We start from the raw sequence: 72,089 nt of genomic DNA, 5'->3' as shown, positions 1-72,089 counted from the left end.
GGTGTTTTAACTTATTTTGAGGGACCTAATAACCTCTGAGATAATGTTTAGTAATATTTACACGCACACTTGTATGTATAGATTCTAACGACAGATTTTAGTAAACCCTCGATAAAAGAGGTTCGAATTAACTAAAGTTTGTTGCAGATGGTAACTGTCATGAATTTCCTTAGGCCCTTTGTCTTCAAGCGTATATAAGTTTTGTTTCAGAAATAATATCATGTTAGTTTGGCATTGCAAGTAGCTGATTTTGAAGTTGTGAATCTGTTTAGTTTGTGTTATTATTTCCTTTCTAAAAATTTCTACCTTGTACTTCAAATTTTGGCTGTTCCAAACGTTGTTTCAGTACCAATCTAGAGTTCTTATTAAGTAAAGTTGTATGTTTTGTGTTCCCTAATATATTCCAGAGTTATATAAACCTTTTCACTATAGCATCAGATTGTATTACACCAATAATTGCATTCTTCTGCTGGTCAGAGTGTACAAGAGTTTCTTACAAAATAATTTTTGACAGACCAATTACGGGTCACAGAACATCGTTAATTAGTAAACTCAGACTAATGAGTAATGATCCACTTGCTCAGGAATGTCCAAGAAAATTAAATAGGGTGACTTAAACACGTTCAACAATCCCAGTGGTTAATGGCAATAATCAGGCTGGTCGTTAAGAAACTTAAATTACACAAAATTTAATTAAAAAAGAACTTCATATATTGATCTAACAACAGAAAAAAAAAAAAAAAAAAAAAAAAAAAAAAAAAAAAAAAAAACTGCACACACACAAATACATAAAGTCTTACAATTTCTTTTTACAAATTTTTTTATTTTGAAATTTTAACATGATAGTCTCATTACCAATGTTGCAAGTTACATCTCTATAAAAATTTTAGTTAGATACAAATTTTCTTAGGATTTTTTTATTTATTTGTAAGGACCAAATATTGTTAAGGGGACTAAAATTTAAGGACAAAATTTGTTTACAAACTTAATTATACCCTAAAGTTACAACTTTCGTTAAATAAATTAATTAACATGGCCACATATTATGTAAATCTAATTGTTGAATTGCATGTCCTGTATGTTCTTAAAATGTATGTCAAATTCTATGTCAATCATATGTCATTTACTTTTGATCCATAAATTTATTTTTATGTATAATTTTATATTACAAAAAAACTCAAAATTTAAATATTTGATTGATGACATAATTATTAATTTTTGATCTTCTTGAAATTTTACAAGTATGAAGGATAAAAAAAATGACTTCTATTTGTGAATTTGTCAAAATAATTACTCTATGGTGATGGGTTAGTTCTGGGTTGTACTTGTTTCTTTCGATCTTTTGTCTATTCTTGGCTAACTAGGCCTTTATTTAATTGAAATGGTTGTTTTAGACTCTACTAAATTTTGTGGATCACGAAATAAGCAATCAATGGAGATGGGCCCTTCAAATGGCCTTGACTAGGCCTTTGGGTCAATCTTGAGCAATTGGGTCTTTAGGCAATTCAGTTTGATCTTTACTCTTTACCCTACTTTTCTCCATGACAACTTGATACGAATCTTTTACTGTGAAAATCCATGTGAAGTCTTTAGCCCAAATCAACTTGTCATTCGACAGTCTTGAGCTTCGCAGAATATTCAATTTTTTTGCAACCTCGTGTGGTAAGGTGTTCACGACGATTGTATTTCCACGTCTTTGTTGCTTCATCTATTAGGGCACTGACATGTGCTTTTTGTAACAAAGCTTATGGTTGGTGGGCCAACTCGATAGGTTGTGGGTGTTTCCGTGTTGGTACCCTGTAATCCCCCAATATTTTCATTGATCTTTTTTTCCCAAGTCTCCATCTCAGTCCTTTGTCTATGATATCTTGGGCTTCTAGGATGCTTTTCCACACATAAGATGCATTTGGTTTCAGTTGCGCTACCAGGGGCGGACCTACATAAGGGCAGAGGGGGGCCATGGGCCCCCACCCCCATTAAAAAAAAAAAAAATTAGTATACAAAAAATTAAGGTTTGCCCTTAAATATAAATATACATATATATATATATATATTTTTTATCTCTCCTCCTCTAAAATATTTAGATATTGACCTACAAGAAAAGCAATAAATAAATAAAATTCATACTCCTTTAACTACAAAAACAAAATAAAAAAATAAATATGGACTAAACAAAAATCGTGCAGAAAATAAGAAACACTTATTTTATATGTAATATTTTGTTGAATATGAAATAGATATTAGTTTTTATTTTCATAATTTTTTTTTTTTTTTTTTTTTGTTTTAAGCTTTGGTCTGCCTTGAGTATGAATCTTGGTTCCATCCCTGTGCACTTCCATCCATGAAGAAGCAATAGGATGCAATGTACTTTGCATTAAAGTTCGGTTTAGTAAGTTATTGGTGTTGTTTAGGATTCAACGCCCCTGCTTTGCTAGGAGAGTATAATGAAAAATCTTAGGTCCATAAAACCCATGCCACCACCTCTCCATTTCGTGCACACAACATACTCCATTTCTCTCTAAGAATCTTCCTTTTACCCATGCTTCCACAATAAACAAATAAATTTTTAGTTTCAAAATTCATTTGTATTCTTTGACTTCATTCTGCTTTATTTAAAGTCATATTCTTGCTACTCCCTTAATTGGCATGTTCGTTTTTATTTACTTATACAATTATACTAATGAGATTTTTGGGTTTCCTTCATATTTTTTGGTCTCTCAATTTAGATAAATTCATCCTTTTTGATTGGTGCGTTAATTGTTCTTTTTTAACCTGCATATAACCCCACAAAAAGTTATTGATAATGGTCTTCATCTCATCACAAAGAGTTAGAGGTGATCAAAAGAGGACAGGATTTATTTATTCATATAGGACCGCTTTCAAAAGCGAAACCACATATAACAATATGTGGTAATACCAGGATATCTTTTACCAATATGTTGTACGAAGTGCCTTAAGATACATTCCTACACAATGTTGATGAAAAATGAGCTTTCAAAATGTTTTCAAAATAAATAATAGAAACGAAGAGAACTAGAAAGATATATAGACAAAATAAACACAAAAGAAAATACTTGAGATTTATGTGAAAGTGAGGATGCATTTGTACAATGCATGAGATACCTTTAGATCAAAATGAAAGCTATTGCGAACGGTATCTTGTGATAAGTTTTAGGTTTAGTGCTAATAATTTTTGTTTTCCTGTCACTAGGAAAAAGGAATCTGTCATTCGGAAAAGATGGAAATGTCAACCATTTCTTCTGAGTCTTCTTATGAAAAAGAACTTGAATGCAAAGAAATCATCATTCAGAATCCCCAGTGGCGCCCCGAGTGTTGCATCTACAAGGTCCCCAAGAGACTTCGTGAGGTAAAGAAGGAAGCCTACACTCCAAGGCTGATTTCAGTAGGCCCTCTTCATCGCAACATAGACGCATCAAACGAAATGGAAATGCTTAAACAAAAATATTTCCAGGAATTCTTTCGTCGGACATGGAAAGACCGAATGGAATTTGAAAACATTGTTAAGAAAAATGAAGAAAATATCCGCCATTGTTATGCAGCAGAGATCTCTCTACCCGGAAAGGAAGATTTCGAAAAAAATGATTCTATTGGATTCTATCTTTATCATTGAGCTCTTCTTGAGGACTGCTACAAGGCAAGAATATGAAAAGGATGATTATATATTAAGTAAACCATGGCTAGACGAAGGCATAAAGCATGACTTGATATTACTTGAGAATCAGCTTCCATTTTTCATTCTTGACGAGTTACATCATCACATTGGAAGGTCTACAAGCATTCATAAGTCCTTTATTAACCTTGCCTGTAATTACTTTTTTCCGGGTGACCAGAAAAAACCCACTGAGAAGGAAGTAAAACATTTTACTGATTTGCAGAGATATTTCTACTTACCCCGGAACCTGGAAACTGGAAACAGTATTGAACATCTACATAGTGCAACAAAGTTGGACACAGCGGGATTGAAATTCCAGGTATGTAAGGAAAATCAAGCAGATAAAGTTTTACTTGACATTCAAGTCGAGAAGCCAAATCTCTCAGAAATTTTTCCAAGATTCAATTGCTCATGGCTCTTGCATTGCTTACCATGCTTAAAATGCTTTTGGTGCTTGGACTGTCTGCAAACTAGATTGGTGGTTCCACGCTTTGTGATAAATCACGGAACAGAAGACCTTTTCCGGAACCTCATGGCCCTCGAGCAGTGTCATTATCCATTTGAAGCTTACATTTGCAATTATATTGTGCTATTGGATTTTCTTATAAACACTAGAGAAGATGCGGAGTAGCTTGTTGAAAAAAAGATTATTGCTCACTCGTTAGCCAGCTATAAAGCAGTTGCCCAAATGGTTAACAAACTTGGCCAAGAAATTGTGGAAAAAAATTCCTGCTACCATGATGTTGCTAAAGATCTTAATGAGCACTATGGCAACTGGTGGAATAAAAATATTGCATCCTTAAGGACTGTATATCTCCGTGATGTTTGGAGAGGCACCGCAACTTTTGTTGGAATTGTAGTCTTGTTTGTAACTATTGGGAATTTCCTTAGGCCTTTTGTCTTTCACAAATAAGTTTCCTTAGGCTTTTTGTCTTTCACAAATTAGATGGAAAACTGGCTTTGCCTGTAGTTGTTTCTAAATTTTATCATTAAGTTTAGCTTGTGATATGCTTTCCTTCCAAACAAGTTTTACTTTGGACTTCACATTTTTGTATGTTCCAAACTTTGTTTCAGCACCCATCCATAGTCTGCATTTTGGCTAATAAAGTGTCAATTTGTTTGTTTGTTTAAACCCCTTAAAACAAATTGTTTAATTTAATATATTAACCAAGTGTTTACTTAGGTGAATTATGAGATCCAGGTTAAATAGTAATAGATCATATTATGCAGTGCAAAAAAATAGATAAGACAACGATATGAATATCTAGGAAATCCAATGAAACCAACTATTTTAAGGTAAAAACCTGTCGAGGATTTAACCTAACTATTGTTAAGATAAACAAATCCACTATGATAGAATAGAAGATTACAATAGATTTAAACTCTATATCAAAAGGTACTTCTTGTAAAATCTACTAACACGACCACGTGTAGCTTTGACTGCATGGACTCTTCTATCTTGGATTTGTTGAACACAAACTCTCACGTTTGTAACTTTGAAAACTCACTCAAAGGTTTAGCAACACAAACTCTCTAGTTTGAGACTCCAAGACCACCCTGGACTGTTTAAATCACCAGTTATGTATGATCTTGTTACAGCAACTTCAAATCTACTGGTTCTAAAGATGAATAGATAGAATTTTAGTAGTAGCTTTGAAAGGAGAAGGCACAGTACCCTTTAGATCTCATAAGAGCACCTCCAAAATCTTCTTAAAATGTGTCTTAGGGTTTCTTTTAAATAATATGTGAAATAGATTTAATACCCTAATAAATTACTATGCCAATGGCCTGTTGGGCCGAAATCAAAATTCTGTAGAACCTGTTTGTCAATCGGCCGAGCTTTGTTCTCGATCGGTCGAACCTGACATGTTTCGAATTTTTGAACCTGCAACTTTCTTTTTCTTATATTCTGATTTGTAGCACCTTGAGCATTGTCTAATGTGTAAAGTTGTAATTTCCAACTAACTTGTGTTAACTTTAATTCTGTGCCAAATTTGATTTTAATTCCTTCAATCATTTTCCTTATATGTATGTGGGTTTATTTGTAAGGGATGAGTGTGAGAGATCGGTGAAGAATCAAGGTTCAAGAGGTGAATCAGTGGAAGTCACGACTAGCTCACGAGTAGCTCGCGAGAAGCAACCCGCGAAAAGGCCACATGTGAAGCACATGACTGGAAGCTAAAAAGCTATGCCAGAGTATCAAGTTTGCGAGTGTTTTGCGAGAAGGGCCATCTCGCGAAGTACCCGCGACGTACTCGCGAGACTTTTTATTTGGTAAAAAGTTAAGTTGCTTTACCAAATTCTTTATCCACACTATAAATCCCTCATTACCCATGAACTGTAATAAGTGCTTTTCAAAGAGAAAACCATAGCAAATACATTTGAGAGTTAGAGATTATTATACCCACAATCATCTACACATTTCTTTGTAGTTTCCTCAACTCCTATCTCTCCATCTTTAGATCCTTGAGAAGTTGTTAGCCCAAACACTTACCACACCCATTTTAAGTGTCAAGTGAGATTTTGGTGCTGTTGGGAAGTATTAGAAAGAGCCATTTGTTGGTGGATGCAATCGGGCTAAATTGCGGGATCCGAAAAGCTAAAGAAAACAAGATTTCGAGAAGTCCATTAGTAGCATGAGCTTGGAGGGCTCAAGTACATGGGGTAGTCTAGGCTTGGAGGGTCTGTTGTTATCTGTGTACTTCAACTTTATTCTCTAGTAGATCGATTTCAACTTGGAGGGTCGCGGAGAGGCTTTTTGCCGAGTTCTTCAGTTTCCTCTTCGATAATACGTCTTGGTGTTATCTTGTGTCTGTATTTCTCTTCTCTACTCTTTAACCTTTCAATTTATTATTGATGATGAATGAATATGGCTTAGGGTAGTGTTATCGGTTCCTTGCTCTTATTTACTCTTGTTTCGCACTTTGTTTAAGTTAAAGTAAAAACAATCTAGCCGTAATTTTTAATTGAAGGTTTGAACAAGTTTTTTGTGTTTTTGCACAAATCCAAACTTTCATAATCAAACCTATAAACTTAGGAATCTATATTAAGACAAGTTTGTACTCATAGTTTGCCAATTATTCTAAACTTTTAGAACCTAACACAATCTATAAAAGAGTTATATCCTCTAACAATACCATGACACACACCCTAGCTCTGTTCCCTAATGAAGAGTTTCATCCCACATTTCACATCACTGCCATATTGTACAACGTTATTGGCAAACTTCCATGCTCCAGCACATTAAAAACTTGCCACTTCATGTAAGGTTTGGGCATAAACAAAGCCCAAGAAATTAATAGACCCAACGGGCCACCTATGGGTTTGGAATTTCATGCCCAAAATTTCTCCTCTTATTAGTTATTAGAAGGCTTTAGAGCATTTGCATCAGTTCGTGCAAAAATTCATTTCTATTTTACATGAAAAAACCTACTTTTTCTATTTTACATACTCATTTTTACAAAACACTCACATCAGTCTGTCTATTGTACACATTTATTCGAATGAAATATTCATTTCTTTCACACGTTCATCTCTCTCATAGACCCAACACAACCTGCACAACCACCATGATTAGCCACCATCTCTCTCAAGATCGATGCCTCCGACCTCCGATCACATCGGAATCCTAAAGAAAACCAGTAAAAAAAAAAAAACCAAAAAACTCCAAAGATTGATGAGATGAGAGAATATGAGAGCTGCTCCATCAACCACCATCTCTCTCAAGATCGACACCTCCGACCTCCGATCACACTGGAATCCCAAAGAAAACCAGCAAGAAAAAAAAACCAAAAAACTCCAAAGAATGATGAGATAAGAGAATATGAGAGCTGCTCCTCGGCGTCTAAGTCTTCGTCTTCGTCAACGTGGTGGCCTAATTTTTGCTCCTCGACGCTCAGAACAAAGCCTCAGGTTTCTCCGTCAGAGAACTCCGTTCGTGTTGTAGGCGACAAACTCGTCCGGTGACTCGGTTTGCTCGATCTTGTAGGCGACGGACTCGACTTGCTCCTTGGCGATCGGTGGAAGCTAGAGCAGGCCTGATTGATGAGATGGGAGAAAGGGAGAGCCATGCACCTGAGTCCCTGATGAAATGAGAAAGAGAGGAAGGTGAGAGTCAATACAGGAAGGAGAGAGAAAAAACTATTAAGAATTAAATAAACATGCTACAGTATCTGTGTAAATTTACACGGTACTGTAGCAACTTGAATTTTATAAACGAGTTTGCACCCACTGATGTGGGTGTTTTTTTTTCTCAAAATGTGTAAAATTTGCGATTTTTTTTTCCATTTTACACATTTATGCACATTTATGCATTCACTGATGTGGATACTCTTAGACCCAATATTTGTCTCCATGTAGAGCAAACTAAAAGAGCCACTAAATGACCAATCTAGCTAGATGATCCTTACTAAGCTTGGGTAGATAACTCTTACCAAAATCGGGCTAAAGTAGGGTTGCCACCATGTGTTTTGAGGCCCAATGGACAGCATGAAGGGACATTCTTTTTAATTTTTAATTCAATATAAATAAAATAAAATTTATTTAAATTTTTTGATATATATATATATATATATTATTTAAATATAGTTTTCTTACCTTTTGTAATAAAAAATTACTAATAAAGTCTTCATATTGAAATTATGATAATATTTCCATTTCAATTGATGTTATTGCTAATTAACTTTATTTATTTTTATAACATAGTCAATCTTAAATAGGATTTTATTAAATTAAAAAAAAACTTATTTTGAGCATTTTTTTAACAACATATTTATTTTTTAATGTACTAGAGTCATTTTTTTTAATATACCTTGAGTCTTTGCCTTAGCTCGTTTTTCCCTTTGGCTCATATAGAGATAAGGGTAAGGAGGTCATCTAATCAACATTTTATCACCTTTTGATCCTTCAACAAAGTTTAAGCATGCCCTAGAATGCCTTAAGAGGTCTCTACTTTTGTACACACTATTGAGCAAATTAAACTTGAACCCTTATATAGGTATGTAATTTAAGAAAGCACAACAGTTGAAATGGGTGCTATAACCATGTCTTTAACTAGGGGTCCCTATGAGTCAATCTAAGTCAAGTTTGTGCTCAACCCAATCACCTTGAGTGGAAAAGAATGAAACCCATCGTCAAATTGGAAGGAGTAGTGGTTCTAATAGCTTGGGTCGTAGTGGGTGTGTGGTTGAAGTTGGTAAAACAAAGGGTAGAGTGCCAAATTTGGCCAAGATCTACCTAGATCTATTAAGATTTCTTTGAATACATTGAGATATATATTGTCAAATTTGGTTAAGATTTAGCTAGATTCATGCGAAAGACAATAGAGAAAGTATCATATCGGTGGAGAATAGTGACGTCTAAGGGTGGAGATTGGTCAAATATGTTGGATTTGGGTTTTCTTGCAACGACCAATCCTCGACTTGGAAGTTATCAAATTTCGAAATAGGCCATTGTCACATTAAGCGGATCAGGCTCAGTCAAATTTCTTGGTATGGAAAGTATCGGTCGAGTTTGGACAGCCCTATCTTTGACCATGCTATTAATTTTAATAACCCGCATAAACAAAAATGTCAACTACTGTGACCAAAGAGAGAATTATAACTAAGTGACATATAACTATTTTTTATTTTTTGGAGAAGAAAAATAACGTCACTTAGAGCATCCACAGCAGTGGATCTAAAATTTTAGCAATTTAGCTATACAAAAAGTTACTTTATCTATTTTACCTATACACTTTACAAAACATGCTACAGCAGTGCATCTATTTTAGCTTTCAACACAATAAAATAATATATTTCCTACAATAAAATAATATATCCCACAACTCAAAAAATATTCATACAACCAACCACAACCACCTTTACCATCAGCCACAGTCACAACAACCACCACCACCACCACCACCACCACCACCACCACCAGTCCACAGCAGCAAAAAAAAAAAAAAAAACTAACCGAAATCTCCAATCTTTTTCCTCAACCCAGACCAAACAAAATCACCAATTATAAACAAAATAAAAATCATCAATCATAGAACTGGGCTTCGGTGAGGAGGACAATGTCGGCGTGGGTCTGATCGGCGGCGAGCTTGCGTGGAGCTGAATCGGCCTGGGTCTGATCGGCGGCGAGCTTGCGTGGAGCTAATCGGCCTGGGTCTGATCGGCGGCGAGCTTGCGTGGAGCTGAATCGGCCTGGGTCTGATCGGCGGCGAGCTTGCGTGGGTCTCAGCTGATCGGCGTCGGCGTGGGTCTCAGCTGATCGGCGTCGGCGTGGGTGAGCTTCAGAGTGTGAAATGGAAATGGAGAGGAGAGGAGAGAGTGAAATGAAAATGGAGAGGAGAGGAGAGAGTGAAATGGGAGAGAGTGCTTCAGTGCCCGAATAAAAAATAATTTTTTTTTTATAACTTTCAGCTACAGTGCTCATGTATTGATACATGAGCACTGTAGCACAAAGCTAAAATTTTTTAGCTTTGCCTCCACTGCTGCATGTGGGTTTTTGGGGTTTGAGTGGAGCTAAAATAGCAATATAGCTATTTAGCTCCACTGCTGTGAATGCTCTTAGTAGTATAATTTGTTCTCTTTTATTAAAAAAAAAATCATTGTTTAAATCCCTCTCCTTAGTGTTATTACTATTAGATTATTAAAAATAAATAAATAAAGTTAATAAACCTTTTCCTCGCAATAAATTTTGCATTAACTTGAGTACCTACTTACCCTTTTTTTTTTAATAGATGCATGCAGTGGAAGAGGGGAAGGTGGGGTTGAGTACCTAATTACTTCAATAATATTAACTTGGCACACCTATGCTATGCACTATGGTGCATATTCATTCACAAAAGAAGCTATCATATAGCAGCCATGTGCAACAACTGAATGCATGTTTCACGTGTGCATTATGCATCTTCTTATTACGTAGAGGTCTAAAAGCAAGTCAAGCTACGAAGCAAGTCAATCCCACCCACCAACTGCAAGATTTTGACGTGTGGCCTTGCATCATTCTTGTCTTCATAAAAAAGAAAAAGAAAAAGAAAAAAAGACAATGGTAGTGGAAAGTAGGCGAGATAATTGTAACTTTAAATCATGCTAATCATGAACTAATTACTTATAAATTAATGGTAAGTGGGTGAGATCATTGTAACTTTGGCGCACTTATGTTATTGGTTTATATTTGAACATAATACTAAGATTACTATTTTGCTCCAACAATAATAACCAGTAACAATCTGCCACTTAAAACTTGTTGTAAAAATATTATAAAATTGTTATGAACATATCATTTCTCTTTTAAGAATTACTATTATGAAATTCAATAAATTACTAATTAAAAAAAGTTTTTTTTTGTTGAGTGCGTACTAGCTATGAGAGAGAGAGAGCGTGTAGACTTGCTTCGTAAATTGTAATACACTAATCATAGCCCTGATTAGTTTTCTCATCACTCATTTCCCACTTCTTATTATTCAATTCTTATAACTCAAACTCAATTCACATGCCTAATTTTTGTAACTCTATTTTTTCACTCCCTCAAACTAAAACCTGTTTGGCTTCATATCTTGCCTCTATAACTCAAAATTTTGCAAAAAAGTGGGGGGACTCATTTACTGTGTTGGGTCAGAACAGTAGAGCCTACCCGCGTTGTCTCTTATTTTTCTCCCTTCACTTTCATTTCTTCATTTCACGTCTCTTTCATTTCTTACTTTCCATTTTCATATGGATTTTCCAAAAAACTTAAACTCACCATCAAAACAAACCATCAAAACAAAGAAACCCACCAACAATGTCTGAAATAAATAAGTAAAACAAAGAAACCCAAAAAAAAGCTCCTGCCTCCTCCCACAATTTGTACCAACTCCATCAAACCCACTTCCTCACAAACACTAAAAGCTTAGAGCATACATAAACCCCAGTGCCTCATAGGTCACCTGAGACATACCCACCATCCTGTATAGAACATACATAAACTCCACATTCACAAACCCATTTCTGTACATTTGTGGATGAACCTCCAAAACCCAAAACAAAAATATTTTCTTTAGAAACCCCAAACCCAAATCAAATTCCATTTTGAAACAAACACCAAAACCCATAACAAAAATTTTTTCTTTAGAAATACCAAACCCAAATTAAACTCCATTTTTCAATCACCAAACCCAAATCAAACAACAAACCAAAATCAAGCCCAGATCTTGATCTTTTCTTCGGCCCACCGCTGGTGAGTGGTGGCGATGATGAGCAGGTGTGAGTAGCTTTGGAGGGCCGGTGTGCAGCTGTGGTGTGCATTTGAATAGAAGAAAAAAAAAAAAAAAAAGGGACGAGAGTGGAAAGTTTGAAAAAAAGAGAGATGAGAATGAACAATGGAGAGCACGGCAACAGAGGAGAGAGGGGAAATATCTGTTGGATAGAGTTGGAGAGAGAAATGGCTAATCTGACATGATGTGGACAACACAAGGAGGTGGGTCCCATGTATTGCTTATAATTACAAAAATACCACCCTAACTCAATTCTCATAATCTGAAAACACCACAAACCTGTTCTCAGTTTTCATTACTCTTACTCAAAATTTTTGAGCTTTGAGGGATGAAAATCAAATTAAGAAATCGAGCCAAACACAATTTTTTGTGTGAGTCCCACATTTTTTGATAACTCAATTATGAGTTTTGAGTGATATCACTCAAAATTGCTCTAAACCAAACAGGCTCAGGCCTTGTTTGATTGCTGGGTGATAGTTATCTCATCACTCATTACTCAAATCTCATCACTTTATCACTCATTTCTCATAACTTAAAAATTTCCGAAAGACTCCAACCCTTGTTTGGCAACTAAACCTAGTTCTGATTTTTGTCTAAAAACTTGCAAAAATTCACCTTTTTGTGGGACCCACGAACTGACCACTGTGTAGTGCACACGGTTAGGTCACCCACAGATTGAACAAAATTGTTTTGGGCAAACTCATTTCCTCTTTCACTATGCAGTGCAAACTCATTTCCCCTCTCACTTTTTGCTCTCAAACATCTCAAACCCATTCACGCCGCTGCTCTTAAACCCTGGTATTATTAGAGCCTTTCATTCTAGTCTGATTGTCTCTCATCTCAAGCAAGAACAAAAAGACTCATCTTCCACCTACAACACTCTCCAAAAATAACCCCCAACTTTCCTAACCCACCTCGGAGTTTCTCTCTCTGTCTGATCTGAAGAGATATAAATAAATAGTAAAAAAAAAAAAAAAAAGAAAGGCTGTATGTGAAAAAAAAAAACCCCTTTGAGAGAGAGAGAGAGAGCTCAGCATTTGAGTTAACAAAAAAAAGAAAAAAAGACCCAAAAGAGAAACAATGGAAGGGGTGCTCTCTTCAACTAATAAGCAGAGTATGGTCTCGTCTTTTCTAGAGATCCCAGTTGGCCAGACTGCTGAAGCAGTTCTTGCTGGTCATGATTTTTTTTATTTTTAATCTGAAATCTACTTTCTTTGATAATAAAGTTTGCATCTTTGGCGCTAAAAGACTGAATCTGCTTCTAGATTTTCATTATTTTTTTCTTTGGGTATTTATTTTAGTCTGTGTTCTGAATTTTGGGGCTATTTAATAAATAGATTGTAATGTGGGTTTGTTAGATTGTAATGGAGGGGGAGCGTTTGGGTCTCACCGGAAAATGGAATCGGTGATCGGAGCTTTGTTGGAGCTGAGCCTGGAGTTGATCGGCGGAACTGGAGTGATGAAAAGGAAAAGTGATTGGCGGAACTCCAGCTGGGCATAGAGCCATTTCGGTTGTGCTTGTGCTTGTGCTTGTGCTTGTGCTTGTGCTGTGGGTTTGGGAGAAGGAAAAGGGAAAATGATGAAGTGTGGTTAGGAATGTAATACTCGTTGGAGCTTCAGCTTGCACTGATGAGACTACACACTGCTGTGGGACCCGGCAAGGAAGAAAAATTACAGAAAATGCCATTGAGTTAATAAACTCATAACTTGGAAACAACAATCCGGTGTTTCCAACCGGGTACACAATATCATTTTCGCAATTTTGGAAACACCATATTGTTGTTTCCAAGTTATGAGTTTATATATGCCGGGTACACAATATCATTTTCGCAATTTTGGAAACACCAGATTGTTGTTTCCAAGTTATAAGTTTATATATGCCGGGTATACAATATACCACCTCCCAAAATTGATAACTCAAAGCTTAAAAATCTCAGGTTTGTTAACCGAGTGAAAAAAAAAATTTAGCCAAACAATGTTGCTACATGTGGGCCCCACAGATTTTGGATGATGAGTTAACAAAACTCAATGCAAAATCCAAACAAGGCCTAGTTTCTAGCCGCCGATTAAGCTGTTTCTTGGAGTTGAGTATTCAAGTATTTCCTTTCAAATAAAATTCACAGGTTCTACGCTCTATCCCTTCACTTTATTTTTTTTTCAAATAGAATAAAGAAAAAGGGAATCGTAGATAAAGAAATATAGCACAGAAAGTTCATATATCACCTCGATTTGATAAAAATTAAAATCATTTTGTTTCAGTGTTTACTACCCAAAGGCGAAAATCTTGGGGAGCCTAGCAAAGTTTATCAATTCTGTTCCCCAGAGTCCTAGTTTTGCTCAAAATTTTGGTCAATTTCATGAGCTTTGGCTTATTTAAGGACTCGAAGATAAAGTTATCTTGACAACTCTCAAGATTTTAATTTTCCTTGTTGTATTTATAGTTTTTAAAAAAAATATATATAAAATAAAAATTTTATTCTAACCTGATATAAGTATATATGTATGTGAAGTTTTTTACTGGAGACTGAGATCCTCGCTTTGCACCTCTCCACTTCGCAAAAACTTTATACTTGTGAAGTAAGCATCACCCAAAATGCATAATAATTATTGTATTTATATTTAGTATAGTACAAATGATATACCATAATTATTATTATCTTTAAAAAATTAGTTTACCATACGAAGTATAATACTTTGTAAAATTGTAAAGTTCATATTTTCCTATATTTAAAAGAATAAATAATATACTCTACGTTTTTTTGTAATATGGGAATTCCATATATACTATAATAAAGAGGGGGATTCGCCTTGACTAAACTATAGTACTCATATTGCCAACATAATTCTTTACTGTGAAAATTTGCGTTATTATATATATAGGAATATAAAATTAGTAGATCCTTATTTCAATATCCATGTTTTACTATTTATTACTAAACATCAACACCTTCATTTTTTCCATGATCATGAATTATTTCTTTAATCTATAAGTTTTATTTTTTAATAATACGAAGGATTAGATCTAAGTATCATATTATATGTAATTAGGTATATTAGATTTTAAATAATTAAAAATCAAATTGTTTGAGTTTTATGAGAAAGCAAATATTTTTTTTTGGGTGGTATCATTGGGATGCAATAAGAAAATTTAGATTCTATGTTATTAGTACTTTAATCAATGTTGTTCTAAAATATAATTTGTGTAGAATTTATTTGTTTACAATTATTATACTTATGTTCTAATTAAAAATATATAAATCATTTTGGTTTTTAAAAAAAAAGGGTTAAAAAAAGGTTTTGGTTGTATCAACCTAACATATTACATGGATCATATAATGTCAAGTCACTTAATAAACATGTCATGTTAAGGTTGAAAAAATTTGACATAATTATTAAATAGGACATATTAGGACTGATCCCTGTAGTTTAATATCCTTGACTCAACACATCCACTAACATATATGGTGCTATTGGCCAAAATCGGTAAGAATACTAACATACACAAGTTAATTAAAAAATAATAAATGAAACTACTTGATAAATATAGCCATTCTTTTAAATCCATATTTTTCATTCAAATTTATTTTAAATCCATTTATGAGTCTATTTACTCTTTTTTTTTTTTCGTTTCTATTATTTATATAGATTTTTTAAAAAAATAATACCAATTTTCTCTAATTTTATATCCATTTATACATCTATTTACTCGTTTTTTTTTTTTTTTCATTTCTTTAAATACTCTTATTGATATATTATGAAACTAAAGTTTTAATAGGTGAATAATTGATTTGCTCTAATTTGATCTTGTACTTGTAGCTTCCAAATGTCAAGTTTTTTTTTTGTTGTTGAGGAAACTCCAAATTTCAAGTTAATTTATTTATTTACATGTTTACATCTCTCGGCTTAAGATAATGTTCATATGATCATATGATCATATTGCAACTGTAATAGTCAGTAAATTTCTCATGAATTAAATTCATTCTACTACAAAACCTTGATTGGATTTATTTATTTTTATATAATACTAATAAAATGTCAATTTGATGCAATTGGATAACTTTTCTATAAGCACATGTTATATAGCAAACTTAAAATTTCACACTATTTAAAGACACTAAATTTTGTCTTCACTAATTTTTTCAAATTCAATTGCCTACGAATTATCTTCCAATCTTGCCCCGAGGATGATGATGGTAACAACGATAACTACAAAAAATAAAATAAAAATGTATGAGAAAAATGATATCTTATTACTTATTTATTTATTTGCATATAGGATATAGCCCGGTATTCCATCCTTAATGGTGGCAATTGACCACGGATTTGATCTCATTCGTAACTGCGTGTAAATTATCAATAAATGTTTTTAATAATTGAAATTAGCATTATAATCAAAGATTCTATCCCGGTGTTTATGATTGTTATTTGTCTGACTCTAGGAAAAGTAAACTTGATTATTTGCCAATCTACTGAATCACTTAGAAAAGGATTTATCAATTTTTTTTGCATATAGGATGTAGCCCTGTTTAATCTCATTTGTAACTACGTGTAATTATCAATAAATGTTTTTAATTGAAATTACCTTTGTAATTAAAGATTCTATCCCCGTGCTTATGATTGTTATTTGCCTCATACTAAGAAAAGTAAACTTGATTATTATTGGAAAAAACGGCCAATCTACTGAATCACTTAGAAAAGAACTTATTTCTTGGCTGGATACAATAGAAAAAGAAATGGGTTGCAAAGAATTAGCCATTGACATACCACTAGTCATGGAGCCAGTCCGGTGGCCTGAGTGCTGCATCTACCGGGTCCCCAAGAAGCTTCGTGAGGTAAATAAAGATGCCTACACTCCAAAGCTTATTTCAATTGGCCCTCTTCACCATGGGGAATGTGAACTCCATGCCATGGAAATGTTGAAACTAAGATATCTCAGGGAATTCTGTTATCGAACTGGGACATGCCACAAGGATATTGCAGGCGTCATTGAAACAAACGAATTAAAGATTCGTCGCTGTTATGAAAAGATCTTTGACATCAGCAGCGAAGATTTTGTGAAAATGGTTGTATTGGATTCAATCTTTATCATTGAGCACTTCTTGAGGTCCGCTGCGAGTGATGAGCTCTTTAATAGGACCCCTGCGTGTGGAAAAGATGAAAGCCATGCACGTGAAGAAGATGGATACTGCAATGCGAGAGGGGATGAAAAGGATTGCATATTAAGTAAGCCATTGCTGAGGAAACATATACAAGAAGACTTGTTATTACTTGAAAATCAGCTTCCATTTTTTATTCTCGATGAATTACACACAATTTTCCAAGTCTGAACAAAAAATGTATTTCCTTTCTAAAGCTTGCCCGTTATTACTTTTTCTCATCTTTTGAGGAAAAAACAAACGTTGATAAGAAGAATGTAAAACATTTTACTGATTTTATGAGATATTTCTACTATCCTTGGGAGTTTAACAGCACTGGACAACCTATTGAAACTCTTCATAATGCAAAAAAGCTGGACGAGGCAGGAGTGATTTTCAAAAAGGCTGATGGGAGAAGGTTACTTGATATACAATTCAAGAAGAGTAACTTTACGGAAATATTTCCTTGCTTCACTTGCTCATGGCTCTTGCGTTGCTTACCGTTCTTGAAACACTTTCATTGCTTGGTGAATACTCAAACTTTCTTAGAAGTTCCACGCTTGGAGGTACATGACGAAACTGAAGGAATTTTCTGAAATCTCATGGCCTTGGAGCAGTGCCACTATCCATTTGTAGCTTACATATGCAATTATATGGTGCTATTGGATTTTCTTATCAACACTAGAGAAGATGTGGAGTCGCTTGTTGAGAAAGGGATTATTGTTAACAAGTCAGGCAGCAATAAAGCAGCCGCCATTATGGTTAACAAACTTGGTCTTGAAATAGAGCAAAAGAGATCCTGTTATCAAGACCTCGCTCAACTGCTTAATGGGTAAAATGCCAACAATTGCAATCGTAATATGGGATCCTTGAGAACAATATATTTTGGTGATATTTGGAGAGGCACTGCAACTTTGATAGGGACAATAGTCCTGCTTGTAACTATCTTGAATTTCCTTAGGCCTTTTTTCTTCAAGATTAATTTTTAATTATTTTTATTGTGATATTATCAATAAGTTGTAAGTTTGGCATTGCTTGTAGTTGGTTTCGAAATTGCCAATATGTTAAGTTTTTTTTTTTTTTTTTGTTGGAATCTCACACCATTGTGGAGTCTCACACCATTTTTTTGTTCCCTCGTGCCCTTCTCCCATTATTATAACTATTGGATTAAAAAAAACAAATTGTTGTCACAATAAATTTTGCATCAACTTGTATACCTAATTATGTTTGTTGATTTTTTTAGATAAATAGATATAGTAGAGGAAGGGGAGGTGGAGTGATTACCTAATTAGTTCAATAATTCTAACTTGGTGCACCTATGGTACACATTCACTCGCAATAGAGCCTGTCATGTGCCAGGCATGTGAAACTAAATGCGTATTTCATGTGTGCATGCATCTCTTAGGGTCTGTTTAGTTGAAATAATTTTAGGCGTGGAAAAATTGGAGAAAAAATGATATATTTGAGTGTTTAATTGCAGAATAAAATGTGAGAGAAACCAATAGGGGCCTAACTATTTCACTATATCTCCTAAGCCCATTAAAATGCAATCTCCATCAATTGGGATGAAATTGGAAAGAAACGGGGCTGCAAAATGGTTGGGGTATCTTGGATTAAAATGCCCATTGCACAATGTTTTGTTTTTATTTTAGCTTTTGTCTTTTTCTTCTTCTATTTTTATCCTTTCCTGTTGCTTCTCATTTTGAGTTTTTATTTTTATTTGTGTTCATCTATTTTGGTTCTTTTTCCTCCTCATTTGAAGGTTTTTATACTTTTTTTTTTTTTTTTTGTTAATCAAATGCTTATCCAAACATAATTTCCTAATAAAAAAAATTTATAACTTTTTTTTAAAAATTTAATAGGGATATGCAAATAAATTTTCGCAAACTACATTTTTCATCATTTCATTTTTCTTCTCAATAATAAAATAAAAAAAAAAAATTACTATTCCTCAACTTTTCAACCCGGAAACCAAACATCATGAGTAAAAATTAAGATATCTTCTATCACTCACTTTTTAATCACCTACTTTTTAACCCCCAACCAAACACATTATAATGCGACGTGTATATCTCTCTTATAGGTCACACCCAAGTCCAGTGTTGTAGCCACTTGAAGACCGAGGGGGGCCTGGGCCCCCCCCAAAATTTTTGAAAAAAATGTGCATTTATTTTTGAAAATATGTTAAATAATTTAAAAAATTTTAAATAACTTTATTATTTTAGCCTCCCATACTTGATAATATACATATATATTTAAGAAAGTCTAAAAATAAACATAATTTTCATTTAAATAAAATACAATCCTTAGATACATATGTCAACAAAATACAATAATTAAACATTCAATATTTTTAAAATATATACATAGGTATTTTAACAATTACCTCAATAAAAAAAGAAAAAAAAATTATAATTTTCATCCTAACACATTTATGGCTTACTTGTACGTAGTAGTAGAAAAATTGAAAAGTCATTAATACTTGATGACTTTAGATCTCTTAAAAAGTGTAGGTTACAGTTTTGAAAAAAATATTAAACTTTTATGTTATTATATTTTTTGCGACTTTGTCCATTTTAAAGTTGATTAAAGATATTAAATTATTTTGTTAGTCTTGTGTCATGATTGTTTAATTTTAATTAATACACTTTTGTTTATAGTACATATTGAGTTGTGAAGTATTGTAAATTATTATTTTACATCACATACACACACCAAAAAAAAAATATATATATATATATATATATGGCCACCCCAAAGATAAATACTAGCTCCCCCACTGCCTGGTCCTGCTTCTAGCTACCATTCTGTGTGATTAAGATATAAATGAATTAATAAGGTCATTCACATTGCAGACATACACACACACACAAAATAAATTTATATATAGCCGCCCCAAAGATAAACACTGGCTCCCCACTGCCTGGTCCTGCTTCTAGCTACCATTCTGTGTGATTAAGATGTAAATGAATAAGGTCATGTGATGTTTACTAAAAAAAATCAGGTCATGTGTGTGGATCATGTTTCTCTTGTCACAGAGACTAAAAACAAGTCAAGACAACGTTAATCATTCATGGGGTGTGGCCCTCCATCTTGACTGTTTGTTTTCACGGGCCAGCTTGTGAAATTGAATAGTAACAACCTTAATAATTGTTGCTCTGAGTGAAAAAAGACAATGGCGATGGTGCTTGTTAGTTGAGACCAATAATGCACAAATTAATGACAAGTAAAAGCAACAGTTATATGTTTGTCAGAAAAGACGTCATGGTTATGACGTAGAGAAAATAAGGGTTGGGGGGTTCACTCAATAAATAGGAGGGCAAGAAGGTTTTGAGAATTGCTATGAAGTGTACAGAAGTAGAAGATTGTTTCTTAGATGAGTGAGTTTAAGCTACGAGTGAGAAGAGAGCGAATCAAATAGTCTTAGCCTTGCTTCGTTGGACATGATCTCTATCATATTCTGCTGTTTCTTGGAGTTAAGTTTAGAAGGCTGAAGCATTTTCTTTCAAATACAATTTGCAGGTTCTTTGTTCCATCCTTTCACTTTAATTTTGCTTATATAAAATTTGCAGGTGGCTGGTTCTTTACACCTTCGTTTCACGGTAATATTGTTCCACAATATAAAGTTCGCCAAAAATTGATAATTTAGTTTATTTTTTATTTTTTATAATTTAGTAAGTAATCGAGTTCATATTTCAAAATTCTAATTTAGGAGACGCTATTCTCCACACACACACACACACACACAAAAATAAAATTAGGAGATGTATTTTTTTCCCTTTTTAGTTTATTTTATTTTTTATGTTGGAGGTAGATTTGTGTGGATATCAATTAGTTCAGTCACTTTAATTATTTACTAAAAGGATTGACTTCTATTTACACGATAAATAGAATTAATGAAAAGAAAAATGTTAATTTCTTTTGGGTATCCCAATAATTTAATATAATATATTCGAAATTACAATTTACACCCTTAAATTATATCTTTTTTACACTTACTCTTTATACTATGTGAATCTACATTTATTAAACTATACATTTTTTTTATACCTTCCATCTAAACTATGAAAATACACATTTTACTCCCCTAAACTATACCACTTTTACACCTATTCACTTAAAATATGAGAATACAAGCTTACTTGCCTAAACTATTACTCATAGGATGGGGGGCTAAGTGTTACACGGTTAATAATTTAGGGGCTAAGTGGACACTTTCATAGTAGGCAAGTATTATACGGAAAATAATTTAGAGAGGATAAAGTATTCATTCTCATAATTTAGGGGGTAAGTATAAAAGAGGGTAAAATGTAATTTTCCTTTTAATTTATACTATATATAAGAGGATTTCTTTCTTCAACTGAACTTCTATGTTGTTCAAAAATACTCTCATTAATGAAGGGTAACTTCATTTAGAAATAAAGTTATAAATATCAAATAACAAATTTTATTTTAAATTCAAAAAGAAAATTCCTAAAATTTAGGATTTTTTTCCCTTCACGTTCAAAAAAGAAATTACAGTTACTCTTTATCTCTAGATTTTATCATTTTTATTTGTTTTAAAAAAAATATATATACTTTTAACTTTCAATAGATGCAAACTATTAACTTTTATCAAAAAAAAATAGAAGAGTTTATTAGAACACTAGCATTGGGAGGTGTAAAAACTCCCGGTTGTTATTTTACGACTTAGATTTTTAAAAACATGCTACATCTGGGGGTGGGTATATAAAAATATATACCATCTATGAATAGTAAATTTGTATATATAGAACCCTACTATTCATGGGTTGTAAAAATAAAAATTAATATTTTAATGGAGAGAGAGGAAAAGTGGGGAGAAAGAGATGGAAGAGAAGAGAGAGAACTGACTTGTTTATATTATTTGTTGGTATAGTTTATATTATTTTAATGAGTTTTATATAAAAATAGAAACTCAGATGTTGAGTGAGTTGTAAAATGGGATGGTAAAATAAATAAAGTAGGTTTTGAAGATGTATAATAGACACTTTTTTGCATCCCCAGATGCCAATGCGCTTAGAAGCACTTGTTTGGGTTGGGGTTGGGATGAAACTTAGACAAGTTGGCATAATGCTATATTATCTCATGTTTCACATATATGTAATGTCAAATACAAATCTTGTTTCATCTTTTGTATTATATTTTATGTTTCACCAATTACAATTTATCACATATTTGTTTAATTTTCCTTATAAAATTAAAAAAAAAAAAGAGTTTAAAAAAAAATAATAATAATCAAACACATAATATACCTTGATTGGTTGAATACAAAGTGAAATATAAAATGGACAGATGATTTATATTATGTATCCTTTGTTTAATAGTCTGTGTATCCTACAATTGTGCAGAGGATTACATATCTTTTGCAATAAAAAATTTGATGGTCAAAATAGAAGCTATTCAAAATGGTGCTTCCTGGAATAAGTTTGGGTTTAGACTGTTTAGTGATTTTATTCTTATGCTAATGATTGTCGTTTGTCTATCATTAGGAAAAAAGGAACCTGGTATATGAAAAAGATGCCCACGTCTGATGCTGATTGTTCATATGGAAAAGGTCAATGCTCAGAGCTTATCATTGCCGTTAAAGATGTCAGGCATGCCCAGCGGCACTCCAAGTGTTGCATCTACAATGTCCCCAACAAACTTCGCGAGGTAAAGGAAGAAGCCTACACTCCAAAGCTTATTTCAATAGGCCCTGTTCATCACAACAAGAAGGAACAGGACAACAAGGTACAGGCCAACAAAAAGGAACAGGACCACAAGAAGGAACTGGAGAATATGGAAAGTTTGAAACTAAGATATTTCAAGGAATTCCTTTGCCGGACAACTTGTGAAGGTCTGATGAAATTTGAAAGTATCATTGAGAAAAGAATAGAGGATATCCGCAATTGTTATGCAGAAGAGATCTCTTTGCCCGAAAAGGAAGATTTCGTGAAAATGATTCTAGTGGATTCTATCTTTGTCATTGAGCTCTTCTTGAGGACTGCTGCAAGGAAAGATTATGAAAAGGATGATTATATATTAAGTAAACCATGGCTGGAGGAAGGCATCAAGCATGACTTGATATTACTTGAGAATCAGCTTCCATTTTTCATTCTTGACGAGTTACATCATCACATTGAAAGTTCTCCAAGCTTTCATAAGTCCTTTATTGAGCTTGCCTGTAAGTACTTTTTTCACAATGACAATTGCAAGAACATACCCAAAGAGAAGGAAGTAAAACATTTCACTGATTTGCAAAGATATTTCTACTATTCACCAAACTTGGATAGTAGTGGAAGTATTATTAGACATCTATATAGTGCAACAAAGCTGGACACAGCAGGATTGAATTTCAAGAAGTGGAAGAAAAAACCATCAGAAGTGGAAGATAGATGTTTGCTAGACATTCAAATCAAGAAGCCGGATCTCTCGGAAATTTGTCCAAGCTTCAATTGCTCATGGCTCTTGCATTGCTTACCTTTCTTGAAATTCTTTCGGTGTTTGAAACGTATGCAAACTAGCTTGGTAATCCCACAATTTGTGATAGATCATGGAACTGAACACATTTTCCGAAACATCATGGCCTTGGAGCAGTGTCATTATCCAAAAGAAGCTTACATATGCAATTATATCGTGCTATTGGATTTTCTTATAAACACTAGAGACGATGCGGAGTTGCTTGTTGACAAAAAGATTATTGCCCACTCGTTAGGCAGCAATAAAGAAGTTGCCAAAATGGTTAACAAACTTGGCAAAGAAATTGTGGAAAAAAATTCCTGTTACCATGATGTAGCTTTAGAACTTAATAAGCACTATAAAAATTGGTGGAATAAAAATATAGCATCCTTGAAAACAGTATATTTCCGTGATATTTGGAGAGGCACCGCAACTTTTGTTGGAATTATAGTTCTGCTTGTAACTGTCGGCAATTTCCTTAGGCCTTTTGTCTATCACAAATAAGTTTCCTTTACTATGGTACTGTAATATCAGTTAGAAATCTGGCTTTGGTTGTAAGTTGTTTTTGAAAATAATTATGATTAAGTTTAGCTTGTGATATCCTTTCTTTCCTAACAAGTTTTACTTTCGACTTTACATATTGCATGTTTCAAAGGTTATTTCAGCACCCATCCATATATGTCTGAGTTTGGGCTAAGAAGTTTTAGCCTCTAAAAGAGTTATATCCTCCAACAATACTGCGGACACTTCCCTTATAGTTACTTCCCCATTTCATTTCAGCACCATACGTATTGAGTATATGAATACAAATTAGAGTCACGATAAATATACAAATTATCAGTCTAACTGTTTGTGTTCCACTATATACTCCACTGATTACATCTTGGTATATACTTCGTTCAACTTTTCTTGTAAAATAACTAAGTATAAAATGAAAATAATTAAAACACACAATAAATTTTGCTTGATGAAACGCAAAAGGTAGAACACAAAAAGTGGAAGACATTATTCGTATTCGTGCACGTACATTATTTTCGTGCAAACTTCCTTGACCCAGCTTGTTAAGAAAGTGACACTTAATGTAAGGTTTGGGTGGGGCCTAAGCAAAAGCCCAAGAAATAGACGTCCCAAAACGTATGAGCATGAAATTTCTCATCTTATTAGTGGGCTTTAGACCCAAATATTTGACTTCATACAAACGGACTAAACGATTCGCTACTTGACTCGTCAAGCTAGATGGTCTATTCCAAAGCTTGGCTAGATGACCCGCACGGACGCACCCCAATTCGGGCTAAATCAGGGCCTGCTCAATGTACTTTGAGGCATATGGGGACAACTTTAAGAGGTATTTTTTTTTAATATTTAAATATAAATTAAATAATATTTATTTAACTTTATATACATATATATATATATATTATTTAAAATCTATTTTTCTTGATTTTTAGGATACACTTGTAGCATGTATTATTAGTAATATTTTTTATTAGTTTTTTTTATATCAAAAGAGTTAATTTCATACTGGATACCTTTTTAGTTTTACTAAGAGAAGTAGGGAATGATATATTTTATTACTTGTAAATACCAATATGCCGTTTCAAAATTACGGCTATATATATAAAAACTTTAAAACTATAAATGTATGTCTTACCTAAAATATTAAAGCATAACCAACAATTTAATAATAATAATAATAATAATAATAATAATAATAATAATAATAATAATAATAATAGTTGGGTAGATACTTAAAAATATTTATCTAGTTTGACTTTTTTAAAATTATTTTGATTTTTTTTTTTGTGTGTATTTTGCTTTAGTCAATGATTACAATTCTACTCAATATAGTTTTTCATTGAATGTGAACTTTGACAAGTACACCATTGGATTACCTTTTTTTTTTCTTATGTCCTCCATGCATTACAAAATTTTTAGAAGATTAAAGATCAATAGCTATGTCATCAATTGAATATTGAAATTTCAAATTCTTGTAGTCTAAAATTATGCATAAAAAAAAAGTTTATGGATCGAATAATAAATACAATTGACACAAAATTTGACATACGTATTAAGAATATAAAGAATGTGCAATAATCCAACAATTAAATTTTCAAAATTTGTAGTCATATTAATTTTTTTTAGTAATAAATTTTTTAATAAGAATTTTATTTATAAGAGTTGTAGCCAAAATTTGTCCAAAATTAAAATAGAATTTTAAAATGGGACTAAACTTTGAATTTTTTGAAAAAATGGTTTAAACGTTTCACACTTCCTTCAAAAACATTATAAATTCACTCAATATTCATTGCATTTACAAGTTCGTATGGGCTGATTGCCTCTTTCCTTTAAATGAAAAGCAATTTAATATTAATTTTCTCATGCCAAAAAAATAAAAGAGAAACTACAACAACGACAACAAAGACAAAGGTTTGATTTATGGGAGGGGGATTCTTTTGGTTTGACTTCAATTTTGTGTCCATAGGCCCAATTGATTTAGACTATGGACAAATTTCTCTCTTTTAAGATCATTTTTGAAATATAATTTCTGAAGACATATTTTGAAAAGGAAAATATATATGTTGAGTTTTTGAAAAGTCACATTTTAATTTTGTATAGGAAAATATTTTTTATTGGGTTTTTGAAAAGGGAAATTATTATTTGAATTTTTGAAGGAGAGAGTATTCTCTTAGATATCTTAAAAGAGATATTTTGAAAATCTCATCACTTTTTGGCTATGACATGATACTTTCAAAAAGGGTCCTAATTTTGATGGTTTTTTTTTTTTTTTATTGTTATAAATAAATTATGGAAATGATTTGGAGAAAAAATGGAATTTTTGGGAATAGGTCAATAACTCTTACTGATTTGGAAAATTATTTTTGAAAACAAGTCAAAAAACTATTTTGGAAATGATTTGTAAAATTTGTTTTGAAAAAAATTTATGAGAATGCTTTTGAAAGAGAGAATGTGGATCAAGCAATTTGATGTAGGAAAATGGGATTACATTACTAGCTAAAAAAAAAACTCCATTACAAGATAATATCAAAAATCTCGAAGGTAATAACTACATGCTAGTAAACATGAATCGAAAAAATGATAATCAAAACATGTAGCCAATGCATCAAAGCATGTAATTATATGCTTATTCCAGATAGAAAAATAATTCAATCATACTAACATCCAAACATGTTAATCATGCTTATTTCGAAGTAATTGGACCTATACAATTAGATTAATTAACAACTTGGCTAATTCAATAAAACTGGGGTCTAAATAATTTTTTTCCCAACACTTAATTACTACATCCTAAGCCTACTCAAAAGATCTTGGACCATTAGTTACGATTACAACAGTAAAAATGCCCGAATACCTTACACCATGCTCTAATCATTTCCCTGTTCTTTCTATTGTCTCCATCGAGGTCCCCTAAGAATTCCAACCTAATGTTAGGCTGCCCATTGATCCTTGAGCCTTTGCCTCTTAGCTCGTTCGGTCCGATTGCCTAATCTAAGTAAGGGTAAGGAGGTCGATACGTTGTACGGCAAGAAACCTTGTCTCGCCGTAGAACGTTTTAAAGAGTGGGGTTAGCAGTAGATGAGCATTACACTAAGTTGGGCCTCTTGAGCCATTACATAAAATGAACCACAATAATATTATCTCCAAAAAAAAAAAAAAAAAAAACCACACCATATATGACACTATGACTTCCTTAAGTTATCGTACCTGTTTAGTCATTTTGCTCGACTTGTATTAGTAGGTTCTAACTTTTACCAAGGGCTATTAATTTTAACAACCCCGTATACAAAGATGTCAACAACTGTAACCAAATAGAGACGTGAAGCTAAATGGCATGTACTTTATTATTATAATTAGCTTTCTTTTATTAAGAAAATCTTAGTTCAAATCATCTCCTCATTATTATAATTATAATTAGATTATATGTGTGTGTGTGTGTATATATATATATATATATATATATATATATATACACACACACACACATATATGTGTGTGTATAAAATAAAAGACATTGTCGTCACAATAAATTTTTCACTAACTTGAGTACTTAATTATTAATAATAATAATAATATTATTATTATTATTATTACAAAATAAAAATTTTATTCTAACTTAATTTAAGTGTATATTGAAATCACCCTAAGACTTGAGTTGCATTCTAAATTTCTAAATTATTATCCCTTTACTCTTTATGACTAACACACAAAAAAAAAAGGTTATGACAAGGAAAATTTTCTGGATATCAATGATAACTATTGCACAGCATTGGATAAACACAGTTTATTAGAGCATTCTCATCAAATGTGTCAAATGCCAAATATTTGGCATTTGGCACACCAAACACCAAAAACAGAACATCATGAGATGTGTTAAATGTCTCAAAATTTTGAGATATGCTATAGTACACTCTCAAATATGAGAGCGTACGGACAGATGTGTTATAAGTTTTAATATTTTTTATTTTCTTTTCTCTCTCCTTTCTCATCACTTTCTTCTTTTCTCTTTTCTCTTCTCTCTCCGTTAGACTCTATCTCTTACCTCTCAGTCCTCCCTGCTTGAGATCTCTCTCATCTTTGCTCGAGATATCTCGCCGCTTCACCTCGCCGCCGACCTCCACATCTTTCGCCACCGACCTCCCACGCCAGGTCTCTCATTTCTCTCTCTCTGTCACTCTCTATCTCTTTCCTCTCCTCCCTGCTCAAGATCGCTCAAGATCTCTCGTCGCCAACCTTCACAACCTCGTCCCCAACCTCCACAACCCTCGCTGCCAACCTTCAAATCTCTTAATCGGGTCGTGGGTGTGAGATTGGGGATGGGTTTCGATGTGTGGGTTTTGGGTCATTGATTGATTGGTTGGGTTGGGATTTTGGGCCGGTGGTGGTGTCATGGTTATGGCAGTGGTTGGTTGAGTTTTGGGCTGGCGATGTTTGTGGCTGTAGTGGGCGGTGGTATTTATGGCTATAGTGGGCTAGTGATGTTTGTTGAAGATTTTGAGTTTTTTTTTTTTTTTTTTTGGTTGAGGTTTTTGGATTTGGAATTTGTTAGAGATCCAGTAATTGTGATTGTAGTTTGTGGCGGTTGATTTGCCGTTGGTGGTGATTTTCCGTTTCTGTTGGTGGTTAGTTTATGACGGTTTTGAGTTAATATATTATTTAATGTGTTGGATATATTATTTTAATGTATAGGATTGAAGAATAGAATATGTGATAAATGATGAATTGTAAAATAGTGTATTAAAATAATAAAGTAGGCTTTTAGTGTCTTAAAAATACATTTTTTATAAGAGAGCTGATGAGAATGCTCTTATATGGCTAAAACAAGATTTTCATAGAAATCCCACGATAAAAGCATTTGTCTGTTAAATAAATGCCTAATACACTGTTAACAGGTGACCGAAAATTCATTGACATACAGATTCGTATGCAAGGAAGAATGATCACCCATATCCTCTTTAGTTAAAAGCTTCCGAAGAGCAGCAATGTGACCATCAGCTAAGTCCATGACATGGATGTAGTCTCGGACCTGTTTAACACAAAAACATTTGATATTCTGTAACCGCAAATAAATTGTCAATTTAATCGAATTTTATGTAATGACAGAAAGTCAAATACTACTGCCATGGTTATAAAGGATTATATGCGGAATACAAAACTATACATAGTCTGTGTCAAAAAGGATATTACTGAAAAACTAGGGAACTTCCTATCCACTACTACTCAACAATATTTACACAAAAAAGAACATACCGCACTACCATCCTTCGTGGGATAATCATGACCATACCCGTTAAGCTCAGGCAATCTGCCAACAGCTACTTTCTGTATGTATGGCATGAGATTGTTTGGGATGCCCTTTGGATCATCACCAATTCTACCATTCTCATCTCATGAGCCCCAACAGAACTGAAGTATCTGAGTAATATAATTTTCCAATCTGGCTCCGCCTTCTGAATATCTGGAGCAATTTCTTCAAGGAGAAGCTATAAATATAGAATATATTAAAAGTCAGGAAAGAAAAGAAACTGCACTCCTATGAACACAAGAAACAGCAAGTGGGATTATCCAACGTCAAAGACAAATCCTATGTGTGGTATTTTTTCAGGTTGACCAAAAACAATTGCAGAAGATGAGAAAACCATCTATTTGGCCACAGGATAACATTACTTGTGTCAGTAGTGGGCAGAGCATGCCAACATGTGATGTAATCAATAAAAAAATGGTTCACATTCTAAGACTAAACAATTATCTGTTAAAGATTCAACTGGAACTTGAATACTATAACTACTTTCGACAAACAAATAATTAGACATTTTTTATGATTCGATAGTTACAATGGTGGGTGATTTACAAGGCTTGTGGTGACAAAAGAATTAGACATCGAACATAAAAACTTCACAATTTAGCAGTAAGGCACCAAAAACACCAATATTACTTCCAGAAATATACAGCTACATATACAAATCATAGTTTATGCAGTCATAATTTGAAAAGAAATATACTGGAATCAAAGATTTAGCAAAATCAAATACAACTAAAATGAACGTTTAATACATAACTCAACAGCCCAAAATTCATTAAGACATAGATTATTGTTGATTCACTTCCGAACCATTTGTTACAAGCGCAAGATTCAGAAACAAAATCAAATGAGGTCAAGAAATTAAATCCCGGACGCACCTTTTTGCAATCATATTTTGCCATAACCTCATTATGATTAATAGTTCCAATCAAATTGTTATTGAAATAACGGCGAGGGTTTGCAACACTCTTCCAAACAGCTTTTAGGCCAGCAAAATGGATCACAACATCAAATCTGTCTCAAACAAAGCCAATGGCACAAAATTAAGCCAACTCTTAAAAAGTCTATAATTTTGTTTGTTTCCGCAGAAAATAGTTAACAGTAAAATTGAATGAAAACAGTGGAAAATCATAGCACTGCTAATGTAATTGAAATTAAACATACTGGGTTTGAGAAAAGATCTTCTCCAAGTCCTCCTTATTCCTAAGATCACCCTGCAATAAAACCAACAAGTAATGTAACCAAAAGCCAAAAACCTCAACACGCCACCATTTGGTTGCCTAGAAACTGTTAAATTTTTTTTAAAGAAAATACAAATCTCTCGAAAATTATAACCAGCATTGCTCAAGATATTCAAGAATCTCTAATTTCTAACCTTCTTTTCCCTCATTTCTCGGTAACCAAACAAAACAGAAATTTACACACAAAATAAATAAAAAATTTGAATACCAGGTGCCATTAATAAAAGTCCTTGCTTTGATCAATCCAAAATATTTTAACACTATTCATCATATGCATCTTTAATTAGTTTAGTCAATACACGCATATTACTATATAAATCAAACATATACAATAGAATCTATAGAATCTATAGTCTTAGGATCTGTCCTAGAGTTTCTGATAAGGTAAAAATAGCTAAGTTAGATGGTACTAAATTGTTTGACAGCTGCTTTTCCAAGGGAAGCAAATACTCCAAATCCCCAGTCAACACAAACAGTAAGAACAGGCCTAAAGCTTTGTGCTCTTTCATAACAATCACATTCACACCGGCATGTCATCCCCATCACTACAAACACTTACCATGTAGAGTAAATTAAGGATGATAACTTATGACTTCCAAATTGGCACTGCAACTTAACACTTGACCAGCCTATATATGACATCTATATTCACTGCAATTCAAAAAAATTTAGTTGAAAGCCCTTCTTCTAAGAAGCCTTCTTACACCGTAAATCATGTGAAAACAGAGATTAACATCTAAGAGTAGGAAGAAGCATAATGCAAGGGGATCCCAGGTCGGCAACTAAGAGTAGGAAGAAGCACAAGGTAGAAGTAACAGATGCAGGAAAGTATCAAAAGTTGGGACAGCGGCAGGAAAATGCAAGGTCATAGTAGTTAATTAAAAGATCAGGTGTGTGGGCTATCCAACAAACATAAATGAGTATAGTATAGTAGCATTGTTATAATGATTTCTGAATCACATAGATCAGATGTTTGCATAAAACTAGTAGTTGGGAAAGGGAAACAGGAAACCTTTAAACTCTAAGTTGAGTAAATGAAAATGAGGAGGAGAAGCACATATGTACATTAGATTAGATTAGATTAGATTAGCATGTTGTTATTATTGTAGCATCTAGTCCATGAATATTGATTTATTATCTCTAGTTTAGAGATTTTAAGAAAATATGAAGTAAAGAAAAGAAAAAGGAACTTACCGCAAAAGCGATGATAGCAGAAGGAAGGGAGAGAAAGCCATACTTGGCCATGTTTTATTAGCATGTTGTTGTTATTATTGTAGCATCTAACTCTTGCAACAGCAAACAAATTTACCTGATTGTCACATATAAACCTTGTATAGTTGTACTTCATTCACAATACAAATAACCATATTCTTGTAGCATCAACCATTGTGGTTTCCTTTTACAATTTAAATGCACCTACTGGACAACTTCACTTGCATAATACGGCTACTGCATAAATACAAGAAAGACTAACAAAAACTCAAAGTATCCAAAAACTCTTAGACAGTCCACAGTACAAAAAGTATCAAATGTCGAAGTCCATTCATATGGGGTCCTCAAAAATAAGAATTGATTAAACGGAGTAGAGCACACAATTATATTCTATTTACATTCCACACTTGTAGAGAAAAATAGGCCATTGACCAGATTATAATCACAATAAAAGGTAGAAAATATAGCTTGATGAGTTTATGGATCAGACTTTTGGAACAGAATTTGTTAAAAGGGCTAATAAATTGATGAATTTACCAATTGCAGTTAACTGTGCAGAGTACAATGAGCAGAGTTTTGGTACTGTGAAAACTCCCAAAAAACCTGAGGCAGTGAACAGAGCAGTACGTAAGACAGTAAAAACTAAAAAGTGTAAACAAAATTATATACCGACACTCTTTTTTATCTTTTTTATTTTGGATTTTACAGGCACCGTAATTTTTTTAATAAAGTACTAAATTTAGTGATACGAGACATCAAAATTTCTTATAATTTTTTAAAAAATTACAATTCTACCAGTAATACTAAGATAAGATCATCATTTGGAGCCTCTTTTTTATTATTATTATTATTATTATAAATTTATCCTAACCACCATGTCCACACTACACAAATCTCTCTTTTATTTAAACTGATTCAAGTCTGGCAATTGAGGTACAAGGCTATTTGGCAAAGCAAAGTCACAATTTGGGGGCAGAAATGAAAATAATAAGCCTCTTCTTCACTTTGTACCAAGTTCTACGCCCTTCTGGGTTCTACCACTGGCTTTCTACCGTTGGGTTTGTTTCGCTGAAAACATTGAAAAACCACCTGGGTTTCTGCCGCTAGGTTCATCGTTGGGTTTCTACCCTATCGAATTTTTATTTTTATTTTTGGTAGCTAATTTGAGTTTTGGGTGAGTTTGTAGAGAAATTCGAGTTTGGGTTAGATCCAATTGTCTTCAATTAGGGATTTGAATTCCTGATCCTTAGATCAAATTCTACCTGGGCTTTGTCTCTTTAAAGAATGGTTAGTGATATTTTTACTTTAATATTAGGATTTTTCCCTTACCAATATATAATTTTCCAATGTTTTTTCACTATCAGATCTTTACTACTGCAAGGGACCAGTTTCGAGTGTATGATGCATTGGGTTGCTGCTTAGATGTAAATATTTAAGATTTTTGTTTGGCTGAGAAGGGTCACTTTGTCAAGATTGTAGTGAATATGTGGTTCTAGACTTCAGCTCTGTTTTGATTGCTTTTAAGAATAGTTTGAATTTGTTGGCTTTCATTTATTTTGGATTTAGGATTAAAGTTGGAAAGTGTATTTAATTGAGTCACTGCCAAAGATGGGCTATATTTTCCAGTTGCAAATATTGTTTTGCTATAATTTTAGTGCAAAAACAAAAACAAAAAACAAAAGACGTAGCCAACTTTGATATTGAAGGAACAATATCGTTGCTTGATACTTGTCCTGTACTCACTGCATATTTGTTATTACTACTGGCTCAATTTGTTTTCATTATTATCTACCGTGAATGTCCTTATTTTTTTAGAAATATTTTTAAGCTCTTGAGCTTATTGTGTATATTATCATTATTGCTGGCTTGGTTTTCAACTTTTCATTATTATATGCGGATTTATTCTAAATGCCATGAAGTTCTCGTTGTGATTCTTTCGGTTTTGCTATTTCTTTGAAGCAAGTATGGTCAAACCTTATTTTTTTTAGTGAGCTCATTTAGAATTTTTAATTTAAAATTATCTAAAAATTTGCTTGATATATATGTGAATCATCCGAATTTTTGCAGCAATGCCTGTTATAAAGTTTTGAAGGTAAAACGGTTGAGCATAGTAGGTGAATCATCCAAATTTAGAGCTTGATTTTTATTTTTTAATAACATTTATGATAAGTATTTTTGCTATATGACATGTATTATGTATATCAAACATGTTTTGAGGGGCGATATTCTCAAATTTCCATCCGAAGAACTTTGAAATCTTTGTGAACATGTGATTTTTTTCTTTGCCCATCGGTCCATGACTGTGGCCTGTTCTTTTCATTTTTAGGATCAGGATTCTATAGATTTCTTTAGATCAATTCACAAGAAAGAGCCCCTATACATTTATGGTCGATGAGCTCAAAGAACTGATGTATAGTTGCATACATTCCTTTCACAACCAAATATTCAGTTCTTATATTATTAGTACTTATCAAAGTAGATGTAAGAGCACTATTATAGTAATGGATTTAATTAGGTATGAATTGCATTCACGCAGCCTAAGTTTTTGTAATCATTTTCAAGTAAACTAAATAATTTTAATATTTATTTAACATAAAAAGAAGTATTTCCCATATGTGAGTAGAGCATGAATTATACAGCACCAGCAACAATTTTTGCAGGGGTATTGATAATGGTAAGGAATATCTTGAGTTTTCATTCATTTTTTCATGATAACCTATGGTATTTTAGGGGGAAAAAAAAGAGGAAAAAAGGGAATGAGCAATTGAGCATCAATGTTGAAGCTGTTATGACATTCTGCAGAAGTTTATGTTTTGTTTGTTTGATTGTTAAATCCATAGTTATTGCTTCTTCTCATCTAAATAAAGTGTTTTGTAGCTCTGTTTTAATGTAGGAATTAAAATTATATTTAGAATTTTTTCTAGCATGCTAAACACACCTATCAATTCATTAGAAATTGATATTTTAACATTTATTGGATAATTGACGATGTTAAGGATTAGAATCCTAATTTAAAATTAAATTTAAGTTTGATTGATATTTTTCTTGTAGTAATTTAATGTTTCATATCAAGGATAGGAATTTATGAGATTGGAATCCTAACGTACATTTAAAGAGGAAGAAATAAAGAATTATTTAAATCTTCATACGCAATAACTTTTCTGTGCATCACATAGGTTAGTGGTTAGTACAGGAGAAGCTTTCTCACACGTTTAAAAAAAAAAATATGAAAGCATATACTGTTTCGTCAACAATAAAACACAATTTTAATAGTTTCTCCTGATAAGACACCTATGCCATAAACCAATTAAACACATAGTTAAAATACAGTTTGAAGAAAATGGAAAGACATGAGAAAGACCCATCCACATTCTATTAATAATAATTAAAAAAAAAAAAAGAATCCATAACCATAAAACGCCGAGAAGAGAGAGAAAGTAATCTGAGAGTCCTTCACCATTCCCAACGACTAGCCTCCTGCTACCGTCCCTTCGGAATAACTACTGGTTAGTTTTTCTCTTGCTTTGCAGTTCATCCCCATCCATTGGCATAAATATGATCAGGTTTTTATAATTTGATTGGATTGTTTTTTATTTAGCCTTATTGGTTATATTTGGTTCTGATTAGAGTATGTGAAGTAGATTTGGTTTTGTTTTTGGTATTTAGGCTAAATTGATGTGCGGGTATTTATTTATGGTGTCAAGTTCCTAGTCTCTTATGGTTTTCTGCAACAATTACTAAAGAAACTTCAAGGGTTCTTGCAATATATGTTTCATTGCTTGCTGCTGTGTCTGTGTCTATGATGTTACTAAATGGGACCCACTTTTAATTTTTGGGTTTCTTTGAATGCAGATGAAAATTTGCATGGTTCTGTATATTTTATTTTGGTGTTCTATATATTTGTTTTTATTGCATTCCACGTGTTCAATGAAATCCCTTTTAGATTTTTTTTTTTTTGTGATAATCAAATCCCTTTTAGACTTAGTTAGTGATGATTGTATTCAATTTTTCCTGCCCTCATGTCGTGATAAATCTAAATAATTTATTCATTTATGAATAATGAATATGAACAAAAAATTCAAGGATGAAGTCTAGAAGATATTAGCATGATGAAAAAAATGAATTATGAACCAAATGTGAGGCAATTGATAGTATTACATAGCATGTACATATATATTTTTTTCATGGCTATGCAATTGGCTGGGAGGCTCTTCAATACTTACCCCCATAGCCCCACTACCAAATACATCCATATCATGTTATCCACAATATATAAGGGCCCTAACTTTGATAATGACCCATGTAAAATTTAGATGGCTAAGAAAAAAATTTGAGTCAATGGAATTATTGAAACTCAAACTTTAGCACAAAATCAGAGTAAAAGAATGCTATTAGTCTTATTTTATTGGCTCCTTCTTGATGAGAAACAAATGTAGCGCCACAAAATCGGTTCCATCCGTGGTCTCCACCACTGAGAGATTAGCAAAATCTTAATTAACTTGGAGTCAACAAGCCTACATTTCTTTTCTTTATGTTCTTTGCTTTCATGTATTTAAGTTTCAAGTTCTTTTTTTTTTTTTTTGGCTATCTAGGTTTTTTTAGTAGATTTGGTTTAGCTTAGCTTAATTGTCTGTTTAGTTTTATTTGTATAATTGTTTAGGTATGTGCAAATGAAGATTTTTCTTTTTTTATTATTTATAAGTAATTGTGTTTATTAAATCTGAAAAAACACAGAATTTAGGAAAACAAAAAGAGAAAGCCATTAATTCAAAAAAAATATTCTCTTTAATATTGTTATATATACTTGCCCTTGGTTTTGTTGTATTGTAAAAGAATTTTGTTACCATTACTTTTTTCTCTTTTTCTTACTTGTTTAATAACAAGCATATGTTGATTTTAAAATTTTAGAGGATGAATTTGAAAGGACCAGAGAGCTTTGTGAAGGACTTTTGGACCGATTAAAGCACCTGAAGGTATGTATAGGCTATAAAAAGTTAGATTAGTGTTTAAACTTCAGAATTGTTTTGTATAGTTTTTATTTTGCTGGGTTTTATGGTCTCTCTGCTTGCTTGGGTGAAGCTATTTGATTACTATTCGTTGTTGAGAAAAAAATGTTGATAGGCTGATTACAATTTGGTTTTTTTGATGGTGAAGGGGATAAAAATAGGAGATGGGTATTTCCATTGAACTTGAAGGGACGGATAGTATGAAGACGGATCGACACCGTAGGTGACGCGAATATGACGATTCAATTTGCTGAGTATCCGTCATATATAAATTAATTGCAGATCCCAGGTTGCATATCACTTGATATGTTTAAGTCGACTTTTGCTTTATTTCCACGCAAGCGTGTACACTTGGACTTCTTGCGGCACACGTTTGAGAAAACTCCTATATGGAAAGGAACTTGAAAAGGGAGTTGTATCCTAAAAGGACAGGCAATTCTACCCAATATAAATACCCCAGAAACCCTAGATACCAAGGTACGCACATTTGACTCAACTCTAGCATTCTAGGGTTGAAAAGAAATTCTAACTTGACCTTTGGAGGGTTTTGGGCCGGCACCACACCGGTGCTCTTTGTTAGGTCTCTTTGTTTTCTTTTTGCAGGTTTGACTCGAGTTAGAGAGTGCTTGCAACTTATTGGTGATTTTTTCAGCATCATCAGTTGGCGCCGTCTGTGGGGAAAAACACGAGAGCGTAAGGAAGACTAGTTAGCCTTTGCTCTATTCCTAAGACAAAAAGTTGCATGGTACTCACCAGATCGATGGCGACAATCAAAAATCAAGGCGAGGAACCACACGCTACAGCGCTAGAAAGGCAAGTCCAAACGCTCGCTGCGGCTGTTGAACGCCTCACTAAGCAGAATCATGATTTAGAAGAGCAACTGCGACAAAGGAATGCGCATCAAAGTGCACCAGAGGAAGACCAGGAAGTCGCGAGCCCGGAGGGGAGGAACGCTGTCGGGCCTGAAGGTAGCACTACACCGACTAGACCGGAGCGGCCAGAGACAAACCCGCCGTCCGTCTCGGACTCCCTACCACCTCACATCACAGCTGAGATGCAGCAGATGAGGGAACGTATGGACGTGATGATGAGCGCCTTGCGGGGACGAATATCTAGCGACTTGGACGACCTAGTCCACAGAACAAATTCACCATTCACAACGCCCGTGACCTCGTACCCTCTTCCTGCAAAATTTCGCATGCCAAACATCGAGAACTATGACGGATCCAAGGACCCTTTGGATCACTTGGAATCTTTCAAGACCCTGATGCACCTTCAGGGCGTATCGGACGAAGTCATGTGCAGGGCTTTCCTCACCACGTTGAAAGGACCTGCAAGGGACTGGTACAGTAGGCTAGCGCCTAACTCCATCAGCACTTTTAAGGAACTAGGCGCACAGTTTGTATCCCACTTCATTGGGAGTCACCGGCATAAGAAATCCACTGCGTGTTTGTTGAACATCAAGCAGCGAGAAGGCGAGACCTTGAGATCATACCTCGATCGATTCAACAGAGAATCCCTCTAGATAGACAAGGCCGATGACAAGATACTCGTGGCAGCATTTACGAACGGGCTACGGAAGGGTAAGTTCCTGTTCTCTTTATACAAGAATGACCCAAAAACTATGTCCGACGTGTATTACAGGGCGACAAAGTATATGAATGCAGAGGACGCCTTGCTCTCAAGAGAAGACAAGCCCAAAAAGAGGGAAAGGCCGGAAGATATGCAACCAGACAAGGGGCACAAAAGGGCAAGAACCATAGAACGACGGGAGGATCGACGACCCAAGTTGCCTACAGGAAGGTTTACAAACTTCACCCCCCTCACAGCCCCAATTGACCAGGTGTAGATGCAGATCAAGGACGAAGGAACTTTGACGTTCCCTGGTAAGCTAAAGGGAGATCCTAATAAGAGGCCAAGAGACAGGTACTGCCGCTTTCATGGCGATCATGGCCACGATACGGCAGACTGCTACGACTTGAAACAGCAAATTGAAGCCCTCATTAGGCAGGGCAGATTACAGAGGTTCGTCAGGAAGGAAAGAACGGAGCAAAACCAGGAGCTGAACCCCAAACGGGAACATGAACGTCCCAGACCACCAGTAGCGGACATACGAATGATAATAGGGGGCACTGCTTCAGTAGGGTCGTCCAAAAAGGCTCGAAGGACCTACTTACGGACGGTGCATAACGTCCAGTCAACAGGTTCCTCGCTAAGAGGAACACGACAAAATAGCCCCAGCATCGGGTTTTCAAAAGAAGAAGCGCGACGCCTTCACCACCCCCATGACGACGCGCTTGTGGTTAGCATACAAGCAGGGGACTTCAACATCCACCGAGTGTTGGTGGACAACGGGAGCTCGGCGGATATCCTTTACTACCCCGCATTCCAGCAAATGGGGATTGCTAAAGAGCGCTTGATCCCGACAAGCGCGCCCCTCGTTGGCTTTGGAGGAACCCGGGTCTATCCTTTAGGGTCCATCACGTTGTCGGTGACGGTAGGAGATTACCCGCAGCAAATAATCAAGGATATTTCTTTTCTTGTGGTTGATTGCTCCTCAGCATATAATGCCATCCTCGAACGACCCACTCTCAATGCGTGGAAGGCCGTCACCTCTACCTACCATCTGATGATCAAGTTTCCCACCGAATACGGAGTGGGAGAACTGCGCGGAAATCAGGTGGCTGCGCATGAATGTTATGTTGCCATGATGGAGATGGATGACCATGTACAGGCAATGAACATCGAGGAACAGAGAACAATAGCAGAGCCCGTGGAGGAGTTGGAGGAGGTACGGCTGGATGATTCCAGGCCAGATCGGACTACCAGGATCGGAACCTCGGTCGACCAAGCGGTTCGACATGCGCTCCTGCTATTCCTCAAAGAGAACCAAGACGTGTTTGCATGGAGCCATGACGACATGCCGGGAATAGACCCAACCATCATAGTTCACAAATTGAACGTATCACCTTCTTTTTCTCTAGTTCGACAAAAGAAGCGTGTGTTCGCCCCTGAACGGGATCGAGCCGTAGCAGAGGAAGTGCAGAAGCTACGAGAAGCAAACTTCATACGGGAAGTGTACTACCCTGATTGGCTGGCAAATGTGGTAATGGTCAAGAAATCAAACGGGAAGTGGAGAATGTGTGTTGACTTCACGGATCTGAACAGAGCATGCCCTAAAGACAGTTACCCGCTCCCGCGCATTGACACCTTAGTAGACTCCACCGCAAGACATGAATTGTTGAGCTTCATGGACGCCTTCTCAGGGTATAATCAAATTAAATTGGATAAAACAGATCAGGAGAAAACATCATTTGTGACGAGCCAGGGGCTTTTTTGCTACAAGGTGATGCCATTCGGGCTCAAGAATGCAGGAGCCACGTATCAAAGATTAATGAACAAAATGTTCGCACACCAAATTGGCAGGAACGTCCAGGTTTACGTAGATGATATGTTGGTGAAAAGCGCAAAGGTGTCTGATCATCTAAGGGACCTCCAAGAGACTTTCAACACTCTTCGGATGTATAAAATGAAGCTGAATCCAAGCAAATGCGCATTCGGAGTTACCGCTGGAAAATTCTTAGGATTCATGGTGTCCCAGTGGGGCATTGAAGTCAACCCAGAAAAAGTCAAAGCGATTATGGAACTGTCTCCTCCGAAGACGGTGAAGGAAGTGCAAAGCTTGACAGGGAAGATAGCAGCCTTAAACAGGTTCGTATCAAGAACAACGGACAAGTGTCTCCCTTTCTTCAAAACACTAAGGAGATCTTTCGAATGGACGGGCGAATACCAAAGGGCATTTGAAGAGTTGAAGGCATATCTCTCTGCCTCGCCATTGCTTAGTCCGTCCACGCCAGGGGAGGAATTGTTCCTGTACCTGGCCGTCTCATCAGCAGCGGTAAGTGCAGCTCTTATCAGAGAGGAAGGGAAGATACAGAAGCTCGTGTACTTTATCAGCCGAGCGCTGAGAGGAGTAGAAGAAAGATACCCACGGATGGAGAAACTCACTTTCGCTCTTGTGACCGCAGCTCGAAAACTCAAACCCTATTTTCAAGCACATACCATAAAAGTCCTGACGGATCAGCCCTTGCGGAGAGCAATGACCAATCCTGAAGCTGCAGGACGGATGGCTTTGTGGACCATCGAGCTGAGTGAATACGATATCCAATACCAGCCCCGAACGGCTGTGAAAGGACAAATACTGGCAGACTTCATTGCGAAATTCACTGCAATTGAGGAGCAGGGGGCAGAAGAGACGCCCGAATGGAGAATTCACACGGACGGGTCATCCAACAAACATGCGGGAGGAATCGGGGTTGTACTCCACACTCCGGAATGAGATAAGATTGAATGCATGATCCGTCTGGAGTTCCCTAATACAAATAACGAAGCAGAATATGAGGCCCTGGTGGCAGGATTGGAGCTTGCAATAGCGGCTGGGGCTAGGAACGTGGTAGTCTACTCCGATTCTCAAATCGTAGCCAGTCAAGTTAATGGGAGCTATGATTGTAGGAATGAACGAATGAGAAGGTACCTCGGGGAAGTGAAGGGTCGAACGAGTGACCTCCAATTCACGATAATTCAGATCCCAAGAAAAGAGAACCAAGAGGCGGATCGACTCGCAAAGGCTGCTTCGGCCGAACCTATGATCGCCCCAGAACAGGTATTATCCTTCGTCCAACATTCATCGCTATTAGATAACGTTCGAATGCAGGAAGTAAGCACTAAAGATGATTGGACGTTTCCAATTGTGACATACCTCAAGGACGGCAAGCTGCCAGATAGCAAAGAAGATGCAAGGAAATTGAAGGTTAAGGCTACCCGATTCATCCTGATTAAAGACGTCCTCTACAAAAGAGGATTCTCCCGACCATATCTAAGATGCCTTGGCCGTGAGGAAGCAGATTACGTGATGAGGGAAGTTCATGAAGGAATTTGTGGAAACCACTCTAGATCAAGGTCTCTGGTACATAAGCTACTCCGAACAGGATACTACTGGCCGACAATGCAAAAGGATGCCCATATGTACGTTAGAGCCTGCGATAAGTGTCAACGATTTGGGAATCTCATTAGACGGCCAACAGAGGAACTAACACCTGTGACGGCTTCATGGCCGTTCGCACAATGGGGATTGGATATCATGGGTCAATTTCCAATAGCGGTAAGACAACTGAAGTTCTTGGTGGTTGGTATTGACTACTTCACCAAGTGGATGGAAGCAGAAGCTCTGGCTACTATCACGGAGAAAAACATTCGCAGCTTTGTATGGAGAAGTATTATTTGCCGATATGGGATCCCAAGAGTGCTCGTTTCAGACAATGGGAAGCAGTTCGACAACGATGCATTTCGAGACTTTTGTTCTCAGCTGGGAATCAAGAATCACTACTCGTCACCCGCCCACCCACAGGCCAACGGACAAGTTGAAGTCACAAACCGGTCCTTGTTAAAGATTATCAAGACCCGGCTCGAGGGGGCAAAGGGCATATGGCCGGATGAACTACCAAGTGTTCTATGGGCGTACAGGACAACGGTAAGAACGCCAACGGGAGAGACACCTTTTCGATTGGCATATGGTGTTGAGGCCCTCATACCGGCAAAAGTGGGATTAACGAGCTACCGCGTGAAAAGCTATGACGAGAGCAAGAATAATGAAGCATTGCGCCTAGAGCTTGACCTTGTAGATGAGGTCAGGGCAGCAGCAGCACAGAGACTGGCATGGTACCAAGACATGATGGCAAAAGACTACAACTCCAAGGTCCGGCACCAGGACTTCAAGGTGGGAGATCTTGTATTACGAAAAGTGCTGGACGCTGCGAGGGATGTATCCTTGGGAAAGCTGGGTCCTAACTGGGAGGGCCCGTACAGGATTATCTCATGGCATAGGAAAGGGACGTACTACTTGGAGACGTTAGACGGAAGGAAATTGGGCCATCCCTGGAACACGAAGCACTTGAAGAAGTACTACCAGTAGTGCAGCAGTCAAATGACGATATCAACCGCCTTATTTTCAGTTTAATTTTTTATAGTCATAGTTTTTACTTATTAGAACCCAAGTTTTCTTTTCCATGAACAATTTGGTCTGTTGAACTGACATAATGAGAGGAATTTTTATTTTAAAAAAAATGAAATGCATGCCGTTGAAAATCTACAAGTCCACAAAGTGGACGGATCATCCAAAGGATGAAACCATACAATCCTACAAGTGGACGGATCATCCAAAAGATGAAACCCACAAAGTGGACGGATCATCCAAAGGATGAAACCCTATAATTCCACAAAGTGGATGGATCATCCAAAGGATGAAACCCTATAAGTCCACAAAGTGGACGGATCATCCAAAGGATGAAACCCTACAAATCCACAAAGTGGACGGATCATCCAAAGGATGAAACCATACAATTCCACAAAGTGGACAGATCATCCAAAGGATGAAACCCTACAAGTGGACGGATCATCCAAAAGATGAAACCCTACAAGTCCACAAAGTGGACGGATCGTCACAAACAATGAGAACCTTCAATCCACAAAGTGGACGGGTCTCAAAAAATGCATCTGAAAGTAAAGTCCAAAGAAAGGACGGACATATACAGTTCTTCACAGCAGACGGGTCGTCTAACTAAGATAAATATGCATATAATGTGCGATGGATAATAAGCAAGCAAATAGGCAAATAAAAGATTAAATAAGTTAAATTGTATGAATACATACAACGGTTCAACAAGTTTACTTACAACGGTAAGAATTCTTACCAAAAAAAAAAAAACTACTCATTCTTTGGAGAAGGGTTCTCAATCATCTGGCCGTCGTTTGGTTGACTTGGAGGAAGAACTTCACCCCCGTTAGCTGGAGCAATGATGGGGAACACTTCGTCTGTGCTTTCTGAGTGGACGGACTGTGCAAGTGTTTGCCCTTGAGCTTTAATTGAGATATGGGATACGTCTAGATCAGGATACGACGACTTCACCTGACGGATGGCGTCGTCGAATCTGTCGGCAAAGGAGCTCCCAAGCTCTGTCAGAAGGAGGTCGGAGTCGCGATATTCCTGGACGGCTATCTCTTTTGCATCATGGAGTTTAGCCTTTGTGTCCGTCAGTTCCTTCTCCTTGTCCTTCAAGATTTTGCGCAATTGCTCATTCTCCTTTTCAACCTCACCCCTGACCTGCTCCGAGCATTTGAGCTTTCTGTCCATGTTGATCTTATAGGTCTTCAGGTCGTGAAGCTCATCCTCCATCGTCTTGTTCTTCTTCCTCAGACGGTCCATGGTCATCTCGTGATTGAGGCAATGGCCAAATAACCCTTTCATCATCAACATTGCCTGGGAATACAAACACCATTTTAATGACGGGTGAAAAAGAACTTGACGGAACTAGAGGACGGATTTAAAATTACCAGTGCAATGGTGAAGAGGCCCGTCTCTCCCATCGCCTCCATCTCATGGTTGCCGAGGTCCTCGTAATCATCGGCCGTCAGAATAGACGATAGCTTCTCAAGAGCATAACTTGAATCCTCCCGAAAGAGAACGGGTGGTTTCTCCCCGGTGGGTACTGGACCCTTCATCAAGCCTTTGCCCTTTCCATGCTTGACGGGCGTTTTCTCTGCCTCCAATGCCATGACGGGTTCAGGCGTGGTCTTTTGCTTCTTTGGAGGACGGTCCGTTTTTTCTTGTTGAGTTCGTTTTGACGGTACAGGTGGAACCGTCCCCTTTGTTTGACCCCCTTCCTGCTTTTTCTTTGCTGCCTGTTGTTTAATGAAGGCTCTCCTCTTGGCGGTGTCCATCTCTGTAAATCAAAGACGGATGAGAAAGGCAAGGGTAAAAAAATACACTTAAGGAAGACGGATAGAGTTTTGACTAACTTACGTTTTTGAATTCTGTTATCGTATCGACGAGCGACGGATGAAGGTTCGAGTCCGTCACAATACCAATGCAGGGTATCAAGGGTGACGAGTTGAGCCCAAGTCCTCTCTTGCAGTTTCGTCTTGTTAAAAATTTTCTCCAAAAAACTCCACTACTCTAAGTCAACTTGTGGATGGTCCCGAGCTACAACAAAAGACGGTTAGACCTTAAAGAATAAATCAACTTTCAAAGATCAACTGACAGAAGCAAAAGGAATGCATACCCGACGGAGGCATTATGCCCCATGTAGTGTCGATGGGCATGTAAGTTATATCCCCTGGACGACACATCCATTCGTCCCCTTCCAAAAAGAAATAACGACTCTTCCAGTCTCTATTTGAGTCCGGAGTATCACTGATGAGCCTTAATAATGGGCTTCTAGCAACAAAACTATACATCCCCTTTGATTTGACGATCCCTGTTGGACGATAACAGTGGAAGAATTCTTCCACCATCAACCTTCGGGCACCGTCAGACATTGCCCCATACAAAACTTCTACCCCAATGAACACCCTCCAGACGTTTGGGGAGATTTGGGTGACGGACAGGCCAAGGTACTAAAGAAGATGACGGTGGAGAGAACTTAAGGGAAATCTGAGCCCCGCCTTTAAGGCTTGCTCATAGATCCCAACACCGTTTATCCCCCTGTAGTAACATTTTTCAGATTTTTCGGGGAGACATAGACGGATGTTATCTGGTATTTGATACTTGGTCCTAAGCATGTTGAGTTGGGATTCAGTCATTGGCGACCGAAAATCATTTACCGTCCAAAGGGGCAGCATGACGAACTCCCTAAGACCATCTGGGCCAATCACTGACTGAACCGGGGGATCCACACCGTCTAAGCTACTACTGGACGACTCTGAACTCTCCGTCTCCAGACCTCCATCTAGGGAAGAAGAGGTACTGGACGGATTCCTCTCTTCACTTGAAGTGTCAGGATCTCTTGGACCTAACGGGAACCTTTCATCATAGCCTGCCCCCTCGCGGACAAACGACTGGCTACTTGACGCACTAGACATTACCTACATTTATGACGGTATAACCTAAGACGCCGACGGATCTAAAGAAAGCGCATATATGTAAAACAATGAAATAAAAAGAAAGACGAAGAAGGGTTTGGAGTACATACTGGATCGAGATGGCTTCTAATGAAAGACGACGGATAGGTTAGCTGACGACAAGAATGCACGGTAGTTATGACGGTTGCGCTCTGCTCACAAATTTTTGATAGGAAGAGAAAATGAAGGGAGAAATGGCTGGCTTTTATAGAATGAGGGGCACGGAATACGAAGCGACGCCTTGTTTTTGGGGAACAGCCAATCCATATGGACCACGTGTCCTTCGCCAGAAATACAGGCCACGTGTCCTCCGTCATGGTATATTAAGACCGTCCCATCTCAATACATTGCTTTATGAGTCATTCCATGAATCTGTCAGATTTCAAAGACGGATCCAAGGACTGAAGGGGGCAACTGAAGGGGATAAAAATAAGAGACGGGTATTTCCATTGAACTTGAAGGGACGGATAGTATGAAGACGGGTCGGCACCGTAGGTGACGCGAATATGACGGTTCAATTTGCTGAGTATCCGTCATATATGAATTAATTGCAGATCCCAGGTTGCATATCACTTGATATGTTTAAGTCGACTTTTGCTTTATCTCCACGCAAGCGTGTACACTTGGATTTCTTGCGGCACACGTTTGAGAAGACTCCTATATGGAAAGGAACTTGAAAAGGGAGTTGTATCCTAAAAGGAAAGGCAATTCTAGCCAATATAAATACCTTAGAAACCCTAGATACCAAGGTACGCACATTTGACTCAACTCTGGCATTCTAGGGTTGAAAAGAAATTCTAACTTGACCTTCGGAGGGTTTTGGGCCGGCACCACACCGGTGCTCTTTGTTAGGTCTCTTTGTTTTCTTTTTGCAGGTTTGACTCGAGTTGGAGAGTGCTTGCAACTTATTGGTGATTTTTTCGGCATCATCAGATGGTTTGGTTTTTTTTTTTTTTTTTTTTTTACTGTTTGCAGTTGGACCCACAATAAGTATGAAAGCTCAATAGTAAAACTACTAAATTGTTTTATTTTTCTTGAGGATTACATGAATTATAATATCTCTCTCTTGACTTAGAACATACTTGATATTGTGAAGAAACATAGAAAGTATGTATTGCATAACTGAATGTATGAGTTATTTTTTATTTTGTATGCGTATGTACTAGTTTGTACATGTACTTATGGGTTAATTAAGAAATTGATATTTTTTGTTTGTGTACCCTCTATAACTTAGTTGAGCACTGCCATGCATTGTTGTTGCATTTCATTCATTTAGTATAATGTGTGCTTTTTTATTTTTGGTCATAACCTAAAAACACAAAAAAAAAAAAGATTTTTATTTTTTATTTTTTTTTGTATTGCACACCACTAAGTGTGTAATTAAGGTTGACCAATGAAATTTACATTTTATGACTGTGTACCTTGCTTAGCTTTGATGAGCCACTTTTTGCACTTCATTAGTTTGTGCTATTTAGTGCTTAATTGTGCGAGTTGTTTATAGTCTTTGAACAAATGATCTTAATTTTGTTGTCACATTCTTTTGATCGTTAAGATTAGAAAATCTTAGGAAAAATGCATAAATAACTATTCTCTCTTAAGGATGTGTAGCTCTCTCTAGAAAGGTGGATGTTGTAGAAATCTCTATCTAGGGTTTTCTTCTAAGTAGTCTCCTTACAATTTTGTGGGTAATGAGGGTATATATAGTATGAGTGAAGGGTATAAAAGTCACACTAAAAATCCCAGCTATTAGTGCATCTTGTGGGTCATCTCGTGAGTTGGCTAAGTCGCAAAACACACTGACTCTTTAGTTTTCGGCATGTGCTCCTTATGTGACCTTCAACTGTCTTGAACAAATCTTCACTACTTAAGACTAAACCCTTTACAATTGAATACCACAAAGTACAAGAAAATAAATTAATGTATTTACAACACTTTTTGTCATGGAATAAAGTCAACATAAATGTTATGTGAAAACCATAACTTAACCCATATGATCTGCTTTGTAAATACTTTTATTTTTGGGTTGGATTTTGAAGAAAAATGTGTTTAGAAGTTTAAATCTTGTGGTTTTAACTTCTTGATTGGACTTATGTTTGCATCTAAGTGTCATTATGTTTTTAAAACTTTTTTGGATCATATGCATATGTATTGAGTCTTAAAAACTGCTTTTTAAGTTGTTTTTCTGCATACAATTTCCAGATTTTAAATTTTAAATTTTTTTTACTGGTTTGATCAATTGAACCAAGTCCTTGACCGATCAAAATTGTCTAGTTTTTAGGTCAAAACTCTCTACTTGACTCAATTGATGCTTGATTGATCAAATTTTTTTTCGATTCCTTTCGATCGATTGAAACTTGAAATTTCAGTTTTTTAAGTTCTTAATCGATCAGTCTTTTCACGCATCATTTGTAATTGGATTCACATGCATTGCATTGTTTTCTTTATCTATCATATATTTTTTATATCACTCATTGGTTTCACACACAACACGCATACACTTTGCTAAATTGGGTACTCAATTTGATTTAAAAATTGATTGATTAATTTTTGTGTTCAATACATTTTAGTATATGCTATTTTACTTGATGTGTGAACTGTTGAAAATTAGAAATATATTTTTTTGAGAGATAGGGTGGATTATTAAATGTGCAAATAATTTTTCTACTCTTAAGGTTGGTTTGAGTTCAAAACACCTTAACACATGAAAACACTTTGCTTGCTGAATTTTTTATATCATTGGTCTCATGCTGTGAAGTTTGCATATATTGAAAGAGAGAATATTTGTATTCATGTGTATCCTTAACTTATTTTTTAAGTTTGGTTTGGTTTGTGTTTCTTTTTAGTTTTCCTCACCTCTTAAATTTTCCCCAAAATTATTTTTCTCAAAACTTGTTTTGTTTTTCCAATTTTTATAGGGGGAGAAAGCTATTTTTAAAACCTATACTGTTCATAAGGGGAGTTGTTAGTCCTTATAGGGGGAGTTGCCTTTATTTTCTATAGAGCTGTTTTTTTTTTTAATGGTTCATTGATTCTCTATTTTCTCTTGACATTTGTTGTGTATGTTTTTTGACTAAATTCTATTTGGGTTGTCTTTCTCAATACGTGACAAAAAGGGGGAGAAATAGATGAGATTTGTGAATCATGTTTAAAAGGTTTTTAAACTATTTTTATTTAAGGGGAGATGTAAATGTTTTCGAGAGGGAAGAAGATAAAAGTTTTTATGTATCTAACTTAGGGGGAGAGTTATTTTACATATTTGTTATCATTGTTGTTCATATTGTTTATCTATCTTTATTTCCACACATGCGTTGATGTACTCTTTTGAGTGTTTCAGGAAAGTAGATACATTCCAATCAAGACCTTCTACCTCTTCTTGCAACTTCTGAGTTAGAAGTATTAGATTAAACTTTGTGATGTATTTAGACATTTTGTTGTAATAGGGCTATTCTTGTATTTGAGCATTTCATTTTATATGTAAGTTTTGTCATGGATTGCTAAAGGGGGAGATTGTTAGGTTCTAAAAGTTTAGAACAATTGGCAAATCGTGAGCACAAACTTGTCTAGGTATAGATTACAGTCTATAGAGTATAGTAGACAATGCTCAAGGTGCTGCAAGTTAGAATACAAGAATAAGGAAGCTACATGTTCAAGAAGTTCGAAACTTGCCAAGTTCGACCGATCGAGAAGAAGGCTCCACCGATCAAGACACTGATTTGTAGAAATTAATTAAACCCCAATAGCTCATTAAGCCTATTAAGTGATTAGGGTTTTAGATCTAATTTGCATAGTATTTAAAGGAAACCCTAAGACAGGTTTTAAAGGGGTTTTCAGAGAGAGAAGAGTGCTTCTTATGCCTCCCATTGTAGATCTAGGGTTTTTGTACCCAAAATTCTCTAAAATCTTCTACTAGTAATATTTTTAGAAAAAACTCAAGATCCAGTGTTGTAGAAATTGCTGTCATCATTAGTCATCAAAGGTACGAGAGATTTAAACTTTCAAGGATGATCTTGGAGTCACAAACTGGAGAGTTTGTGTTGATGATCTAAGCCTTTGAATGGGATCTCAAAGTCACAAACTAGAGTGTTTGTGTGCGACAAATTCAAAATAGAATAGTCCATAGATTCGGAGTTGTGTGTGATCATGTAAGTAAGTACTACAAAAGGTAGCATTAGATTTAGGAAAAAAAATCTATTGTAAACACTTCTATTCTATTTAGTAAATTTGTTGCCTTGTGAATTGTTTAGATACGTTTTCATTAGTTTTCCTATGCCATCATATCGCTTGTCTTCTTTACTTTTCCTCTATTGTGATATGATTTATTATTATTTAACCTAAATTTGAATAATTAGCCTAAGTAACAACTTGGCTAATAAAGTAAGTTAAACAAACTGTGTTTACAGGGGTCTAAATTGCAAACAACTTTAAATACATGGGTCTTACCAATACATGGGTCTTACAAATACATGCGTCTTACAAATACATGTGTCACTAATTATAAGAAATAATTTAATTAGGAAAGTGTTAAAAATATTATAAATTTTACTTCAAAACCTATACAAATTGATGCAATAATTAATATGATTTGTGGACATCAACAACTTATTAAATGCCTTTTTACATTAATTTTGTAGGCCTCATCTTGTAAAATTTATAATATCCTTAACATTATTCATTCAAATACTTATTTATTATCTTCTTGAAGTGCCACTAATTACAAACATTTATGAAAGGGTAGTTGGTTTAATTTAATTGTGACTTTGGTTATATTTGTTTCAACTGAAATTGATTTAAAAAAAATATCTTTTACATTGGTGACTAAAATTATTAGTTAATTGAAAATTATTTTTCAATTAATTGTAAAATAAATATTTTTTTGGCAAAAAATACTCTACACTTTCATTTCATTTCATTTTCAGTCTCATCCAAAACTAATCAATCAAGCCTCCAAGCTTGACCCCATTGTTAACAACCCAACTACCATCCACGACTAATGTGCTTGGAATATGAGACAATACCGAAAAGTAGTTGAAAATATTTTCTTTTTTTATAGAATTTTCATAGAACGTGAGTCACATTTTGTGAAAGAGAAATGCTATGCCTATAACATTTTCATAATAAATTCTAAGTGCTAGGTTGTTACAAGTTGTTATTGGTAGGGAAAAATAATAATTTTAATGATAAATTCAAATAATAACCAATAATAACTAACTACCTATGATTTATTTTGAAAATGTTGTGAATGCAACACTTCTCTTTGTGAAAGGATCGTTTCTCTTCAACCAAATGACAATGACAAAGTTCCCTATAATCATGACCAAATTAATTAATTAACTAGAAGTCTTTGTTTCACATTGTTCCAGTTGCAGCAAGTAGGACCGGATTGAGATCAGGTGCAATACTTAGGGTATTGCACCTAATGCAAGGTGCAATACTTAGGGTATTGCACTTGATGTAATACTTAGGGTATTGTACTTGATGCAATACCTATGAATGGTTGAGATTGATAGTTGCAAAAAGCAACTCTCAGTCTCGACCATTGATTCAAAAAAAAATTAAGAGAAGTAAAAAGTAAAAGTTAAAAAAATGAAAAGTAAAAAAAATTTGTAAATAATTTGGGTGAATTGCACCAGATCCTAACTCAGTAGGACCAAGTCATTGTTTATTCACATGTTAGCATTTGATGAAACAAACTAAGACAGAGAGGAGAGACTTGGGAGCAAATTTGAACCACCCAGCTCCCATCCATGACTATCATGCTTGGAAGATGAGACAATACTGAAAATTATTTGAAATTATATTTTTTAAAGCATTTTCATAGAACGTGAGTCACGTTTTGTGAAAGAGAAATGTTATATTCATAACATTTTTATAACAAATTTTAAGTGTTAAATTGTTATAGGTTGCTATTGGTGAGGCAAAAAATTAATTTTAATAATAAATTCAAATAATAACCAATAGTAACTAACCAACTACAATTTATTTTTAAAACATTGTGCACGCAGAACTTCCATGTGTGAAAAAATCATTCCCTTCAATCAAACGATAATGACAAAGTTCCCTATAATCACGACCAAATTAATAAATTAACTGGAAGTCTCCATTTCACATTGTTGCAGTTGCAGCCAGTAGGACCAAGTCTTTGTTTATTCACATGCTAGCATTTAATGAAACAAATTGAGATAGAGAGGTGGGACTTCGGAGCAATTTTCATTCTTAAGGGAGACTACAAGGTACATAAAAAAGTTTTACAAATGTATTTGAAAATGTGATCTAGCATTTTACTATTTTAGTTCAGCCCAGAATGAAATGTGTGAAATCTGTTGGGACTTGGGATGAAAATTACTCCAACACTCTATGAGGGTTTATATATATATATATATATATATGTTCAACTTATAATATCCACTTTATTATGATAACTTTTTATCATTAGGTTAAGAAGATGAGGTTTAAACCCCAAATATTTTATTTGACAACAAAAGACTTTACAAATTGAACTAGATAGAGCTCAAACCTTTACATGGTGGTTGAAAAGACAATTTCCAAGTACTTTTTAGTAATATAACATTTTTTAATGTTTATGTGACTTTTTTAAATAATATAGGTAGATACTTAGAATAATCACTTAAATGGGTTTGAGGAGATTCTTTAAGAATTGCGCTTGTGTCCAGTGGCTAGTTTTACTAGACACGTTATGATGCAAACACGTGTCTAGTTCGTATCCCAGCGTGTCTAGTAGAACTGGCCACTGAATACAAGCCGAGTCCATTCCTTAAAACAAGTTTGAAAGATAACTTTGACCTATTTAAAAGGTCAACTTGAGTCATGAAGGATTCTCTCGAATACAAGAAGGAAGAATTTTAATATAAAATCTATCATATGAAAAGAAAAAAAAAAGTTGTAAATTTTATTGATACAAAAATTTTAGTTTTCACAAGCAAAAACTGAAATTTCAGGACCAACTTGTAGATTATATAAATTTAATTCATAAGCAAAAACATCCCAAAGAATATATATCCTAAATATACTACTCTATTCATGGGCAGTGTTACATTAAGGCTAGGGTTTCAAATGAACCTCCTGACTTGGCCCAAACCAAATTATTATATATAATTTTTTTTTGACTTCCTGAAATAAAATTTTGAACACCTTGATTCTAAATTTTATTTAAACTCAATTGAAATAAGCTTAAATATGATCATCTTAATTTTAACCTTGTTATGACTTAAGAAAAACTAAAAACAATTAAAAATGAGTAAGCAAAACCTAAAAATCCATAAAATGTATATAAATATTAAATATTAATAAGTAATAAAGATTTTGTATATATTTCTCAAGTATTGGTTATTGGATGAATAAGGAACTACCATGGTCAGAATGCATTAATAAGATAGCCACGATTGATTAGGGTTGTAAACAACCTTCGAACAGTTAAAGTAGTAAAAGCTAATTGTTAGATAGGAGTATGTGAAAAAATTAAAATGGTAAAATACAGTAAATATTCTTGAGATTTTGGTTAATGTCAGCCAAGTTCAGAACATTTAAATATTGACCAATTTGGTCATTAATCATGATGTGAGAGCAAAAAAATGGCAACGGTTTAGGGGTCAAGTTGGTTAATTTTAAAATATCTTAGATCTTATTGGTATTAGCCTAAACTTTAAAGGCGTAAACTGTATTTTACTTAAAAAAAAGAAAAAAAAAAAAAAGAAAGAAAGAACAAAAAGTAGAAGTATTAATAAACTTGCGTTGGGCTTTCGGCAATTTGGATTCCCTCCCAAAGCAGAACCATTTGGGTGAGGAAAATTAAAAGAAAAAAAAAAAAAAAAAAAGATATATGAAGTGACGGACTTTTTTCACAAAGTTTTTCACTAGGCTTGTTGAATATATGAGTGCGATATGAAAATTTGTGAATTTTTCTTTATCTGTAGGGGGACTTAAATATTTGTTTTTTCTCCTATTGGTTAATTGACTTAACTATTAGAGTTTTCTTCACCAACCATCGGATTGGTTAGGGCTAAACGGGGTTTTTTGTTTTTTGTTTTTTTTTTTCCTTAATAGGGTGTCGGTCAGGTTGTAAGGATTTCTCATTGTTTGGCGATATATTGTTGAAGTCCTTCTTGCGGTTTTGTTTCTTCTATGAAATTTAACCCACCTACATGTGCAATTTTTTTTTTTTTTTACTTTTACGAATTTAGAAACATGTTTGTTAATTATTATTATTATTTTTAATTCAAATGACTTATGTTGTTAAGTTGTTTGACTTGGATTCTTCATTATTGTTAGGGACCCATATTTAAAAGTTTGGGGTTTTTTTTTTTTTTTGGATCTTGCTAACACTAATTAGTATATTAGTTCAAAAAATATTTGTCATGTAATTAGATGATAAATATGACTTTTATTCAATTTTTGAATTATGAGAAACCTAGCTAGCTACAATATTTTATTTTTTAAAAAAGAAAATGAAAATAATTCAAAAACTTTTATTTTGTGTCTTTTCATCCACTGATTGGTCCAAGAAACTAATTTTGAATGATTCCACAAATTTTATAAATTTTACTACATATGACTTATAAACTAATTAACTAATGTATCAATTTATACAACTAAAAAGTAATTAAGAAATTTATTTATAACCACCGTTCACCCTTGGTGTGGTGGTTACTCCACAAGTATAAGTGCTTATAGGATGTGGGGGGCAAGGGCTGGGGTTCAAGTCTCTGGGAGAGAGCTTCACACACATATATACTTAGATTAGGCTAGAGTAAAAATTCTATCTTGTATCAAAAAAGAAATTTATTTATAGGTTCGGTTAATGAGTGTCTTTAGGGCATCTATTAATTGACAATTTTAGAAAGATTTTAATACAACTTTTATGGAAAATATTAAAAAATATTAAAAAAAGTTAGTTTCTTTTTCCTTTTTTCACTTAAATTTTATAAAAATATTTTCTAAAACCAATGACCTTAGGATACTTAGTAACTTTTTCTTTTATTTATTATGTTGTTGATGTGAAATTAATCACATTAATTTATTGTCATGTTAGCTTGTAAACATTTTGTAGCAATTGCTTTTAATAATTAGTCGTTACAACAATTGAGGAGGGTTAATGTGAACTATGACCATACCATAACGCTGAGGGACAAAACTCTTAGCCATTTTTTTAAATAAAATTGGTAGTAACTTTGGTGTTATTTATTTATTATATTATTGATGTGGAAATAATTATGTTTAAAACCACATTAGTTTGTAACCTTTTAATAAAATTAGTAGTATCTTGTTTTTCTAATATTTTATTAAATTCTAACTAAATAATACTAGTTTGTATAAAAATGTTTATTTGTACTTTTACTGAGTTTTACGCCTATTAAAATATTATTCAGTCCTGTGAAAGTGACAAATAATTATCCTGGCTCCTTAAAATTAATACAATGGCAATGGTCCTTAATGACTAACAAACAAATTAATAGCAAGTCTTTGTCTTTTCCTTTTTTTTTTTTTTTTTTTATTAGAAGAAATTAATAGCAAATCTTCGTTTAACCTTTTTAGAGTCAAATAAAACGATAAACATATGGAAACGCTGGTCCCCTATTGGCTATCATGCACTGTTGCCCAACATGACTAAACATTATTGCATGGTGATTAGGAGAGAAAGGGTGATTAACAAATTAATAGCAAGTCTTTGTCATGGTCTTTTCCTTTTCTTTTTTTTTCGAAGAAATTAATAGCAAGTCTTCCTTTAACCTTTTTTAGAGTCAAATAAAACGATAAACATATGGAAACATAGGTCCCATGTCGGCTATCGTGCACTGTTGCTCGACGGGACTAAATATTATTGCATTGTGATTAGGAGAGAAAGGGTGATTAATGATGGGATTGTGACAGACCATGCCGACCTATGGATTAGGATCCGGTGCAATATTTAGGGTATTGCACCGGGTGCAATTCACCCTCCTCTCTCTCACAAAATTTTTTCACATTTTATTTTTTAAAATTTTACTTTTTACTTTTGTTAATTTTTTTCTTAACTTTTTTTAATCAATGGTTAAAATTGAAAGTTGCTTTTTGTAACTATCAATCTCAACCATTGATAGTAATTGCATTCGGTGCAATACCTAGATCTCAATCCCTAACCTACTGGATATAAGAGTGCAAGGGAAAGAGTGATGATGTCATGGTGCTGACCTGTGATGATGTTACTAGGGCTGACATGGCAAATCCAGAGGCATGAGGCACGTGATGGCTGTTCCAGCATTTGAAGGTGGTTGGTGGCACATGCATGTGTGTGTTGTGATATCGAACTTTCTAGTGGTGCGTGAGGGCGTGTTGAGCTTTGAATTGAGTTAATTCTAGTAGTTGTTGTTGTGTTTTTTTTTTTTTTTTTTTAGGATTTTCCAATTTATCAATCTATGCCTTTAGTTTGGCAATTTGATGAACAAAAGGACTAGATTTGAGAGTTGCAAAGGCTATAAAGTTTGGCAAAGGTTTGGCAGCGGTAACTCACTTTTGACAATGTGTATTGGACGAAGGCAAGGGTAGCAAGAGAACATCGTAGAAGACCATAGGTACTAGAAGGTTAGAGCAATGACTCTGATACCATGTTAAAAATATAAAGTGAGAAATAGAGACTGAATAGTCTGCATATTGATGTATATTATATGTATTTAACACTGTACAATAGGGAGCCTTATATAGGCATAGTATGTGTGAAGTACAAATAATGAGTCTACTACAAATCAAAAAAGTCAATACCATACTAGAGGCTGTACCGGTTTGGCCACCAGTACGATATATTTCGGGTACAGGTTAATATTGGTGTACCGTTTCGGGTTTACCGCTAGTTTATATAATATATATCAGATTAAGAATTATAAAATTTCAAACTCATATTTCACTAATTATGTCAAATCTCAAACTTAAAATATCACTCCCGACAATAATAACCATTTTATAAGAATATATTAATATACTAAGTCATTGTTGTACATTTCTTTATATTGAAAACTAAAAAGTTGCTGATAAAAAAAAAAAAAAAAAAAAAAACTAAAAGGTTCAATTGATGTGATGCAATTAATGCATAACATAATGTGGGGCACAAAACTGAAAGAAGGAAAGGCTAAACCATTCAGCCCACTTTTATTAAAAAAAATATAAGTTTTCAATACTTCCAAGGCTAGTCACGTGTAAAAGGGCTTAGGAAATTTCAAATAAGTACAAAACAAAGAAAGAAAAACCACTTACTATTCATTGTTTAGCCAAAAAGAGAAGAAATCAAAGTAGTGGAGAAGGACAACACACAAGAAGAAGAAAAAGAAAAAAGGAAGAAGAAAATCTAATCGGTGATGTCAATGTGGTGGCAACTTGCTGCACTAGGGTTTGTTCAAATCATGCATTTCTTCTATTTTTCCTTTTAGAGATTTTGTACTAGCCGAATTTCTCTTTTTTGGCCGAAACGTTTGGTATACTTTGGTACAGCCGGTATTGCCTAATATAGGCCGGTATCTTGAGCGGTACATTTTGAAGGTGTTTCGGTATTGGTTCATCAATCGGTACGAAGAATTCCAGTTGTACCGGCTGATACGGTATGGTACCGACTTCATTGCTACAAATACAATACAATGGGCCAAGTACAAGTAATATGAGTGTATTACAAGTACAATATATAAGTAATATGAGATAGGAGAAATGATTAAATGTCATTAGTGAGGAAGATTCCATTGTATAACTTGATGATTCTGGATAGTTGACAACTTGATGATTTTTATCTTTCAATAACAGATTGCCATGTTGCATTTGTTGAGATAATATTTTGGAATTAACATTACTCTAAACAATTAGTTTTTAAATAATTCTTGGGATACAACTATTTCACAACATAGAAATTAAATAAAATAAAATTAGAGATTATGGTAAGCCCATGTGTGAGTTAACATTTTAATTTAAGAATGTTGTGAAATTATTGTAACATTTTGCTGTGTTTGTTGCATTATTAAATTTTTTTAATCTATTAGCTAATATTTGGGGTCTAATCAATACTGCTTATATGCATAGGAATATTTTATTGATTAAAATTTAGGAGTCTTCTTTTACTTGGGAGCCCTAGGCTACCACCTTATTGACATAATGGTAGGGCCAACCCTGATGGTAAGGTTTCTTCATTATTTGGCCATTGTTGAAGTCTTTGTTGTTGCAGTTTTGTCCCTTACACGAAATTTAACCCACCGACATGTGCATTGATTGTGACTTTTAAAATTTTGGAAATATATTTGTTAATTATTTTGTTTTTTTTTTGTTTTTGTTTTTGTTTTTTGTTTTTAAATTCAAATGACTTATGTTTTTAAGAAGTTTGACTTTGATTTTTCATTGTTAGGAACCCAAAAATAAAAGTTTGGCTTTCTTTCTTTTTTATTAACAATAATTAATTTTTTAATTCAAAAAATATATGACATCTAATTAGATGATAAATATGAATTTTATTCAATTGGTAAATTACTAAAAACCTAGCTACCAATTTTGTTTTTAAAAGAAAATGAAAATAATGCAATTTTTTTTTGTGTGTATTTTCATTCATTTATTCGTCCGAGAAATCAATTTAGAATGATGCCACCAAAAAGAAATTTAGATATTTATTTATTATGTTGTTGATGACATCACTCACATTAATTTATTGTCATGTTAGATATGTTAGCTTGTAAACATTTTGTAGCAATTTTGTTAACAATCAATAGTTACAACAATAGAGGAGGGGGATTTGAACCATGACTCTTCTAGTAAAGAAGCACTGGCTCAGGGACAGAGGGAGACTTTGACCATAGGGGGCAATGCACCCCTAATTTGTTTGTAAGAAAATATTAGTGTGTGTGTGTGTGTGTGTGTATATATATATATATATATATATATATATATATATAGAGAGAGAGAGAGAGAGAGAGAGAGAGAGAGAGAGAGAGAGAGAGAGAGAGAGAGGTATAAATTTTTGCAATTTTGTTTTATAAAATTATACTTTTCCCCTTTTAACAATATATCATTGATTCTTTTAAGAATATTGTTATAGTTATAAATTTTTCTATAACATTTTTATAAACTGTTAAGGTAATAAATTTTTATTAGTTTGCATCTGGGCTCATTTGTAACTCTAGCATTTTCCTCATTTTAAAGGACATAAACAAATTTATAAACCTAAAATCTAAAATGAAATATACAAACCCAAAAACAAAAATTATCAATAATAACTTAAAAATAATTAAGCTCAATTAACCAATTTTACCCAAAATGACCAACTCAATCCTTTAAAAACTTCTAAACAAAATAATTTTGTTCTTTCCCAGTAGCAAATGAACACATAAAAAGCACAAATAAATAATATATTAATTAAAAAACACCTTAGTAGTTAAGCAACAGAGCCAGATGCATGAGCAACCGCACACAACTTCAAGTTCTGGCTCCATCCTTGCACTGGCTACTCTGTTGAGCTACAAAACTTTTGACGATTTTTTAATAAAATTGGTATTAGCTTTAATGTTATATATTTGTATTATATTATTGACGTGGCATTAATCATTTTTAGAAAAAATGGTAGTAACTTATATATATATAAAGATAATTTATTGAATTCTAAATAATTATACTAGTTTGCGTAAAAATGTTTATTTGTACTTTTTATCGCCTCCTTTTCAGATAAAATCAGATTACCCCTTTGCATTGATGATGTAGAAGCACTAGCAGCGCGATTCGAGCTGTCTCTTTTGCCTCTGACTTGGGTTTATCCTCAAATATTCTTGAGGGGGACTCGGATAACATTTTTAAAGCTCTGAATGCAGAGGATGAGTCTTTTGCATCTTATGGTCACTTACTCTCTTCTATAAAACTCTCTATAGATGCCCTTGAAAAAATTTCTTTTATTCACACCCGTAGATTAGGCAATACCATAGTTAACTAACTATCTAAACATGCTAGACATGTTAGTAGTTATTTGTATGGATGGAGGATGGTTCCTCCACACCTTCATACTATTCTTTTAGTTGAATATGACTAAGTTTTTTATTATGAGTTCAATGTCTTCCATCTCAAAAAAAAGAAAAAAAAAGTTAAAATATTGGTTCAGTCGCTGTATGTCAAAGTGACAAATAAATGAATAATCATTCTTGCTTCTTCTGTAAAACGACAATGGCAATGGCCCTTATGTATGACTAATGAAGAAATTAATTGCAAGTCTTTGTTTAACCTTTTTAGTGTATGTTTGGATCGTGCGTCTGTGTTAGGATGTGCGCGTTTGCTTTTTTTGTGTGGGTCCCGTGCACTGTTCACGAGATCTATAAGTACGGATATTAGCAAATTTTTTTTTTTTTAAAATTGAGTCCCACGGTATTATTCACATATTTAAAAATTATTTTGCTACAATATTTTTAATTTTCAGCAATAAGCGACATCCAAACAGATCCTTAGAGTCAAATAAAATGTTACTATATGGCAACATTGGTCCCATCTCCCTTGTCGTCAACTATGGCTGGACGCGCGTGACTAAACTTATGGCATGAGGAATAGCAGAGAAAGCGAGATTAGCGTTTGTGACAGATCATATAGCTCCCTATATATATGGGTGCAAGCAAAAGAGTGAACACATAATCAGCTAAAAAAAACAGAGACAGCAAATGAGTGTGATGGTATTTTAGAGGAGGAATCTCAAGCAATACAAGCATTTCTTGCCAGTAAAGTTTGCAGGTTCCCAGTTTCTGCTTTCAGTACTTTATATTCCTTTTTGTAAACTTTGTTTAGAGTTTTTTTTAAAGTAGTTTTGGATGGGTGGGTTATAGTTAGCTCAATTGATAATTTTTTTGTTTGATATCTTAGATTTAAACTCTGCTTACACCAAAAAATTGAATAAGAAATGTGAGATTCAATATCTGCTTATACTAAAAACTAATTAGTGTATGTTAGGAATACTACAAACATATGAATAATAATTGTTGTATTAAGATTTAATTAGTTAATTAGTTAGTTATAATTCCAAGCATGTTAATCACATTTAGCACATGTTGGAATTATTAATGCACATGGGGAATAATAGAACCAATAGGATGAGGTCATGTGGGCCAATGAGATTAGAACTAGTCTCCTATAAATATATGATTGTAATCCAATATGAGATATTAATTGAAGAATAAACCAACTTCTTAATGCATTAGTGCATCTCTCTCTCTTTCTCTATGGAGGGTGACTACCTCAAACTAAGTCAATTTCCCTACAATTTCTATCAACCCCCCTACAATTCATACCAAGGAAGTCAATATTGTACTGGATGTTGTACCGGTTTGGCTAGTAGTATGATATATTTCGGGTACCAGTCAATACCGGTGTACTGTTTTGGGGTTACCGCTATTTTTTACTATTTTATACAATATACAAAGTTATAATGATTTTTTTTATAAACATTTAGTTATAATGATTATTTTATTGGTATGTTTAATGTTTTATATAATAATGTTTTATAGATAATTTAATATTCTAATATAAACCATATTATTATTATTATTATTATTATTATTATTATTATTATTATTATTAATAATTGTAATGTACCGGCGCTTCAAAAAAAAATTGTAATGTACCGGAACAAAAGTTACAACACAAATATATCTTATTATAATAAAAAAATAAAGAAAGATAAAACTATTATATGTGAAATGGGTAAACCAAATAGCTGTACACCACTTCTTCTTCTTTTTGGGTAAACCAAACAGCTATACACCACTTCTTCTTCTTTTTTAAGAAAGAGAAAAAAAGTGAACTGCTTCACAGTTCGGTGAAGCTGAAAGTGATCTGCTTCACAGTTCGGCCTGCTTCACAACAGCGTTGAGTGCTTGAGTAGCCATTAACCAGTGTATAGCAAATAAACGACAGAGTGGCAAGAGAGAAAGAGGTGTACCAGTGTCGCCGCCGAGGAGTGTTTGTTTGTTTGTTTTTTTTTTTTTTTTTTGGAGTTTATATATGTTGTAAATTTGAATTTATATATGTTCACTGGTTACCTTTGCATTTTTCTTTCATTTTTCTCCTTATTTTCTGGGTTTTCTTGGCTTACTCAAAATCTCAGATTTGCATTTTGTGTTTCGGCCCGGTATTCATTTACCGGCCAAAACAACCGGATTTTGCCAGTACGACCGGTATTTTTTTCAGTACGAAACAGGGATATACTATACCGGTGCACTGGCCCGTATGATATATACCAGCCGTACCGGCTGGTACGGTATGGTATCACCCACACTGATTCATACCCATCCCCATTAGGAACTTCTAGGTTCCTAACAGTGTATCAGCCTATTTGATATTTGTTTATACCAAAAACTAATTAGTGTATCGGCCTAGGGTGAAAGTCACACTAGGGCCTTGACCATGAGTTGCAAAAAAAAAAGAAAAAAAAAAAATTGTAGATAAATCCTAGCCTAATTCCTTTTCTTTAAGTGGAAACTCAAACTTGGTCTCTTCCACATATCAGCCCAAACAATATCACAAATCCTAAAAAAATAAAACAAAATACTTTGACAACCAATCATCAATACTCTCTCCAATGTTGTGCATTATATTGATGCATTTACTCTAATTAAACTCTAATTGAATCTAATTTTTAAACTAAATTAACTTAGTTGGCAAAAAAATTTAGAGACTTAGATTAAATGGGACATGTGGCACAAATTTAAACTCTAATTGAATCCAATTTTTACATAAATTAACTCACTTGGCAAAAAAATTTAGAAACTTAGATTAAATGGGACATGTGACACAAAATTAGACTCTAATCGAATTCTAACTTGAAATCTAATTGGATTTTCTTTCAAATTTGTCTACATATATATATATATACACAGTAGTTTATAACTAGTGCATATGATCGGGTACAATAAAAAATTATCATAATTACACGGTCTAAATTATACATTTTTTTTGGAAGAGGTTAAATTATACATGTTATTAGTTTACATTTTTTAAATAATACATTTCTAAAATACTTAATGAATTCTCATATATATATATATAATTTATAATTAAATTAAATTTAGACTTATCGGTTTTTACACCAAATAATTCACTTGCTACAAAAATTAAAAAATTAAATGGACACGTGGTGCAAAATTGGACTTAAATTGAAATCTAATTTAGAATATAATTGAATTTGAACTCTTTTATTTTTACACTTAATAATTCACATAGCGCAAAAACTAAAAATTAGATAATAGACGAGATGCAAAATTGAGAATCCAATTAAAATCTAATTAAATATCCTTGCTAGAACATGTCTACTAAAACAAATTGTTACCACCCTTACTTCTCATTCATTTACTTGTTATTTTTCTAGGAAACATAGCCAAAATTTGGGAAGGGTACTAAATAAATTAAACACTTAATTAGTTTATTTATTTTTATAATATCTTATGAAATTACACTAAGATAGCATCAATAAATAGAAAACAAATAAAGAAAAAACTTAATAAATAATTAATACAGTTGTTCTTTTGGTCCCGGATTTTCTTTCAAATTCATGTTATATATATATATATACCTTGAACTAAATGAAACATGATCCGTACTAAGTATATCTCTCGTCCCACATACTACTTTTTTTTTTTCATTGGAGAAGATCATGGCCATATCTTACTAAGTATGCTTGTTTTAGGAAAGCCTAGAGCATATTTTCCAAAAAGACATGATGGAAGCCTTAGATTTCAAAAAAAATAAAAATGATTCATTGTGTAATTATGTTTTATAAATATTTCTTCACTTATTTGATACTATATTATTGATTTATTATTAAACTAAAGAATTAATAGGTGAATAACTTACTTGCTCTAATTCGATCTTGTAGCATCCAAGTGTCAAATTAATATATATTTTTACTCTTTTACGTCCCTTGGCTTGAGATAATGTTCATATGATATATATCATCATATTGTAACTATGATTGTCAGTAAATTTCTCATGGATTGTTTCTGCACAATTGTGATGTTACAGTAAAATTAAGATCATTATACTACAAAAAATTATTAAGTTTTTAGCTTTTTTCATTTTAGTAATAGTAAAATGTAAATCGATGCAATTGGGTAATTTTTCTATCAACACTAACGATATAGAAAACATACAATTTTACACTTTTTTAAGAAATTAAAATTTTTTTTCTTCCCTAATTTTTTCGAATTCATTTGTCTAATAATTTTTTTTTTCAGTCTTGCACCCATGGACGATGATGGTAACAATGATAACTACAAAACAATATATGTATGAGAAAAATGATTATCAATAGCAAAAGGTTATATTTTTTGTTATTCCATCCTTAATGGTGGCAAGTCACCACGCGTTTGATCTCAACCATATCTGCGTGTAAATTCTCCATAAATTTTTTTACATTGAAATTAGATTTTGTAATTAAAGATTCTATCCAAGTACTAATGATGTTGTTTGTCTGTCACTAGGGAAGTAAACTTGATTATTATTGGAAAAAATGGCCAAACCTACAACTGCAAAAGAATTTAGAAAAGAATTTCTTTCTGGGTTGGATACACTTGCAAAAGAAGTGAGATGCGAAGAATTGGCCATTGACATACCACTAGTCATGGAGCCATCCGAGTGGCCTGAGTGTTGCATCTACATAGTCCCCAAGAAACTTCGTGAGGTAAACAAAGAAGCCTACACTCCAAAGCTAATTTCAATAGGCCCTCTTCACCACGGCGAATATGAACTGCGTTCCATGGAAATGCTGAAACTAAAATATCTCAGGGAATTCTGTTATCGGACTAAGACATGCCACAAGGATATTGCAAGGGTCATTGAAGCAAATGAACTAAAGATTCGCCGATGTTATAAAGAGCTCTCTGACTTTGATTTTAGCAGTGAAGATTTCGTGAATATGGTTTTGTTGGATTCAATCTTTATAATTGAGCTATTCTTGAGGTCTGCTGCGATTGATGGGCTCTTTAGGAGGATTGCTGCGTGTGGAGAAGATGAAAGTTATGCAAGTGAAGAAGATGGATGCTGTAATGTAAGAGGAGATTGCATAGCAAGTAAACCATTGCTGAGGAAGCATATACGGCAAGACCTGTTATTACTCGAAAATCAGCTACCATTTTTTATTCTCGATGAGTTACACACACAATTTTCCAGGTGTGAACAAAGCAATTTTATTTCCTTTCTTAGGCTTGCCCGAAATTACCTTTTTCCCAAGAAGAAGAAAGACGTTGCACGCATTGATAAGAAGGAAGTAAAACATTTCACTGATTTGATGAGATATCCCTACTATCCATCCAAAGCTTGTACTGGAGCTGATGATGATCTTATTGAAAATCTACATAATGCAAAAAAGTTGGATGAGGCAGGAGTGGTATTCAAAAAGTCTGATGAGGCAAAGTTACTTGACATAGAATTCAAGAAAAGTTGCCTCACGAACATATTTCCTTGCTTCACTTGCTCATGGCTCTTGCATTGCTTGCCGAGCTTGAACTGTTTTCAATGCTTGGTGAATACACAAACTTTCTTAGAAGTCCCATGCTTTGAGGTACAAGACGAAACTGAAGGCATTTTTCGAAACCTCATGGCCTTGGAGCAGTGTCATTATCCAAAACAAGCTTACATATGCAATTATATTGTGCTATTGGATTATCTTATCAACACTAGAGACGATGTGGAGTTGCTTGTTGAAAAAGGGATTATCGTTAACGCCTTAGGCAGCAATAAAGCAGTTGCCATTATGGTTAACAAACTTGCCCTTGAAATTACGGAAAAGAATACTTGTTACAAACATCTAGCAGACCAAATTAATAAGTACTACAAGAATGATTGGAACCGTAATATGGGATACTTGGGAACAGTCTATTTCCGTGATATTTGGAGAGGCACTGCAACTGTTGTTGGAATCATAGTCCTGCTTGTGACTATCCTGAATTTCCTTAGGCCTTTTGTCTTCAAGAATATTTAAGTATTTTCATTGTGATATTATCAATTATTTGTTAGTTTGGCATTGCTTGTAGTTGTTTTCAAAATTGCCAGTCTATTTAGTTTGTGATTTCTTTTCCTTTCTAAAATATAGTACTTTTTATTACACATTTTCGATGTTTCAATTTTCAAACATTGTTTCACCATCCATCTAGTGTCCGTATATATATCGGCTAATCAAGTTGTGCCCACTATTCCCAAATGAAATAGTCATATCTTCTGTTCCCTAATAAAATAGTAGTTATATTAATTAAAAACACTTAAAACTGCACCTTTTGAAGGACAGCACCACAGACACTGAGATGTGGTTGACTCAACTAGATTCCCCAAAGAGCTATTATGCCTTCCTAACTTGATTGGTTTAAGATTTCTTGGCGCCGATGGAAAATGTTTTTCTTCGTGTGGAAGCAAATGGTCCCCCTTGATATAAAATGATTTCCTTAGGATTTGTTTAGTTGGAGGAGTGGAAAAGTAGGAGGATAGAAAATAGAGATGGAATAGAATAGATTTATTTTTCTCTCATATGTATTTGGTTGAAAGGATAAAAAAGTAAAAAAATGAAAATCTCTTTTATTTGGTTGAGAAAAAAAAATAGAGGATAGAAATAGAGTTAGTATAAATTTACCATTATGTCCAAGTTACGTAAAATAAAAAATAATACATTATATTTTTATTAAAAAAATTATATATGAATGATTACTTCATTAAAAAAATAAAATAAAAAGAGGATAAGAAGTTCAAGAACCCAAAACTTTTTCTCAAAAAAAAAAATTGAGAAAAGAAAGGAAGAGCACAAAAGAAAAGAATTAAAAAAACAAAAAACAGAAAAAATATAAGGACCAACACATAACATCTCATAAAAAAAAAATTATGACATATAGAGTGTCAATTTTGATGGGGGTAAATGTGTAATTCAAGAAATAAGCCCTACTTTTCTCCTCTTTTCTTCTCAATTTTCATCCCAAATTTGTGGGCCTAGGTGGATATTTTTCCCTTTATTTTCTATCCTTGTGTTTTATCTACTGAATCAAATTAGGAAAAACACCATTTTTCCCCTATTTTCCTCCCTCCCTTTTCCATCTATCCTATTTTCACTTCAACCAAACAGGCCTTATTGAAGAAGTTTTTGTGTATTCTTTGTCCATCATTAAATAGGATTGGAGTCCTATAAATAGGAATTATTGCAAAAGCTTTGATGGCATTTGCCCAATGGTCCTTCCACATGAGAAGAGGAGAAGACTCTTAAAAGAACATAAGCAGATTTATTCGAAGAGTGGTTTGTTAGATTTTTAGGTAAAAAGATATCCTTGTATGAGTGTTGAGTGTTTGTTTGTTTTGTTAGTATGAGAGAGTTATTAAGTATATTCGGGCTTTGGGATTGTGAGTATTGTTTGTGTGAGTTGTGAGTGTTATGAAGTTTGGTTAAGCGTGGATGTAATTTATATCGATCACTAATAGCGGATTTTGATTGATATTGCCCTTGAACATTGTCTTGGAATTTGCCAAACCACATTAAATATTATTGTCTTATGTGATGTTTTTATTTCTTGTTTGTGCAAATGCATTTCTGCTTACCCTAAATTACAGCTACTGGTATTAGAGCTCAAGGGTTGATCTAATTGAAGTTCAAGAGAAGATTATTTCTAGTGCACCTTTGATGTTGGCTCCAGGTAGAAACGTTCACAAGTTTGGCTTTTGATGTGGAAATAATGATCAACTTCTTTAATAAACACTTGATTGGAAAAAGGTGTAGTTCCTACAAAAAGTATAAAATTGTATAATAGAACTTGAATGAAGGTGGAGATTTGTTATAAAATACCTCAAATTCCTGATTTGATTAGTGTGGAAGCAAATGATTCTCCTAAAAAAATATTCCCTATTGAACATCAAGTAATTGAATTGTAGCCATCTAAATAGAATTTGTTACAAAGGGTTTAGGGCTTTCTATGAGTAGTGAGCATTGTTTGTTTAAGTGTGTTGTAATTCATATTGTTGATAGTAGATTTTGGTTGACATTACCTATAGATATAGGATTGGAGTTTCCCAAGCCACATTAAATACTATTGTTATGTGTGACATTTTTATTTTCTTGTTTGTGTGAATGTGCTTTCACTAACCCCAAATCATAACAATTGATATTAAAGCTTCCTCTATAGCACAACAGGTCCAAACTCTTGGCTTAAAGTTTTTGGCTAACTACTCAATTAGAGTCTCTCAAATGTGATCTCTCCTTATTAAGTGGTATCAAAGTTCGTGGTAGTGTGTAGCAAAATGGAGCAAAGACAAGGTGCATGTACTTGGAGTCTGTTAGTTTTAGACCCCTGACAAAACATTATATTTAACCAAAATAAAGCCAAGATGATTATTAGATCAATTATGCATGCTTTTGGTTAAACACATAATTGTCAATATCATGTAAGTGCGGAAATGTAAATGAGACAAGATATAATAACCTAGAAAAACTAATAAAACAAATCATTTCAAAGGAAAAAATTGGGGGGACCAATCCCAAGATGAACAAAATCCACTGTTAGATAGAGATTTATGACCAAAATAACCCTGTTCATCGTAAATCTAACTACAGTTACTGAATTGAGTTCTGAATCCCACAAACATCTTTGATAGCAATCTATTGCTACATGAACCTCTAGCCCATGACTTCAATGTCCCCTTAAAGATTAATATTTCTAGCACCTTTAATGACTAGTACGAGACAACAACTTTTACAACACTAGATCCTGAGTTTCTTCAAAGAATATCATCGATAGAAGATTTGAGAGAGTTTTGTGTACAGAAACCCTAGATACAGAATATGAGGCACATGAGAGACTTCTCTCTCTCTCTCTCTCTGTCTCTCTGTCTCTCTCTCTCTCTCTCTCTCTCTCTCTCTATTAATCAACTAAGTGCATGTCTCATGTGTTCATCCCTTGAAAGTTCATTTGGTAAACAAAACACTAATGAATGTTTAGACCCCTAATTTCAAAATAACCAACACAAGCTTATACTCAAACAATATATATGCGGAATGATAAGTACAAGCAATACCTAAATAAACAAACTACTCTAAACCATAATTAATCACAACACAGTAGCAGTTAAAGGTAAAGAGTAAGGGTTAGAGAGATGCAAATACAAAGATAACACCGACACGTGTTATCGAAGAGGAAACCGAAGAATTCTAACAAAAAACCTTTCCGCCACCCTCCAAGCGGTAAAATGTTTTACTAAAGAATAAAGTTGTGATACATGAATAACAATAGACCCTCCAAGAGTAATTTACCCAATGCACCTAACCATCCAAGCTTCTTGCTCCAACAAAGTTAAGCCTAACTGTGTCTTCTTTAGCTTTCTGGATCCCACAATAAGCCCATTGCATTAACCAATGAATTGGTCATCTCTGAATTGCTTCCCAAGCACTAAATAACCTCCTCACAGATATGAATATGGAGAGATAAGGATTTGGCTAATGAACCTCTCAAGGGTATGTCAATAGAGAGGGCGAGAGTAGAGGAATTTGGAGAATCAAATATCTAAGACTGTGGGTGAGTCAATCTTGTTTTTCTCTAGGGTTTCTCTCTCTAAATTTTCTTTGAAAGCTCTCTACATTTCGTGGGTATAAGGGTATTTATAATAGGGTATGTGAAGAATGTGAAAAGTCATTTTTCTGCAAAACAATGTGTTCTGGCGACTAACTCGCGACTGGGATGAGTTGTGAGTTTGAGTCACGAAATAACTGATTTGCCAGACTGTCCTTTTTTTGGTCCTGTAGTGCTTCAGCTGTCGTGACCCTTCAACTTCCTGCATACTTCACATGTGTGGCATTTTGGCGAGTCAACAGTCGCAAGTCACTAGCAAGCTCTAGTCGCGAGAATCCTCTTGAATGCACACACACTTGAATTCTTCACACTCTCTCACATACAACCTTTACATGATTCCCACCTAAATACAAGGTATCTAATTGCTGAAATACAAGTAAATTTGGCACAGAATAAAGCCAACACATGGTTTAAAAAAATTCAACCTTACAATCTCCCCCTTTGGCTATTCTGTGACAAAACCCTAAAACAGACTCTAGACTTAAGATGTGAGTCGGGAACAGTTGCCAAAACTCACTCACACCTAACTCTAAATTCTGTGAAGCTCTTGAACCATATGGACAAGTTATCCTAAAAACAGTAACACAAAAAGTTTGTTGTAAGCAGAAATCTTGAAATGCACATAGAGTAAGTACAATGCAATCAAGCAATAATGAATATAACAATAAAGCATGGCTTGATCAAGCAAGAAAAATCACTATAAATAGTGACCACAATGATCATTCATACAATGAATGAACATCTGAACATACAAGCTAATAAGCTCAATGCAAAGTATCATTTGCATGTCCAACACTCAATCAATGCAAGAACACTAAAGTTATTACATCAAGGATAGAAGATCTAACAAGGGCACAAGAGTACTAAAGATAATGCAAACATAATCTAAAAGTACTAAAAAGCTACAAAGCAAAGGTACATATGGTATAGTTTAAATAGCTAAAACAACCAAACATCCATAACACATAATATCCAAGTATTTTAAAACCAAAGTATTAGAGTCATATTGTACTTAAAAACCAAAGTACTAAAAACCATAGAATACTAGAATAAGTGCTATGAAAACCCATAAAACCACAGAAACAAACGCAATAGCTATAAAAAATTTAAACTTTAAACTGTTCTACCCTTTAAGATATGCTCCCCCTCAAGAGCTACTCCATCTACTCCCCCTTTTTGACAAGAATGGCCAAAGGGTTAAGGCTGGTGCGCAAAGCTATCAAACTTGGCTGTGAGCAAGTTGATTTGATCTTGAATGGTTGTAAGCCTGTTGGAGTGCCCAGTTTGGACTTCTCCAAGGCCATCAATCCTCTTAAGAATGATCTGAAAAACATCTGGAGGCATTGAAGAAGACAATGAAGCTCTGCTCCTACCTCGACCACCATCGCTTCTTGGAGGAGGTTGTTCTTCTGCTTCAGTTTCTGTATCTGCAGGAGGTCTTTGTTCAAGTTCATCAGCTTGTTCATCACCCGAAAGATGAACTCTGGTCCTTAGGATTGTTTGAGAGTTGATGGAAGGAGGTACACTAATTAGGCTTATGTCCTGTGGAGTCTCCACACCTTTTTCATGGAGGATCGTCATGTTTAGACTAGAAAGAACAAGCTTTGGCCTTGAGGTTGTCCTTGTTTCTTCGGCAATGATGGAGAATGCATGAGCACCAATGTTGATGTAGGTTCTCTCACGAAGCTCCATGAGAAAGATGGCTTTAGCATTGTTGATTGTTGTCATCTTCCTTACCGGATAGAGGTTGAACAACATGATGTAGGTAAGATATCTCAAATCCAGAGGGAAGGTGGTTGTGTTAAGGAATTTCCTTTCCCTAGCACCACCAATACAGGATTGAACCGTCTTTATAGAGAGCATCCTGTCCTTGAAGGGAGTGAAGTCTTCATGATCTAAGCCTCCATGTCTAAGAACACTATCAATGTCCCTCACTTTAAGAGTGAATTCATTGCCTCTAACCCAACAATCCATGTAATCGTTTTTGAGTATGTCATTGGCATAGAATTTCCTAATCAGTGGTTCACAAACTTCAGGAAGATCACCAAGGAGCTTTTCCCAAACTCTTCCTTCAAAACATCTAGGTATGAAGGATTCCTTGAGATCAACAAGATTCTAATCGATCCTAAATGATTAGAGCCTTCTCAAAATGATGGTTGTATCACTCAAACTATGGAGTGGAGCAAAACTGGCTCTCATCCATGCGTTTCCTCTTGTCACCACACTGAGCAGTGATTTTTTATGGAGCCATCTGAAAAACAGAGCACAAAATTTGGTAATAAACTTGATTAGTAACAAGTTAGAACCAAAACATAAACTTTGAATTAAAACCCTAAAAACTAGAATTTAAAGAGTAATTCAAAAATAAATTACATGTGAAGATATAAATCATCAAAACATGATAGAATCGTGGCATTGAACACTCAACATGTCAAATGGTGTGTGTGTGTGCATCCTAGACAAAAGTGTGCATATAGGGAAAAGTGTGAAAACACATAATCATTTGATGTTTCAAAAAAAAAAGATGATTATCCCCACAATCTTTGTGCCCAATGGAGTCCAAAGATTCACACAAAACATCTAAAAGACATTTTATCAAGAACATGGTATGCACAACACAACACAAATCATAGTACAATGCATAAAAATGAAGAACAAACATGATAAACATGTAGGATTGATAAAGAAAATTGAGGTTTTGTGAGTGACAGTGGAGGTTTTGGGAGAGGGAGCGGCGGACAAGACAAGGTGTGTGCACGTGATGCGAGGAAA

General features: G+C 34.4%; 3 protein-coding genes and 4 pseudogenes across 3 annotated transcripts; 6 read left to right on the top strand and 1 right to left on the bottom strand.

Moving 5' to 3' along the window:
* LOC142617947 (UPF0481 protein At3g47200-like) overlaps nucleotides 1-198 on the top strand; it is a 4,225-nt pseudogene extending 4,027 nt beyond the window's left edge.
* Nucleotides 199-3,217: 3,019 nt separating this feature from the next.
* Nucleotides 3,218-4,613, top strand: LOC142617955 (UPF0481 protein At3g47200-like; annotated as a pseudogene).
* An 11,918-nt stretch (nucleotides 4,614-16,531) lies between these two features.
* Nucleotides 16,532-18,042, top strand: LOC142616665 (UPF0481 protein At3g47200-like; annotated as a pseudogene).
* Nucleotides 18,043-20,396: 2,354 nt separating this feature from the next.
* On the top strand, nucleotides 20,397-24,100 carry LOC142615293 (UPF0481 protein At3g47200-like). Its single transcript, XM_075788030.1, has 2 exons — nucleotides 20,397-20,575; nucleotides 22,564-24,100. The coding sequence occupies exon 2, from the start codon at nucleotides 22,583-22,585 to the stop codon at nucleotides 24,014-24,016; it is 1,434 nt and encodes a 477-aa protein (XP_075644145.1). The 5' UTR covers nucleotides 20,397-20,575; nucleotides 22,564-22,582; the 3' UTR covers nucleotides 24,017-24,100.
* A 4,813-nt stretch (nucleotides 24,101-28,913) lies between these two features.
* LOC142616664 (UDP-glucose 4-epimerase-like) lies at nucleotides 28,914-31,816 on the bottom strand (annotated as a pseudogene).
* A 6,822-nt stretch (nucleotides 31,817-38,638) lies between these two features.
* LOC142616663 (uncharacterized) lies at nucleotides 38,639-40,457 on the top strand. The gene is made up of 3 exons (XM_075789467.1): nucleotides 38,639-39,129; nucleotides 40,216-40,311; nucleotides 40,391-40,457. The coding sequence occupies exons 1-3, from the start codon at nucleotides 38,639-38,641 to the stop codon at nucleotides 40,455-40,457; spliced, it is 654 nt and encodes a 217-aa protein (XP_075645582.1).
* Nucleotides 40,458-64,234: 23,777 nt separating this feature from the next.
* On the top strand, nucleotides 64,235-65,704 carry LOC142614667 (UPF0481 protein At3g47200-like). Its single transcript, XM_075787225.1, has one exon. It carries the CDS (start codon nucleotides 64,235-64,237, stop codon nucleotides 65,702-65,704), a length of 1,470 nt encoding a protein of 489 aa, XP_075643340.1.
* Nucleotides 65,705-72,089: the final 6,385 nt, after the last annotated feature.

Source organism: Castanea sativa, chromosome 11, assembly GCF_040712315.1.
Source record: "Castanea sativa cultivar Marrone di Chiusa Pesio chromosome 11, ASM4071231v1".
Lineage (NCBI taxonomy): Eukaryota > Viridiplantae > Streptophyta > Magnoliopsida > Fagales > Fagaceae > Castanea > Castanea sativa.
Note: the sequence above shows the minus strand (reverse complement) of the source record. Positions and strands in the feature narration are given on the sequence as shown.

Bases quoted from the DNA above. Each gene is read 5' to 3' on its own strand.
- LOC142615293 (XM_075788030.1), top strand. From the start codon at position 22,583: ATGAAAAAGATGCCCACGTCTGATGCTGATTGTTCATATGGAAAAGGT.
- LOC142616663 (XM_075789467.1), top strand. From the start codon at position 38,639: ATGCAGATCAAGGACGAAGGAACTTTGACGTTCCCTGGTAAGCTAAAG. The intron at 39,130-40,215 runs GTTGGTGGACAA...CCAAATTGGCAG, and splicing joins GACTTCAACATCCACCGAGT to GAACGTCCAGGTTTACGTAG. The intron at 40,312-40,390 runs GTATAAAATGAA...ATGGTGTCCCAG, and splicing joins ACTTTCAACACTCTTCGGAT to TGGGGCATTGAAGTCAACCC.
- LOC142614667 (XM_075787225.1), top strand. From the start codon at position 64,235: ATGGCCAAACCTACAACTGCAAAAGAATTTAGAAAAGAATTTCTTTCT.